This window comes from Pseudorca crassidens, chromosome 3, assembly GCF_039906515.1.
Source record: "Pseudorca crassidens isolate mPseCra1 chromosome 3, mPseCra1.hap1, whole genome shotgun sequence".
NCBI lineage: Eukaryota > Metazoa > Chordata > Mammalia > Artiodactyla > Delphinidae > Pseudorca > Pseudorca crassidens.
The window spans coordinates 73,625,996-73,698,084 of record NC_090298.1 but is presented as its reverse complement, the minus strand read 5'-3'; the positions used below and the strand labels follow the sequence as shown (position 1 = coordinate 73,698,084).

General features: G+C 35.2%; 1 long non-coding RNA gene across 1 annotated transcript; it reads right to left on the bottom strand.

The window, feature by feature from the left end:
- Positions 1–26,224: 26,224 nt before the first annotated feature.
- LOC137220744 (uncharacterized) lies at positions 26,225–71,844 on the bottom strand. The gene is made up of 3 exons (XR_010941775.1): positions 71,767–71,844; positions 51,020–51,098; positions 26,225–26,428 (listed from the first exon to the last, which is right to left on the bottom strand). It is a non-coding gene; the product is annotated as an uncharacterized lncRNA (long non-coding RNA).
- Positions 71,845–72,089: the final 245 nt, after the last annotated feature.

Genomic DNA, 72,089 nt, shown 5'->3' with positions numbered 1-72,089 from the left:
ATATTTTAAAGGTTGACTATTATTCAATAAACAAAGTATTAATTTAGCACTGCCTTGGCACTGGCTATGAAGCATTGGCTGAGTGATACACAAAAGATATAGAACAGATTGTCCCTGTTCTTAAGGAGTTTAACACTGTTTGGGTTGGTGGAGACATTGCTAATATGAAAACTTTGAGCTAATTTGTCAATCTTCGATTCCAATACAAGGGGAATTTTCAGTTGGAAGCATTCAAGGTGGGATGGAGTAGGTAGAAAAATCTTCAGGAAGGATTTCAGTCATTAACAGAACCTTGAGAAGCACCTTGGACTTGAAAAAGTAGAGGCAATGATTGAGGTTATTTTCGAAGCTGGAAAGAGAATAAAGAAAGGGACAGATTTCTGTGCATTAATTTTGTATCCTGCTACTTTACCAAATTCATTGATTAGCTCTAGTAGTTTTCTGGTAGCATCTTTAGGATTCTCTATGTATAGTATCATGTCATCTGCAAACAGTGACAGCTTTATTTCTTCTTTTCCAGTTTGGATTCCTTTCATTTCTTTTTCTTCTCTGATTGCTGTGGTTAAAACTTCCAAAACTATGTTGAATAATATTGGTGACAGTGGGCAACCTTGTCTTGTTCCTGATCTTAGTGGAAACTACTAGAGCTAATCAATGAATTTGGTAACATAGCAGGACACAAAATTAATGCACAGAAATCTCTGGCATTCCTACACACTAATGATGAAAAATCTTAAAGTGAAATTAAGGAAACACTCCCATTTACCATTGCAACAAAAAGAATAAAATACCTAGGAATAAACCTACCTAAGGAGGAAAAAAACCTGTATGCAGAAAATTATAAGACACTGATGAAAGAAATTAAAGATGATACAAATAGATGGAGAGATATTCCATGTTCTTGGATTGGAAGAATCAACATTGTGAAAATGACTATACAACCCAAAGCAATCTACAGATTCAATGCAATCTCTATCAAACTACAACTGGCATTTTTCAGAGAACTAGAACAAAAAAATTCACAATTTGTATGGAAACACAAAAGACCTCGAGTAGCCAAAGTAATCTTGAGAAAGAAAAACGGAGCTGGAGGCATCAGACTCCCTGACTTCAGACTATATTACAAAGCTACAGTAATCAAGACAGTATGGTACTGGCACAAAAACAGAAATACAGATCAATGGAACAGGATAGAAAGCCCAGAGATAAACCCATGCACATATGGTCACCTTATCTTTGATAAAGGAGGCAAGAATATACAATGGAGAAAAGACAGCCCCTTCAATAAGTGGTGCTGGGAAAACTGGACAGCTACATGTAAAAGAATGAAATTGGAACACTCCCTAACACCATACACAAAATTAAACTCCAAATGGATTAAAGTCCTGAATGTAAGGCCAGACACTATCGAACTCTTAGAGGAAAACATAGGCAGAACACTCTATGACATAAATCACAGCAAGATCCTTTTTGACCCACCTCCTAGAGAAATGGAAATAAGAACAAAAATAAACAAATGGGACCTAATGAAACTTCAAAGCTTTTGCACAGCAAAGGAAACCATAAACAAGACGAAAAGACAACCCTCAGAATGGGAGAAAATATTTGCTAATGAAGCAACTGACAAAGGATTAATCTCCAAAATTTACAAGCAGCTCAGGCAGCTCAATATCAAAAAAACAAAGAACCCAATCCAAAAATGGGCAGAAGACCTAAATACACATTTCTCCAAAGAAGATATACAGATTGTCAACAAACACATGAAAGAAGGCTCAACATAATTAATCATTAGAGAAATGCAAATCAAAACTACAATGAGATATCATCTCACATCAGTCAGAATGGCCATCATCAAAAAATCTAGAAACAATAAATGCTGGAGAGGGTGTGGAGAAAAGGGAACCCTCTTGCACTGTTGGTGGGAATGAAAATTGATATAGCCACTATGGAGAACAGTATGGAAGTTCTTTAAAAAACTAAAAATATGACCTACCATACGACCCAGTAATCCCACTACTGGGCATATACCCTGAGAAAACCATAATTCAAAAAGAGTCATGTACCAAAATGTTCATTGCAGCTCTATTTACAATAGTCAGGACATGGAAGCAACCTAAGTGTCCATCAACAGATGAATGGATAAAGAAGATGTGGCACATACATACAATGGAATATTACTCAGCCATAAATAGAAACAAAAATGAGTTGTTTGTAGTGAGGTGGATAGACCTAGAGTCTGTCATACAGAGTGAAGTAAGTCAGAAAGAGAAAAACAAATACCGCATGCTAACACATATATATGGAATCTAAAAAAAAAAAAAAAAGTGGTCATGAAGAACCTAGGGGCGAGATTGGAATAAAGACACAGATCTACTAGAGAATGGACTTGAGGACATGGGGAGGGGCAAGGGTAAGCCTGAACAAAGTGAGAGGGTGCCATGGACATATATACACTACCAAATGTAAAACCGATAGCTAGTGGGAAGCAGCCACATAGCACAGGGAGATCAGCTTGGTGCTTTGTGACCACCTAGAGGGGTGGGATAGGGAGGGTGGGGGGGAGGGAGACGCAAGAGGGAAGAGATATGGGGATATATGTATATGTATAGCTGATTCACTTTGTTATAAAGTAGAAACTAACACACCATTGTAAAGCAATTACACTCCAATAAAGAGGTTAAAAAAAAAAAAGAAAAGAAAGGGACAGAGATAGGAAACAAAATAGCCTGTGCAAGGGACACTTTGGAGGCTAGACTAATCGAATAGGATGTCTGCTAGCCAGCCAGATCAGCAGATTCACCCCTCGGGATAAAGCAGGCAAGGGCTATATCTATTGGGAAGTGCACCATAGTGCAGTGAAAAATAAATTCAGGTAGGTTGAGTAGAATGTTCATTTTCTATTGCTGCTTTCCTTTCTGGAGGCTGTAGGGAATGATTCTTTTCCTTACATTTTCCAGCTTCTAGACTCTGCCCAAATTCTTTAGCCCACCAAAGATGCCCACGACCTAATCCCGGGAACCTGGGAATAGGTTACCTACATGGCAAATGGGACTTTACAGGTGTGATTAAGTTAGGAACCTTGATATAAAAAGACTATTTTGGAATTGTCAGCTGGGCTCAATCTTAACACATGCGTACTTCAAATCAGTGAAACTTTCCCAACCATGATCAAAAGGAGATATGACCACAGAAGAATGGTCAGATAAATGCAATATTTTCCGATCTGAAGTTAGAGGTAGGGGGCCAAGATCCAAGGGATGTGGGCAGTTTATAAAACCTGGGAAGGCAAGAAATGGACTATCCCCTAGAGCATTCCAAAAGGAACAATAGCCCAGTCCAATAGCTCAATTGTACCCCCGTGAGACGTCAGACTTCTCACCTACATAAATGGAAGATAACAAGTCTGTGCTGGTTTTAGGCATAGAAAAGAATAAGCCTGAGGTGGATGGACCTAGAGTCTGTCATACAGAGTGAAGTAAGTCAGAAAGAGAAAAACAAATACCGTATGCTAACACATATATATGGAATCTAAAAAATTAATAAATAAAAGACGCAGACATAGAGAATGGACTTGAGGACACGGGGAGGGGGAAGGGTAAGCTGGGAGGATGAAGTGAGAGAGTAGCATGGACTTATATATACTACCAAACATAAAATAGATAGCTAGTGGGAAGCAGCCACATAGCACAGGGAGATCAGCTCGATGCTTTGTGACTACCTAGAGGGGTGGGATAGGGAGGGTTCGAGGGAGGGAGACGCAAGAGGGAAGAGATATGGGGATATATGTATATGTATAGCTGATTCACTTGAAACTAACACACCTTGTAAAGCAATTATACTCCAATAAAAATGTTAAAAAAATTTTCAAAAAAAGAATAAGCATACCTAAGTGCTTAAATAAGTGGATATTATCTACAAATAAAAAGCATCATACTCTATTCAGATTCCTCTTCTCCTGTTAAACAACATTTGCCACCCCGAGTGTTAGGAGCTAAGTAAGAGTCCAGTAAATAATTGTATATTTATTTTCATTGATTCTGAACTATGATTTTTCTAAAGTCTTTCATATATTTGTAGTGAAGATGTCATAAAGGTAGTACATAACACTATCATAAAAAATAGAACAACCAACCTTGCAAAAAAAATTTCTAGAACAAGAAAATCTTTCAACAAATCATTCTTCAAATAAACCATATTTGATACTAAGTTGCTTTTTTCACTATAAGGAAAATGAGACACAAAGAAATTAAGTTACTTAAAATCTTAAAGTTGGTGAGTGGCAACACCAGGATCTGAACTTAGGTTCCTATGTCTCTTCATTACTGGACCAATTAACTGCATTTGTTTTCTTAGAATTTGATAGCGTTCTAAGAAGGCTAGCGCTTCCACCGTAGGAAAATCGCCCCCTGACAGTCTATTACATTTTACTTCCAAGTCATGCAGAAAAGAAAGAATAAGAAAGTGAAAAGGATCCAACACAGAAGTGTTTTGCAAGTTTGGAGGATTTGTATGGATGTAAACTCATAAGAGAAGCCACATAGGCTAAGTCATCTTTGCCCTTTGTTACAAATGAATGTATAAAGGTCATTCCTTCTTAGAACTCTACTTCTGTGCTCTCTTTAGAAAGCCTGCTGCACCAGTCACAGAGCTGCCCTCAGATCTCCTTTCAAGGAGGACTTGCCACAGAAGTGCTGTCAACCAACAGCCTCTAGTTGCAGCAGCTCTGGATTCCACCCAGGTGTTTGCTGTGAGAACACACTCTCCATGGGTAGCTCTGGCCAGTGACGGCAGAGGTAACAAGTTCTAGGACCTGGCCATTTTTGCCCACCACAGGCCCTTCTTATAGGCACCCTCCCCTGTGGAGTTACTCACTGGGCTGGCTGCCACTTTGTCTGGGCATCCTTGTTTTCTTTCAATTTATGTTATTGAAGTATAGTTGATTTACAATGTTGTGTTCATTTCTGCTGTACAGCAAAGTGATTCAGTTATACATATACATACATTCTTTTTAAAATTCTTTTCCATTATGGTTTCTCACAGGATATTGAATATAGTTCCTGTGTCATACAGTAGGACCTTGTTGTTTATCCATTCTATATATAATAGTTTTCATCTGCTAATCCCAAACTCCCAATCCATCCCTCCCCCACACCCCACCCCTTGGCAACCACAAGCTTGTTCTCTATGTCTGTGAGTCTGTTTCTCTTTCATAGATAAGTTAATTTGTGTCGTAGTTTGGATTGCACATATGAGTGATATCATATGGTATTTCTCTTTCTCTGTCCGACTCACTTCACTTAGTATGATAATCTCTAGGTCCATCCATGTTGCTGCAAATGGCATTATTTCACTTTCTTATAGCTGAGTAATATTCCATTGTGTATATATGAACCATATCTTCTTTATCCATTCACCTGTCAGTGGACATTTAGGCCATCTCCATGTCTTGGCTATTGTGAACAGTGGGAAGCACTGTTTTCTGAGACTCTTTCCATCCAATTCTCCATCCTGCCTCCCTCATTTCACAGGTGTCAGACCTACATCATAGTCTGAAGTTTTCCCCTCCTCTTCCTCCCTCTCCTCGTATCTTCAATGCATCCTACCTCCAGTATATCTTCTGCACTTGTAACTCAGTCTTAGCCCCAGCTTCCACTGCCCCTGAACTGACACTCCAAGCTCCAATGATTACAAGAAGTTCAGGAGTCCATTTCCCCACCAAAATAAACTAAGACACGCTTTAAAATAACAAGGTTACTTTTCCTCCTATGCGAATCAATTGCTGGTAACCAGGAATTTCTGCTCAGCAGGTGGCCACCTGGATGCATAGTCAATGTTGTTCCACCAGAGCATCACAGGAGAGGCACGCGGGTGGCAACAAGAGTGAAAACTATCTATAAATACTTCCAATCTCTTTGCCAGAAAAGCTGGTGTGTTCTGTTGTTTCATCCATACCTGCAAAGAACAACCTGTGCCTTTATTTCCATCTGCTGCTGTGAGAAAATCAAACCTGTACTTCCTCACTGAGCATATTCCCAGCCTTTGCTTACATTCATACGGCCTGTCACCCTTTCATTTTATTAACACAGGAATGAATTATGAGCCGCCAGAGGAAGTATCATATCTAATGCCATATCTGAGATCACTTCAAGATTATGATTTCTTCTCCAAAATTATTCTAATGCTATTTACAAAAATAATCACGCACATAGCATGTGGCTGAATTTTACCTGAACCATTTACTAGTTCTATTATAAACCTTTGTTTTTCCTTTGCTTTCAACATGGCATATGTGCTGTTTTTTTATACTCTGGTAAAGCAACTTGACAGTTGGTAGCTGTCTGGCTGTTTATTCAACATATGTACCACTTAATGCACAGGTCTCAGTGAGACGGTCCCCAAAGTCAATGCAACTGGGATAAAAGTCAACAAATAGAGCTTTGCAGGGAGCGCATTTACTTGGGGAGAGTTAAGTATTTGAAAGGTGTTTAGCAGTTAAGATTTAAGCCTAATGTCATAAGAATTTACAGGGTCAGCATCTCCCCCCAGCACAGCACATCCTCTGGATTTCACATAGGAGCTCCACATGTTAGGAAATCATCTTTTTAATTAGATCTCTGTAGCCTCATTCTAAGTTACCACTGTCACAAGTCCTGGATAAAATCCTATTCTCAGGAAACCTTTCAGTAAACAGTTAGCTGTAGGTTCTTACAAGAAGATATGGAGACAGATTCTCTCACATTGCAAGTGATTTTAAATTAGCTGCTCTGGAAAGTGGTGGGTGCAGTGTTATTTCAACATCCTCATCTGTTACCTGAGGCTTTTCCCCAAGGAAAGCAAAATGTGCTCAGTAGTGTGCACTTCTGAAAGTAGAATTGGTTAGGGAGTTCTGTAGCCTATTCTGGCCTGTCTGGACTAGCAGATGGGATGAAACAGAAATTCCCATCCCATTTTGGCCACTAGGACTTCTCAAACGTGAATCCATCTGAGAAGTAAAGTTTCCTGAAATTTTAGTAATGTTCAAGGGAGAAGGAAGTGAATGGAAATTTATGCATGAGGAGCTATTTTGTACCAAGTCCATTTAATAGATTTTTAGATACCATCTTCCATAAAAACCCTAAAGGGAAAGCAGTATTAATATTTTCACCTTTTTTTTTTTTTGCGGTACGCGGGCCTTTCACTGTTGTGGCCTCTCCCGTTGCGGAGCACAGGTTCCGGACGCGCAGGCTCAGCGGCCATGGCTCACGGGCCCAGCCGCTCTGCTGCGTGTGGGATCTTCCCGGACTGGGGCATGAACCCGTGTGCCCTGCATCGGCAGGCGTACTCTCAACCACTGCACCACCAGGGAAGCCCTATTTTCACTTTTTTTTGTTTGTTTGTTTGCAGTACGCGGGCCTCTCACTGTTGTGGCCTCTCCGGTTGCGGAGCACAGGCTCCGGACACGCAGGCCCAGCGGCCATGGCTCACGGGCCCAGCCGCTCTGCGGCATGTGGGACCCTCCCGGACCAGGGCACAAACCCGCGTCCCCTGCATCGGCAGACGGACTCCCAACCACTGCGCCACCAGGGAAGCCCTATTTTCACTTTTTTAGATAAAAAAATAATTGAGGCTGAGTGGCAAAATGACTTTCTCAAGGTGACAAACATAAACCACAGCACTGGTCCGATTCAAGTCCCAATTGTGGACGAAACCAAAGTTCTATTCTTAACCAGTGTGGTACACTGTCTACCAGTTATATAGCTTATAATGAAGATGCTTTAAAACTTCTGTAGAAGTTGCAGGGCTACCCAAAATGAGCCTCTTTTGGACCTGGAGTTAGCCTAGGCTCCAGGGATAAATTTACTTCTAAAGTCATCAATTCTCAAATTTCGTGTATCAGTGTGATATTGCGATTTATTATAAGAAATATGTATTTGGTCTTACCCTTGGTTCCTGGATCACACTCCCCAAATCCTTGAAGTTGCCTAAGCACAAAGAGCAAGGAAGGTGTCTTCTGTTATGTTAAAAAATGACTTTTGGAAACCACTGAAAGATGGGGGCTGGTTGCCAGTGGAGCTAATCCAGTGATTAGAGGGTTGGAACTTTTGGTCCCACGCCCGCCTCTGGGGAAGGGAAAGGGAGCTGCAGATGGAGTCAATAATTTAATCAACTGTGCCTGTGTAATGAAGCCTCCATAAAAACCCAAAGGACAGGTTGGAGAACATTTGAAGGTTCTGGGACAGTGGTGCCCCTGGAGACGGCATGGAAGCTCCTCGCCCTTTCCCATGCCTTGCCCTATACATCTCTTCAATCTGGGTTATGTCCTTTTACAATAAACTAGTGATCTAATCAGTGAAATGTTTCTCTGAGTTCTGTGAGCCTCTCAAGCAAAGTAGTCAAATCCCAGGAGGAAGTCGTGGGAACCTCTCATTTATAGCTGGTCGGTCAGAAGTACAGGTAACAACCTGGACTCTCAGTCGGCATCCTGAGTTGGAGGGCGTTACTGGAACTTCCAATTTGTGAACAGTCAGTCAAAAGCACAGGTAACAACCTATGTTGTGGCGCGGGGGGGCAGGGGGGAGGCGGTCTCCTAGGCCTGAGCCCTTAACCTGTGGAACCTGACACTCTTCTCCAGGTAGACAGTGTCAAAATTGATTTGACTTGTAGGACACCCAGTCGGTGTCCAGAAAGTTGCTTGTTGGATGTGTGAGGGAAACATCGTCTCCACCCTTGCCCCATCCCCTGACCACCAACACCAAATTGTAATTTCGTGGGTACAGCACAAAAGAATCAGACAAAAAATGTTATCTTTTTCAAATTCCCATGGTCCTCCCATATCCTGGATCACACTGTTGCCACTGAGCCCAACCAATCATCTTCTGTGGATGTCAAGATGTCCTCTCTTGGCAGCCACCATACACCTGGCAGGCAGATCAAAAGTGCCTGGAGTTTTTAGCCTTTCCCTCTACTTTTAGATTTGAATAAAATCCCTTATCTCAGGACATGGGATCTGGCACACCTTGGTTTGCACCAAAAGTAGTTGGCATGCAAAGAAACTGGATGGTACAATGTGCAAATGATGGAGAGTTAACTCACTAACATGAAAACATTCACCAATGGAAAAGAGAAGACAGGAAGGAGCCAAGCAGACAAATTTCTTCTTTCCCGCACGACCTATGGTGGATTATCTCATGCAACATGCCCAGGAATATACTGTGTGCCGAGTAGATACACCTGCCTGGCAACATCATGGCTCAAGGTGAAGCAGTAGTCAGACATATAAACACAACATTTCATTTTTCTTCCACATCTTTTCTTGTCTCATTGCCCTTATTCTTCACTCTCCTTCTCTTAGGTTTGCATATACAAAATAAAATACTGGCACTTAATCCTTACCTCAGGCTCCATATTCTAGGGAAACTGGCAAACAAAGTCATTTAGTGAATTTAAGAATTACTACATGGGATTGTTAAAATGAAAATTCCCTAATGTTGACTTTCTCTACCTTAAAAATGGAAACTTTTCTGGGTCATTATTTAATTATAGATGCTATCTTTGTTTCACATTGATCCATGCATTTAAAAGAGATTCTGTGGAATAACTCAATTTTCCCAAGTAGTAAGTTTTGCTTTCCTCCTCCATGCTAAGAAAACTACCAATTTTGTTAGAATCAGAGATATGTTTAGAAACAGGCAATGAAACATGATTGGTCTAACTCAGCAATGACAACACTACTCCCAAATTTCCAAGCCTCCCTTGAAGAGGGGTGCTGCCTGTCCCAGCTCTGCATGGGATGGTGCTGGAAAAGCTTTGTTCTAATAATAAAGAAGTACAGATGGGGCTGGCTTAGAGTCTGACACTTCCCTAGCCATTCTTTCTTGAACGTAGACATGATGCCTAGAGATGCAATACCATTTATCCACCAGCTTCAACAGCCACCTACCCATCATAAACGGCAAGAAGAGGAAGAGTAAACATGCCAAGGATGATGGAATAGAAAGATAAACCTGTTGGTCTTCACTTCCTGCAATGTGAAAAAACAATCAAAAACTCTGTTTAAACTATTGTACTTAGGTTTCCTGAGACTTATAGCCAAATGCATCATTAACTGCATCTTGTGTATTGAGTGACAACTTCTTGAAATCCATGATTTCACATGTGGAACTTATCTAACAATGACATTGACTTCAATCTCATAAAAATAGGAAAATTTTAAAAAAACCAACTAAAATAGCATAGCAGAAGTGGAATGTGCAGTAAATTGATACATCACATAAGCCATATATTATAAATACAAGTGTAGGATAAATATTAGTATTTCCCCTACTTTGCAAATAAGAATTGACACCTAAGAAAGAACTAAATATTTTCTTCTTTAGTGTTATAGTTAAACGGTTGAGCCAGTATTTAAACACAATTGTTATGAGGTTTTAACATGTATATTTTTGCCAGTATAAAGCTTTCTTTCCCAAATGTATATTTGGAACAGTGATGAAATTTTTAATAAAGGTTTTACATTAATCCTTATAATGAGACCAAATAGGTTTTGGAAACATTAGCTCTAGTTCTGCATTCTTTCCCACAGTCTTTAATTTTCCAATTAATGTTATAAATCTCCCAAAATAAAAAATAAATTTACATTTATTTCAACAAGGACCCCCTTTTTTTCCCAAAGAATACCTATCAACGTCTTATGAAACACCAGTATTCCAAAGAACAAAGTTTGGGAAAGCTGTATCAGCACAATTGCATGTATTTATTCAATATTTATGTGACATACTACAGTTCATCACTTACTACAATGATTTATATATACTACACACACATAAATACCTCTATCTACCCATCCATCCATCTATCCATCCGTCCATGTATCTATCTATCTAGATATATATTAGAAACATCCAAAAATCTTTAGGCTTGATTCTAAGGGGTCAAATGTCTTTTTTGTATAATGCCCTATGTACCTCAATTTCTCAATACACATTAAACTCTAGTTCCTTATTGTCCTTATAAGCAGTTTCCAAGACAAAAACAAATGTAGGAAGGATTTATTAACTTGTTCAAGTTGACATAGTGGGTCTATAGTTGTAATGAGACTGAAGTTTCTGCTTTCAGTTTATTCTTCCAGTCACTGGGCAGTCCTTCAGTAGTCTATTCAAGCTAACTTTTGAGTTCTGGAAAGTGAGGAAGGAGAAAAGAAAGTAGATAATATTTAATTTCAAAGGACAATTCTTTCTAATTTTCTCTTTTGGGTAAGAGAGGAAACAACAAAAATGTTGTAGTGTGAAACTATCACTTGGAAGAAATCATCTACATTTAAGACTAATTGAAAATTATCAGCATTTCGATTAGCATGGATGTTGTTTATTTTCAGTTTTGCAAGTTTACTGACAACAGTCATATGGTCATAATGGTGATGGAGCTCTTATTTTAATTATGAGTTTTGCTTCTGCAGAAAGAAAAATGTAGACTTATCATGCCTGCTCTAATAGATAATAAGAGTTCAAATTCTAGATAGTACAATGACTTTCCCCCAAACAGATCTTTTCCTTTTAAGCACCAGATCAATAAATGACCCTTTTGATCAGAGAACAAACTAAAACCTCCTCGTATTTTGCTTGTTACTTTCATTTTTCCCTCAAGAAAAGATGAAGCCACTTAAGTAGCAGACCACAAAAGCACAATGGCACTTTCATCGTAGTAAAGAGTTCAAAAAGTAAATAAAACTTTGTGGAACTTATATTCAAGAACAAAGCTAGCACCCAGTATCTCAATATGCCTTTGGGATTAGGGGTTTATTCAGAGCATCAAGAATCAGTATTTCCATTTAGACATACAAGTGATCTAAATAGCATTCATAGGACTTTGAAAGTCTTTTTGAAATAAAAAGCAGAGCAAACTACAAAAGTATAAATTCTAAATTTTCCTACATTATTCCTACTTTGTAGAGCATCTGGTCAGGATGGGGGCTGCCAGGACATCACATATCAATCACATATGAAAGAACACACTGATCCACGTGACCATGGCACAGGAATAGACTAATGAGAACCCAGCAGCATGCCTCTCCTTTTCAATTAGCTTTCTGTCCATTTTCACAGAAATACACTGGGGGAGGAAACTTTGTGGGTATTTGCCACCACCAACAGATCCTTTTCTTGTCTTAATCTATTGAAATACAAACTAGTAAAAGGGAGTTTAAATGCCAAAAAAGTAAAAAGAAACACAAGACAGGTATCCATGGCAAGGACTGACGCACACTTTGGCAGTCAAAATGGATATTTTGGTAGAAAATGAATGATTGGTGGGAGGGGGGAGCTCTCTGCAAGGCTGACATTTCTATTTTTTTAAGAGGTGATATGGGTCATTTAGTGCATAATGGGATAAGGAGATTAAATTGTGAATAATATTAATAAATATTACTTTCAAATGTATCTTAAATGTGAGGAGAAAGTACAAAAATCTGTCCGCATCTCCATCCTCTCGCACATTGACAAAATAAGCATTCACTCGATGGTTTATTTGGTTCATATCTTCTGTATTATTGAGTAGGCAAAGCTACTGAGAATACAGTCAAGTTTAAGTTCCACACTTTGATCACCTGCTATTTATTTCCTCTTGGCCCTAAGAACATTCAATGCCTATTTTGCTCCCACAATCACAGTTAAACTCACCCACACAACTAAAATCTAATTGGCAAAAAAAAAAAAAAAAAAAAAGCTTAGATATTTACATGGAAAATATACCCTGAGGAAAAAACCATTCTAATGTCATAACTAAAAAATGACAATTTTGTATTTGAGCATTTCTTGCTGGAAATGTTAATTGCAAAACGTGCCAGCTAAGATTTGCTCCATTGTTACCAGCACATGTGTATCTCATTTGCTCCTTTGTCTTGCTTTACAGCCATACTGCAGTCTCAGTGAGTGATGTTCTTGAATTATTTCTCTTTCCAAATTCTTTTTCCTCTGCTTTCCTTGTTTTACTAGTTCTCAGGTTTCAGTCTGTGTTGTTCCCCTTGTCTGCTACTCCTTCTGGAATTCTAGCTTTATAAAACGCTGTAGTGAAGGGTTGCAGGATTTTTTCCCCTCTACTTCTATACTGCCAAGGGACTCTTTTTGAAGACCTTAATTTTACCATCAAGAACTAGGGAGGCAGACCCAGTGGCCTTAAGGGATTTAATTAGAGTTCACCAAGTTAGAATCTCCGAGCTCTCAAAGACCTAATTTAAATACAAGTTCACTCATTTTTTCAACTATTTCTTAGGCCCTTATTAAAATTTCAGGTTATTAAAGGGAACATCCCGTGTTTTGCAATACACAGAAAATAAACCTGGGTTATGCAGAATCTCAAACACCCTCCAGGTGCAAATGCAGAATTCTGCCAATCGCTAGGAAACTTATAAGGAATTAGCATATAAATTATTAAAACTATCATGGAATTTTGTTGATCATTATCAATTACGTTTATATGTGTGGCATCAGTTTTATAGGAGATAAACATTGGCTGTAGATTGGTGAGAGAAAATTTGTAATTTAATGTATTTTTGGTCAGTTGTCCTACTATTGCCTTGTATACAAATGATTATTATTATGACTACTCTTTACTTTAGGTGGTGTTATATTCCTTTTGTTAAGCTGTCAGCCAGAACCCTTGTGAAAACTAATGACAAATCATATCAATTTATAAAAACTTTCTGGTCAATCAAACCTCTGTTACGGTTATGACAGGAGAGCCACGTAAAACACAATTTCTGATTGACAGCACTGCAATTTTATGAGAAAAAAAAATGCTGGTCTTTACGTGCTCTTTCCTTTCTACATTAAGAATTGTGTCTTAATTAGACGTTCTAGCCAGAAATTGGCTTAAAACATGAATTGACTACACCATGATGTCAAAATTTAAACAACTAGCAACATTAAAATCCGCATAACTTTGGCATGAAGAAACACAGAGCAACAATGGAAGGTGCCACTAAGCCAGTTGTCACATAAATAGGAAAAATGGGCAAAAAGAAAAGCTAACAGGTTGCTTCGACAGCATTTAGTTGTTTAAGCCTCCTTGTAAAGATCACTCAAACAGAATAGAAGAAATTCATAGGGGTCAGAGAGATGGAAAGAAAATGAAAGCTTTGTTACTTCAGTTTGATTTGGGGTGCAATTTATAAAACACTTCAACATTGTTTCGTTGCCTTTTTTTAAATTGCCACCAGAAAGAACACTTCTTAGTGAAATAACTGTGAGAACTCTGTAACAGCTATTGTTTTCAAGTATTTCTCCACTCACATCCCTGTAGTATTATCATATAACTAGCATATTAACTTTCTCAAAGTTAACTTTCACTATGGCTTTAATAACTGGATTGAAGATCTGGGTCTTTCAGAGAGCTAACTGGTGAAACGTAGAATTTAGGTCATCTCTACACTTTGGATTTTTTATCATTTAGATGCTTTAGAGGACATAAAATCTTAGGTACTTCTCCATTTAGTATTTCATTCATTTCATTCTTACAAAAAATATGGCAGTAGAGATACAAATATGAAATATTTTATGCCAATTTACACTATAAGTCGTCATCTCTTAAACCTGATTATTTTTTGGCATAACTGCACAGAAAAATAGTAAAATTGTCATCTTATAAAAGCACACTCTACACGCTAACTTCATTTGTGCGATTGAAATAAAATTGCAGTATATACAAAACAAAACAAAAAAAGCACACTAATTCTCACTTACAACATTACAAGACTAGTTTACTGGTATAAATTCACATGAACTTCCCAAGATGAGATCTTTTTCATAATTTAAAATTTTAAAGTTACGGTTTATAATGATCACCCTGGAGCAGTAAAGGAAAATCTGTTTCTTTAGTGGATGTGTTAAAAATTCTTTCCATTTGCTTTCCACCAAAAGACCATGCTTAAGTACTTCCATTAAATATAAAATATTTTACAGGTTTGCCTTGTTATTTAATGAAATTCAAAATCAGTTTGCAAAGGCAATCGCCCCACTCCCCCAACTCTCCAAAAAAAATCTTCATTTCATGACAAACATAGATTTCCTGAGAGATGGAAAACATTCACTGTGAAAATCGCTATATTTATCCTTGAGACATATTTGGTAAAATTCACTAATTTGCCCAGTGCATAATTGCAGTATGTTCATGGAAAAACAAACTGTCTTACCAATGACTTTAAAACAGAATCCCTCTGCTCTTAGAATTCGATGGAAGCAAGCACTATGTAAATACTAATGACTGAGTATGATCTTCCCAGGCAGTGGGAAGGAAAATGCTTACTTTGGTCACACACACGCAGACACACAATTGTGTGTATATGATCTTTTTAGGAAAGGCCTTTATAATACAGTCATAAAAATAATCAAAATAATGACTTACAAGTAAACATTTAAGTCAGAGACCAAGATTGAGAAAAAAAGCATGATAACTATTTTTCTTTCTTTTTTTTTGTTTTGTTTTGTGACTACTTTTCTAAATCACACAGGTCAGATGCTATTTGCCTCTCCAGTGGTCTCTGAAGATTCTAGGTGAACTTAATTTGCTTTAATTTGATGTTGCAAATTTTTTTTAATAATATACTAAAAATCAAGTGCAGTCTACTTTTGCTTCCCTGTGATGTAATTTTTTAGTTGCATATAAACTAGTTTATAAAAAGGAAATGAATTTTCCAAATTTGAAGGTGAACATAGACTTTCACATTGGAATGGAACTCCCAGCCCCCTGTCCTAGAAGAGTTCAAACACTCCAAAATCATGACCAGATTGCCTTCTGTACATTATAGTAAAATCCATTAGACATTTTACTTAATTTAAAAAAAACATAGAATCCGATTTTTTCATCTGATTTTGACTACTCACATATAGGTTGGTATTGCACATTCCTCTAAGTTATTGTGTAATAGATTTCACAAAGAATTATCAACAAAACATAAACACATTGAAATAGTCCTAATTTAACCATTTCTTCTGCTTATAATTCTAGCATCTAAAGAGGCAGGAAAGGGTAGCTAAATTGAAGATATCACGACCATAATAGACCATAAAAGGCTATAAAATGTAGTTTAATTCCTTGCATACCAAAATGTGTTGAGCAAACTAAGTGTAGTTGTTATAAACTAAATATCTGTGTACCCCGCCCCCAGGTTTATATGTTGAAATCCTAACACCCAATGTGATAGTTTTGGGAGGTGGGCCTTTGGGAGATAGTTAGGTTGTGAGGGTGGAGCCTTCTTGAATGGGATTAGTGTCATGATAAAAAAGCCCACAGAGAGCTCTCTCGCCCATTCTGCAACAAGATAGCCATCTATGAACCAGAAAGCAGCTATCATCAGACACCAAATTTGCCAATGCCTTGACCTTGTATTTCCCATCCTCCAGAATTGTGAGAAATAAATTTCTGTTGTTTATAAGCCACTTGGTCTAGGGTACGTTGTTATAGCAGCTCAAACAGACTAAGACAGTAGCAATAACTTAAATCATGTACATTTTTGAAAAACACTTGCCTTTGTAAAGAAAACCCCATCCTACATGTCTGCCTCTTTTGACTAGGGTATTTGAATAATATTACATAATTCTTACTATATCCTGACTAACTGAAAAAATACTTATAAAAAAATCAATATATAAAGAGGAGATGTGAGACTGGAAAATCATAAAACCTCACAAAAATGGGGGCAGGTATTATTAGGTAGGGAAAGGACTAAAACCTTCCTGTATTTTTTTAAGATCCTGTCAAAATACTGTATTAAACCAAAAGACATAGGAAGAACCCAGGGAAAGTCCAGAGCTCAAGATTAAAAGCACAGAAGAGTTTCAAATAGAGATTGACTAACTGGAAGGTAAAAGTATAAAATAATATATTCACAGTCTAGGAAACTGCTAGTTATGGTAGATGAAACATTTTGAAGATAATCACGAAGGAATGAAACTCAAAATATATCTAAGATCTACCAGTTTTTCATGCCTATTCTAATCCTTGCTCTCTTCAGTTTAATTCTGGGTTACTGCATCACTCATCTACACAAATGCACTTGATTTTCGGGAAAAAATAAAAAACTAGAAGCTACAAAAATAGCCACTCAACTAGTCCTCAGGCCTCTTGCATCTGTCCTTCCACAAAGATATTCTGTTTATCATTGACCACGAATATGTGAGACTTATGATCAAAAAGGCTCATTTTTAATGTCTTGATTTAATACTTACTGATAGATTCACATTGATTATACCAAGACCATCATTGTTTTCACCTGATAATACAGCAGACAGAAACTTGAACTAAGTGTAAAAGAACTGCCAACACAGCAGTTTTCTTATAGTTTACTTGTGCTAGTACTATTAGTATTGCCTTCAATATGAACTTTCTTTTTTTTTTTTTTTAATGGGTTTTGTTTTTGTATCCATTAAGTGAGCCTGTGTCGTTCGGTTGGAGCATTTAACCCATTCACATTTAAGGTGATTATCAATATGTATGTTCCTATTACCATTTTCTTAATTGTTTTGGGTTTGGTTTGTTTTTTGTTTTGAATTTTATTTTATTTATTTTTTATACAGTAGGTTCTTATTAGTTAAATATGAACTTTCTATATAGGATTTTTAAAATTCACTAGTAATTGTTGGAGACTTAAATTAGATAAAACCAGAAAATATATGAATCATCTTAATTGAATACTCATCAACTGCAATACGTAGCGAGACACAGAAAGCAAACGAACAACTGTGTGTGTACCGTAAGATAATGTGGAGCATCCTCCTTGCCCTGAGAATAGTCCACATACAGTATGTGTAATTTGTGACTCTTTTGACATGTTGTCCAAGATTGGGTGCCAGTGTTGATCTGTATGTTGAATAGGAATCAAGTTTGATTTTTTTATACAGATTACATCTAGCATTCTAACATAGTATACTGGGTACTCCTCTGGGGTCAATGCATGCCTCACCTCCACACACACACACATGGGATGGAGTCAATAACTGTATAATACTATCAGACCAACACTCATAAAACTACTAAAGACTGCGTCAGTCCTCTCAAGCATTTACATCATGATCCCTCATGGATTTCCTGTACAAATCCATGTCATTCTAACATTCAGAGTTTTAATATCATCTGCCCTCATTTTATCCTTCTCCCTCAGTTCCCATTACTTCTCAACACTGAAGCCCTGCTTCTTTGCCTTGCTTCTCTACCACACAGTAGACTTTTTTCTAAAAGTGTCTTCTTTTCTTCTATATTCCTGTTCAATTTCTACTTCTTGAAACTTTCTGCAGCTGAGTCCAGACTGCTTACCACTTTTGTAAAATTGTACCCCATAAATCATTCATTCATCTGAAAATCCCTTGCCTTTGGCCTCTTCTGCCTCCTCCCCAATCCATTTTCCAGTCTTTAGTCCTTGTCTTTCATCTGCATAGAACAATTAAACTCTTGCTCGTAAGATAAAGTGAAAAATCTTTAATATGTTGCTTTACTGAGTATATGGCTAAACTCTGAGTAACAAAACCCAACAAAAGAGTGATTTAAACTAGGAACTAAGTTCTTACTAACATAGAACTCTGGGGAAGGCAGTGTAGGATTTAATGGCAGCATACTTCCAGCATCATCAAGGGACCCAGGTTTCTACATTACTGCTTTGCTCTTTGTTAGGTTATACCCTTGGCTCCCATAATCCAAGATGGTTCACTACCCCAAACACATTCCAAAGAGCAGAATGGAGAAAAAGAGAGAGATGGAAAAACAGCCTCTGCCTTGAAGGACAGATTCTATAAGTAATACATCTCATTTTCTCACACCACAATGCCCTAAACTTAATCAAAAGTCACGCCTAGCTAGCAAAGAGACTGGAAAATATAATATTTATCTCAAGTATTTGTATACCCAGCTAAAACTTGGCTATTTTGTTACCAAAAGAGATATGAGTAGATGCAAGTTTATTATACAAGGATTGCAGGGCTCTCTACCATTAACTCCATGCCTATCTCTCTAGTATTTTCATTCTTTTTTACTTCCTCTTCTTTAGCAATAATAAAATTCTTTCAATTCCTCAATCTCTCTTTTTAGCCTGAATCACACTATCTAGAACTGACATTACTGTCTCTTAGCATGTACCGCAGAGATAAGGAAACACCTCACTTAAGGATGAAGGAATATCTGACTCTCTTGTAGGTATAGCCTTTGTGGCCTGAAATAAAACTAAAAGAGAGGCACCCACTTAACATCATATTTTAGGGGGAAAAAAGCAAGGTTAATGTATAATTCAGAATCAGGGAACCTCTGGTCCTCCTGTACTGGAGATAACCTAATAACCACTTGATGGATGCAAAAGTCTCACATACATATTCAAACAAACAAAAAATTGAGAGAGAAAGCTGAAAAGGGAGGTTGGAGACTTGAAGATTATTCTTAAGAGTTGAAATTTGGTCCTATAGTCCAAAAAGAACCACCATAGGATTCTACTGTGAGATTATTTTAAAAAAACACATTATATTCCCAATCACACATTTGTAATCACTTCAAACCTTGAGAATGATAAAATTTGCTATAGGGACATTTCTATTAGTGATTCTATTATAATGTGATAGAATTGAATGGTCCCACTGGATTTACATAACCCTGCATTTGGTTCAAAAATTATAGAATTTCAGAGTAAAGGAGTCATAATGTACAACTTCCATTAATAATACAATGAAAAATCATTTTGTGAAATTCCTATGCCACATCAAAATAAGAAAAACTACCAATAAGGGCAGCATAGTATCCTCTAAAATAATTTTTCAATTGAAGTCATGAAATCTAGCTGAAGAAAAGTGCAAAGTAGGAAAAAATCTATAAAATAACTTGGATAAGTCAATATGAATGCTTCCTTATGAACATTCTTTTGAAGGAACTATCCTTATCATTCAATTCCATGTCTTACTAAAGCAGAAAGTGAGTTGGAAAATCATATGACTTGATTCTACAAGAACCAGTTAGTAAATCTGAATAATACTGGCATAGATATGATAATCAAATCCAGATCTATTAATGACACTGCCATGACACGCATATAAATATAAAAATAAAAGGACAAGAACAGAACCCTGAGGGACCACACATTTTACAATAACTATTTCCGATGAGCTGCTACCCAATAGAGTATGCTGTGTCTGCTGACAAAGATAATTACATTTCAAACCAACTTAATGCTGTCTCAGAATTCCTACTCACGTTTCTGGAAGATCCAACAATATATCACTGTCTACTGTGTCAAAGGTGAGTGACAGACCTAACTTTGAGAGCAGGCATCCATTCTTTCCCAGAAACTCTCACATATCACTGAAGATAAACAGGTAGTCCCTGGTAACGTAATGGACACCCCAAAATCCAGGTTGGAATTTTATCAAATATTAAGCATAAATAATTGTGTCTTCAGGCAAAATATCAAACAAGTTTCCATTATTTTTTACTTCCTAGAAGAGACAAGAACTAGAAAATCTGTATCAGAGTCTAGCAGGCACATAGTTGATAATCCTTAAATGTTTGTTGAATGAATATATGCATACAATTTTATACAACAGTCAATGAACTAGAGAAGCAAAAGGCATGTAAAATAGTATGCTAATAGGTTACAGTATTCTCATTTCTAATAAAAGTATAGTCTGCATATAATTCCTCAATTATATGTGTAAGCAGAGCCAAGTAAGCCCTTGAAATAAAAGATAAAAAGCAAGATAATAAAACTAAATATAACAAAACTTCCCAAAATATGCAGAGATGTCTTATGTATTTCTCCAAGACTTGTTTTCAATCATATTTTTAAGAATAAAAAATAGGAAGATGGGGGCTTCCCTGGTGGCGCAGTGGTTGAGAGTCTGCCTGCCGATGCAGGGGACATGGGTTCGTGCCCCGGTCCGGGAAGATCCCACATACCGTGGAGCGGCTAGGCCCGTGAGCCATGGCCGCTGAGCCTGCGCGTACGGAGCCTGTGCTCCGCAACAGGAGAGGCCACAACAGTGAGACGCTCGCGTACCGCAAAAAAAAAAAAAAAAAAAAAAAAGGAAGATTTCATACCTGTCGTCGGTATAAACCAAAGGCCATAAGTTCAGGTGTGCGAATAAAAGTCACTTTCATTATTTTCTTTCAGTCAATAACTTATATTCCCCCATCCCACTGAAATGTGGGAAAGTCAGCTCTGTTAATTCTATCGTCCTTGTCGTCCCTTCAGTTTTGCCATTTCTGCTGTTTCAGTGCCTTTCTCAGTACCTAGTGTGCTGTCAGCAGGGAGCTGTAACAAAAATTTGCTAATTTTATAGCTTATATACCAATTTTTTCTCTCCCCAAGTCTCTGGGAGTATTTTCAACATGAGAGACACCTCTCTCATTTTCTCCCATCATACCTTCCAGGACACCTTGCATATTCTCAATGGGACTGGGTCTTACCAAGATAAGCCAGGAAAAATAAATGTGTTAGTTAAGAACAAGTTGAGCTGCTATCACAAAATATTAAATAATATGGAGACTGAAACAATGCAGAAGTTTATTTATCTTTCATATAACATCCACAGACAAGAGATCTTCTAATAATAGGAGAGCTCTACATCTTCAACAGGGGTGTCCCTGTTTTGGGGTCAAGGTGGTTGCTCAAGCTTTCTTCATATCTTATCCAATGGAAAGGACAAATGGACATAGGGGGACATATGTATATTCCTTTTTAGGAGTATAACTTGGAATAAAGACTGGCTTCATTGGTGTGTGACCGGTGCAGACACACAGGCCTCACACTCAGAAGGTAGCCCCATGCTTGGGGCTCTGCAGTCACAATATTAAATTTGTCTTTAAAATTCTTAATAATTTTATCTTTGAATTTGCATTTTGAAAGAGAAGTTCAGTGGTACAATGGAACCTGTGCTAGGGGCATGGAGCCTTGGCTCACTCTTGATCCTACCTCCCTGGGATGTCTCTTCCTCTCTGAAACAAGTCTTGGCCACTCTCTGCCCAGCCTCACCCAGTGCTGCTGTCCCTGACCCCCAGCAGGGGTTTGACTATCACAGATAAAGTTATTATCAATATTTGCATACAGGTTTTTTTGTGAATGTCAGTTTTCCCTTCTCTATGGAAAATATCCAAAAGTGGTATTGCTAACTCATATGGTAGGTATATGTTTAACTTCATTAGACACTGCCCATCTGTTTTCCAAGCAGCTGTACCATTTTGCATTCTCACCAGCCATGTATGAGGACTGTAGTTGTTCTACATCATCACCACACTTTATACTATCATTATTTATTTTTTAATTTTAGCCACTTCAATAGTTGTGTAGTGGTATCCCACTGTGGTTTTAATTTGAATTTTCTTATTGGATAATAAAGATGAAGGTATTTTATGCACTTATTTTCCATATTTATATCCTCTTTGGTGAAGTGTTTGTTCAAGTCTTTGCCTAATTTTTAATTGGGTCGTTTGTGCTCTTATTATCGAGTTCTAGGAATTCTTTATATTTTCTGGATATAAACTGTTTGTCAGATATATGACTTACAAATATTTTCTCACAGTCTGCAGCTTGTCTTTTCATTCTCTTGACAGTTTGGCAAAGAAAAGTTTTAAATTTAGATAAAGTCCAATTTTTCAGTTGTTTTTCTTTTATGGATCATGCTTTTGGAGCCATTTCTAAAATCTCTCGGCCTAACCCCAGGTGATAAAAATTGCTGCTATGGGGCTTCCCTGGTGGCGCAGTGGTTGAGAGTCCGCCTGCCGATGCAGGGGACACGGGTTCGTGCCCCGGTCTGGGAAGATCCCACATGCCATGGAGTGGCTGGGCCTGTGAGCCATGACCGCTGAGCCTGAGTGTCCAGAGCCTGTGCTCCGCAACGGGAGAGGCCACAACAGTGAGAGGCCCGCGTATCGCAAAAAAAACCCCAAAAAACAAACAAAAAAAATTGCTTCTATGATTTTGTTAAAAGCTTATAGATTTATGTCCTACATTTAGATCTATGATTTATTTTGTATTAATTTTTGAGTAAAGAATGAAGTTTAGGTCTAGGTTAACATGTTTGCAAATGGATGAGCAATTGTTCCAAAAGTACTTCACAAGACCAATCTTTGTTTAATTTCTTTACACCTTTGTCAATAATCAAATGGCCAGGGACTTCCCTGGTGGTCCAGTGGTTAAGAATCTGCCTTCCAATGCAGGGGACATGGGTTCAATCCCCGGTTGGGGAACTAAGATCCCACATGCCGCAGGGCGACTAAGCCCACGTGCTGCAACTTCTGAGCCCATGCCCTCTAAAGCCCGCGCACCACAACTAGAGAGAAGCCCACGAGCTGCAACGAAGAGTTTGCATGCCACAACTAAGACCCAACGCAGCCAAATAAATAAAAAAATACAAAAAAAAAAAAAAAGAACACACCACCCTTTAAAAGAATAAATAATCAAATGGCCATATTCATGTAGGTCTATATGTGGTTCCAGTGATTCATATGTCTGTCTCTTTGCCAATACTACACCATCTTCATAACTGTCTATAATTTCTACTGAGAAATTATTTTTTATTCAAATAAGTTTGTTTAGCAGCATTTTTTGTGGGGAGCTGGTATTATCAGAGCCCTTAGAGAAAAGAAAATTTGATTTGGTTGGGATGAGGGAATAGCTAGAGAGGGCAATCCTTTTTAGTACATACAGAGTGTTCGTGTGGTCCTAATCTCCAAGACTGGGCCAAGGAGTACATCTAAAAGTGGGTAGATACTAAAGACTGATATTGCTCACATAAAAATGAACGTCAGTCATTTTCTGTGTAGCCTTGTGGACTTTTGCTCTATTCATGTGCATCCTGATTCCCATCAAATACTAAAGGACACAGATGCAGCTTTTTCTGTATAACCCCCTCTATCTTAGAACTATTTGATGAAATTTCTAGCTGTCTCAGCTTCCCTGAACTCCAATTTCTAGCTTCTTAACTCAGCAAGGCCACCAGACACTGTCTGGATCTTCTGGCCATGCTCACAGTCTGCGAACTGACACCAGGCAGAAATCCTGGATGGTATTAGGGCTCACCATCTTTGTTTTCTTTTTCTCAGGGATAATGGCCTTTTACCATCATTTTCCAATGTCTGAAAATAATTGCTTAACATTGTTCCAGTTTTCTAGCTGTTTACAGTGAAAGGTGAAAGCCAACGCTTATTACTCCATCATGGTTGAAAGCAGAAGTCCATTCTTTTATGTCTAACCCTTTAGAATAATCTTGGATTAGGTGTGTGTATGATTATGTGGATATGAAATATAATTTTATAAAGATTTACATATAGATATTTGTGCGAACATAAGTTTTCACCACATGATTGGTAGGTTGTGGTAAGGGTGTGGTAACTTTCTATGGTATAATTTTGTAAAGTGGTTGTACCATTTGCATTCTCACCACCAATGGATGCAATTACCATTTGCTCCACATCCTGTGCTTGGTATCATTGGTTTTTATTTTCTATTTATTTTTCCATTCTATCAGGTATGACTTTAATTTGCATTTTGCAGGTTAATGACGTTGAGAATTTTTCATGTGCTTATTTTCCATCTGTTTATTTTCTTTGGTGATATGTCTGTTCAAATTCTTTAAACATATTTTAACTGAGATGATTGTTTCTTATTGAGTTTTGAGAATTCCTTATATATTCTGGATACAAATCCTATGCCAGATAAAAATATTTGCAAACATTTGTAAATATTTTCACATAGTCTGCGGCTCATCTTTTCATTCTTTCAACAGGTGTCTTTCAAGAACTTATGTATTTAATTTTGATGAAGTTTAACTTAGCAATTTTTTTGATGGATCATTTTGTTTGTTTATGTTCTTGGCTTAATCCCCTGAGGCAAAAGAAATAAAAGGAAAAATAAACAAATGGGACTTAATTAAACTTAAAAGCTTTTGTACAACAAAATAAATCATAAACAAAATGAAAAGACAACCTACTGAATGGAAGAAAATATTTGCAAATTATACAAGCGACAAGGGGTTAACATCCAAAATATATAAACAGCTTATACAACTCAATTACAAAAAACAAAAACAAAAAAACAATCCAATCAAAAAAATGGGCAGAAGACTTGAGTAGACATTTTTCCAACACAGAAATACAGATGGCCAATAGGCACATGAAAGGATCTTCAACATCTCTATTAGAGAAATGCAAAACAAAACTACAGTGAGGCATCACTTCACACCAGTCAGAATGGCCATCATTAAAAAGTCTACAAATAACAAATGTTGAAGAGTATGTGGAGAAAAGCAAACTCTTGTACACTGCTGGTGGGAATGTAAATTGGTGCAGCCACTATGGAAAACAATATGGAAGTTTCTTTAAAAACAATAAATAGGGCTTCCCTGGTGGCGCAGTGGTTGGGAGTCCGCCTGCCGATGCAGGGGACGCGGGTTCGTGCCCCAGTCAGGGAGGATCCCACATGCCGCAGAGCGGCTGGGGCCGTGAGCCATGGCCACTGAGCCTGTGCGTCTGGAGCCTGTGCTCCACAACGGGAGAGGCCACAACAGTGAGAGGCCTGCATACCGCAAAAAAAAATAATAATAATAATAAATATTATCCAGTAATTTCACTCCTGGGTACCTATCTGGAAAAAAACACTAATTTGAAAAGATATATGCACCCCAATGTTCATAGCAGCACTATTTACAATAGCCAAGACATAGAAGCAACCCAAATGCCTACCAACAGATGATTGGATAAAGAGGAGGTGGTATATATATACAATGGAATAGTATCCAGCCATGAAAAAGAATGAAATTCTGCCACTTGCAGCAATGTGGATAGACCTGGAGAATATTATACTTAGTGAAATAGGTCAAAGAAAGACAAATAATATACGATATCACTTATATGTGGAATCTAGAAAATAATACAAATGAATGTATATGCAAAACAGAAACAGACTCACAAATACAGAAAACAAACTTGTGGTTACCAAAGGAGCCAGGGATGTGGGGGGAAGTGAGAAGGGACAAATTACCGGTACAGGATTAACAGATACAAGCTACTGCATATAAAATTGATAACCACAAGGTTTTACTATATAGCATAGGAAACTATATCCATTATCTTGTAAAAACCTATAATGGAATATAATCTGCAAAAATACTGAATCACCATGCCATATATCTGAAACTAACACAATATTGTAAAGCAACTATATCTCAATTTAAATAAGAAATCAATTAGTTTATATTTACCCATATATTTACCTCTCCTAAAACTCTTCATCTTTGTGTAGATTCATAGTTCCACTTGGTATCATTTTCTTTCTTCCAGAAGGACTCTTTTTTTTTAACATTTTTTTCATTCAAAACTGAAGTCAAAATAAGATTTAAGGTGAATGCAACTCAAAGAATTCACCACTGCATACTGCTGGCCAATAAAAATATAACGCAAGGCACATAGGTAATCCTTAATTTTTTAGTACCTGCATTAAAAATGTAAAAAGAAACAGATAACATTAATTTTAATAATATAATTTAACCCAAATATAATTTCAATATATTACCATTAAAAATAGTAACAAGGGCTTCCCTGGTGGTGCAGTGGTTGAGAGTCCGCCTGCCGATGCAGGGGACACGGGTTCGTGCCCCAGTCCGGGAAGATCCCACATGCCGCAGAGCAGCTGGGCCCGTGAGCCATGGCTGCTGAGCCTGCACGTCCGGAGCCTGTGCTCCGCAACGGGAGAGGCCACAGCAGTGGGAGGCCCATGTACCACAAAAAAAAAAAAAAAGTAACAAAATATTTTACATTATTTTATACTAAATCTTCAATATCTGATGTGAATTTTACCATTATAGCGTATCTTAATTTGGCCTAGTCACATTTCAAGTTCTCAGAAGTTACATATGACTAGCAGCTATTATTTTGGATATCACAGGTCTAACTATTACAACTGACTTAAAATAACCAACGTCACTTTCCTCGGGTTGGGAATAGGCACTCTAGGCAAGGTAGAAAGTATTCAATGGGTATTTTGTAGGCAACTAACAATGTGAATTACACCAACCTTGTATCTCCTCTTCCTATGATGTCTCAATTCTCAGAATAATTATACTTTCTTGAATGTATGATAATCTTGGATTTATGTTACCAAAGATTTTGGGTAGTTAGGACTATGACTATGAGGGGCTATGGAACCAGCTGGCTATGCTTTAAGCAGTAGCAACTTGCTATACCTTTCCTTGGTTCTATATTACAGAAAAAAAGAAAAAAAAAAAAAGCTGAACAAAGTATCCACGTACCACTTGTACCTAGCACCTAGCACAGACCTCTCAGCAAATATGTAAAAACTAAATCTGCATGACTCAACACAGGTCTTCTGCTCATGACCTAGTTCATGATGGGATCCAATTCTCTAAAAAAAAAAAAGACTTTCTGCAAGGTCTTCCAAGCAATTAAGTATAAATACTCGAATTCTCCTAGTCCTTTTGTTACCCCCTCTGAATGACATTAACTCAATAGTAGGTTGTAGAGGAAAGATCTGCCTGGCTGATAGACCTCCTGTTAACCTGAAACAATATTTCCAGTCTGGAATCTGCATCCTTGGAAATAAAAGAAATGACAATTAAAAGCAATGTTCCCAGTAATCTAGCAGACTCTCCAATAAAAGATTTTCCTTTACAGCCAGAACCATTAAGGCTTTATATTAAAATATCAAAATATTAAAACAATGTTGTTTAATAAGTTAACCCATGTAAATATAATCTCCTAGCATTAAGTAGATATTTTATTTTCTGATATAGAAACAGATGAAATGGCATATAGAGGGATGTTCTTCAACATTCTTCCTTTTCTAATTTTATTTTAGAAAAAAGCACACTTCTATATCTCTTTCTAAAAGTACATGGAGAAAAAATTACTAGACCAATTCGTGCGCAATGACTTCTTATATTGACATATCCAGAAGGCTCTATAGCATAGTGGCTATGATTTGGGCTCTGAAATTAGACTGGCACGTATCCAAATCCTGGTTCCAACATATACTAGTTCTGTGAATTGGGAATATTTAACTTTTTACATCAATTTTTCTCATATGTATAACAGATATAGTATAGATAATGCAGATATAATATAGGAATAATGGAATTAACTGGTATTATATCCATGAAGTATGTATCACAGGGCTTGATAAAGAAAGCTCAATAAATAGCATCTCTGGTTTTGTTTGGTTGATTGCTCAATTTCCTAACAATAGGTCATGTTTTTTGGTATATCTTATATTTTGTTTAAATGTTAGAAACTATGTATACAAGAGCAGTAGAGACTGAAGTAAATAGAATTTATGGGCAGAAAAAAAGAGTTTGCCTTGTCTTTGGTTAGGCCACCTGTATGAATGGTTGAATCCATCTAAGCAGTAGTTGCGTTGGTCTTGGGATTTGTTATTGGTACAGTTTCCTTTCTTACTGGGTACAGTATTCCAGCAACTTCAAATTCTTCCATCATTGGGCTGCTATTTTCTTGAACTTATGTGTTGCTTGAAGTGCTAGTGCTGGGGAGTTTTCTCAGCATCTGCTTTTGCTTCTTCTCATTGGAGAGTCTTGTCACTTTTGAAAGTCAGCTCTTTTGGTTGCATTGCGGCTTCAACTCACTAATGCACCCCCTAAGTTATAACTTTATACACTATCTGTTTTTTTGTTTTTGTTTTTGTTCTTAGAATGGGAGTGACATTCTCTTGTGGCTTACCATGTCCTAACAGAAACACCTAAATTGAAACATTTTAGGAAGTCACTTCTGACCTTTGATGGGAATGACTAAGTAAATTATTTGTAAAGATACAAGTCACACGACACTTTTTTTTTTTTTTTTTGCTGTACGCGGGCCTCTCACTGCTGTGGCCTCTCCCGTTGCGGAGCACAGGCTCCGGACGCGCAGGCTCAGTGGCCATGGCTCACGGGCCTAGCCGCTCCGTGGCATGTGGGATCTTCCCAAACCGGGGCACGAACCCGCGTCCCCCGCATCGGCAGGCGGACTCTCAACCACTGCGCCACCAGGGAAGCCCTCACATGACACTTTTTACATGCAAGGTGCTTGGTAAATATTTCGAATCTAACTCACTTGTGGAGCGAGGTTAAATTCAGAAGATAAACTTCTGTAATCTCAATTAAACACTATAATTTTATAAGTCAATAAACTAAACTACATTAAACCATCCATAGAAGACTTACTTAATAAAATGGTTTATTACCTACATATATAAGACATAATATCTAAGTAACTCTTTTGTGGAGGTAATATATTCATTATCAGTATCTTGATTCAATTACAGTACTGAAAAGCTCAAAGTCTCTTTTTTTGGAAGCAATTAAAAATCGTAATAAATTATGCAAAGTTAACTTTCCGGCATCTTACACTTTTATTTAAATGAATGTTAAAAGTCAAAATCTAGTCTATATGATAATAATTCATTGAAATATTTTAGAATCTTTTGTCAACCTATGTATGTTCAGAAACCATCTGAAACTCACTTTTTTTCTCATCACTAGGATATATTTGAATATGTAATCTTTTAAAATGGAGAAATATAAAATAATATACACATTGAGAAATATTTTTATCAATTTTGAAGTATTACAGTCATTCATTAACCATAATAATTGATTAAAATATTCTTAACTAAACCTCTCTTAGATTACATTACGAGGTTGTGCCTAAAAGATACATTTTTAAAAAATTATATTTGACAAAAATGCTCCACAGGGGATGTGAAACAGTAAAACCTCAAGTTTGAAGTCTCACATATTGGCTGCTGTCAAAGGCATAGAGAAAACATAATTGGTGAGACTACGTCACAGATCTTTAATCAAGGGTTCCTCAACCTCGTCACTATCAACATTTTGGACGGGATGATTACTGTGGGGGCTGTCCTGTGCGCTGGAGGGTATTTAGTAGCATTCTTGGACTTTGCCCACTAGATGCCAGTAGTATTCATCTAATAGTAACAATCAAATATTGCCAAATGTCCCCTAGGTGTAGGGGGCAAGTATATTCCCAACTGAGAAACACAACTAACTATATATTGTCTCCAACACCAGTTCAACCTGAAACATAGATCCAAAGGTAAAAGGTCTCAAACTCTGAAAACCGAGGCTCTCAGAGTGCATAGAGAGCTATAATTTGTATATAGATATAGATGCAGATAGATATTTTATATTGCTATCCAGATATCTAGATAGATAGACAGATAGACAGACAGATACTGATATTTTAGAAAAATCCATAGGATGTTCACCAAAAGGGAATTTAAATGATGTGGACATTACTTACATTTTTCTCAAGATACTTCTATAAAGTTGCATAGAATTAGTAACACAAAACTTAGGCATTTAAATAGAGTAGCACTCTAGGTCTGGGTCTCTGAAGGCAGGAATGTACAGTTACCTAGGTTGCACAAATTAGCCATTTCTTAGATGACACATAATTTGGGATTATAAAAATCTAATAGACATCTGGTTTTCACATATCTTCATTTTATTATTCAGACTTCAGGGAGTTTGCTTTCTTGCAAAATAGAAAATAAAATGAAAGTTGGGATTTATAAAAACAGAAAACAGAAGAGCAACATTGCCTACAAAATGGTAAGTGAAAGATATTTAAAGAATCAAAGAAAATCAATACATTTTTACCCTGCACAACATCATTACATGCATTTGGAGGACAACAGGGTAAAAACTTATTATTTTTACCCAGAGCTTACATCAACCTCCTCTTCCCCATCCCATACCAGTCTTTGTCTATTCAGTCAAGTTTCCCTCATCTTCCTTCACCTTCTGAGGAGGGGTCGTCTCAGCCAAATGAGTTCCTGAAGTTTTAAAAGGTGGAAATGAAGAACTGGCAGAGAATGAATGAAAGACAGAGGCTTCATGCAGAATGGAGATAAAGCCTATACTCAGGTAAAGATGATGTAACAAAAGCAGGAGAGAGGAAGAAGGAGAACAGGAGAGAAAAGAAAAGAGGTTTCCAAGGCTGGGTTTGGAGATGATTTGCATGAGACTTAGAAAATGAGCCAGTGAGAAGTATGAGAATCTTGGGAGGGAAGAAAAGAAGTATGTAAGAATGATTATACAGTGTTTTGAATTGGGTCTATTTTAAGTTTTTTTAAAGACCTAAATTAAAGGTTTTTATTACTTCTGGTTACATGTACTTTTGTTTCCCTGAATGTGATTCCTTGCAGAGCCTGGAACAATTAAATCTGGGAACTTAATAAGAGTAAATTCGTATTATTTCACAAGTTTGTAAGTTGGGGCTTTTCGCCATTCAGAATATGACAAACGGATTCTTTTTTTTCCTTTTTGGGGGGGAGCAGTGGTTATTTGTTCTTTTGTTTACTTTCATTACTTTTTTGCTGCTTCTGTTACTTTTGTTTATTGAAAGGCTTTATCATTTCCCCCAAACATGAGACTCTTAATTACAGAGATCAAAACCAATAGGAAAAATGATGCTTTCATCTAGAGAAAATTGTTAAAGAAATCATCTCTCATTACATTCAATATATTTTTCACAAAACATATGCTATAAACATGTTTCTGAACTTTTAAAAAAATATTTTATACTTATATTTTTATATATATTTAACATCAACTTGTAACTGAGATTGGTTTTGTTTACACAGATGGAATCTCCCATGAGTCTCCAGCTCCCTCAATTGTGTTTTCAAAATGCATTTTCACAATGCCTAGGATCTGCACACACAAAAGCCAAGATTCAGCCAAATGTTCCCTTGATTTTTTTCCCCTCCAGGTTTCTGCCTCAGAACTCAATGAATTAATAATCACTTTATGACATTTAAAACAATGGAAAAGTGTCTTAATCCAGAGGTTCTCAACAGGAGCAGAATTTGCTAGAATTACCTGGGGAGATTTTTTTAATTCATATATCTGTCTCCTTCTGCCTACCCAAAACCTGAAATTTCTAATAGAACTGATATCTGTAAAAAAAACATAACTTTTCTTCAGAAAATTGTAATGATTTCAATGTTGCAAGCAGTAGAGATCACCTCTGAACTATTTAACCAGAGAAGACATTTACTGATAGCACATTTTGAAGCTCAAAGAATTGCTGAACAGTCTGATTAGCAGATTCAGAATTGGGCAAACCAAAAAAACTGGGCAAGAGCCAGGGCAGTAATCAAAATCACACCCCAAATCCCAACCCAAGAGCACACTGCTGGTCACTGAGTACCAGACGCTGCCCCACGGGCTCCACTGTAACTGGCTCTGGGCACTTGGCATGCGCACAGCCCTGCTTCTTTTGTTACACCTGGAACATGAATGGTGCTGGCCCTATGCCACCTACCATGAAAATGGATCTTCACCCTTCTTCTTTGGTTTACTAGTTCCTAATTCAGAAGCTGGGTGATGGATCTAATTGGCTCAGACAAGAGAGGTGCTGGGAGACTGAGTACCTGGCAGTTTCATCTTTGGTGGGGGGGTTCTGAAAATTAAGAAGTTTAGATGATGGGTACACCCCAGACTTTGGAGAAATAAGTATACATATTTGACTGTGAGTCTCTACTAATATAAAGCTACTTGGAAATCCTTCTCTTTATTAGTAAAATAGCGAATTTTAAATATACATAATTTTTAAGTTTACTAGTGTTTTTTTTCATCTAGAAATGAATATTCTAAAGCACTGGTTCCTAATATACAAGCAGATATAAGCTTAATTAAAACAAAGAAGAGAAAACAAATCCAATAATAATGAATGAGAAAAACATACATCACTCCAGAAGAGTGACCATCTTTGTTTTGCATTTGTTTTACCACATATACTATAAATCTTAATTTGTCCTTTATTGCTTGTATAACAAAAATGGTGTTGGCCTGAAAATGAGGAGGCCTGGGTTTAGACTTGGCTATACTACTAATATACTGTGCTCCCTTGGGTAGTCTTTTATTTTCTGTGTCTCACGTTCCTATTTTATAAAATAAGTACATTAACACAGGATCAAGATACCTCCCAGAGTTCTTAAAAGACAATAATAATAACCTTCTCATGACTGGCTTCTTCTCGCTCTAGAGCCCCCCAATCACAGTGGCCCTCCGGGATTACTCTATCTAAAATGGGCCCGACTAGAAACTCACTCTCTTATCAATCTGATTTTAGCTCTTTTAGCACGCTCTGAAAACATTTTGTTCATTTAGTTGTTCATTGTTTATCTTTCCACCATGAGAATATAAGTCTCTAAGGACAACTGCCAAGTCTGTTTTACTAACCAATGCATCACCAGCATCTAGAACAGAGCCTAGCACAGAGTAGAGACTTAATAAATACCTGTAAACAAATGGATGAAGGACATAAAACACGTGAAAGCACTTGGGAAAGTTAAAATATCTACAGAAATTAAAATATCTATAGAAACATTTACTTTTCAAGAGTGATGACAAAAGTAGTCTTTTTCACCTAAATCAGGTATATCTGGTGTCAACTCTGCTGTCAATAAAAATTTAAACATTTTAGCAAATGTCACAAATATTGTTCCCCTTCTGATTCTGGCAGCAGTAATGTATTTTTACATATACATAAAGAATTGCATACAAAAAGATTTTATGTGTCTCTTTCAAAATATTTTTCTTTCCTTACAAGGAGAAACTTTCTATGTTATGTGGACAAGTTCCCTGTGATGAATAATACAACATCAGAGGAGGACAGCAGACACCTGCTTCACTTTCCTTGGTGCTATGGTTCACCTAATACACTCTCATTCTTTCTTTTTTACAATGATATACCATTGCCACTGGCCTTCTAAATGCTCCTTTAATTTCTTCCTCCTGTTGCACTGCCTGATTTTTATGAGGATGAACAAAGAATTACTAGTCCATTTCTATCAGCAGTAAATCTCACTTTTGCCCTTGTTGCTTCTTAACTGTACTTTTAGTCTTATTTTCTGAAAATGATTAATTTGAGTGGAAAGGTACTATATTACAGCATCCTTGGATTCCACTTCTTTCTGACTAACTGCTGTGTGGGTGAAACTCAAATGAATTGAACTTGGCCAAGGCTATGACACTTTCCTTGTAGGATTAGATCAAACCATGAGTACAGAGCCCATGAAACTGGCACTCAGAACACATGGGATCCACCCAGATCCTGATATTACCTTCCCTATTAACTTGCATAAATTATTTCCCTCTCTGACCAGTTTCATTACTTGTAATATGATAATGGAAATTAAGACATCTATAGTTCCCTATGAAATTCACAGGCTAGAGTTTGATGCATGATGTGGCCTGGAAAATTCCCTTAAGATTCAGATTATCTATCTTGGAAGTACAGATAAATAATTACAGTATTCCTTACAGATGTAAAAACAAATCTCAAGAATTACTTCCTCATTTTAATATATAAAAAATAGGTATTTGTGAGAGCTTAATTAACTAAGAGAATGTTTGGTCAACTGAGGTTGAAGAGGAAGTGAAATATACTGAAGGCTAAAGTACCAATCAAAGAACCAAATATTTCAGGTGTCATTTCTAGCTTTATCTAACGATTGCTTTATGACCTGAGAGCAATAGCTTAAAGATTTTGGGTCTTGTTTTCTTATCTGTAATTTGAAATGCCTGCTGGATTTAAAAGTACTGTAATCACTAGTAGACTCTCCAATCAGGCTCTCTCTTTCACACAAGAATTGGCCAAGAACATGCGGAACCCAGAGCAACTGATTTATCACATAGATGCCTGGTTCCAAAAGAAAAGGAAAACTATTATTTGCATGGCATTCACAAAGTACAGATGATTTCACATAGATGTGGGCATTTGAGGGTTTCCTTCTGTTAAGGCACCCAACTGAAACTCAGCTACTTTGAGAAGTAATAAGATGGATGCAGAAATATGCAGAATGGAAACTGCACTCTTCATGTACTGATATTTATATATGGGAAGAGAAGAGATCTTTTTTCTTTGATTGAATGATGAAGGCATGGACAAGGCTAGCCATAGGCCAAATTTTGAGGAAAATACCTTTTTTATGCTCTTTACTTTTTAATTCTTCTTTATTTATTAAATCCTCTCATCTCAAGAAGATCATCACTCTTATTTGCCCCAAACAATGACAACCCAATCACAGCTGCCTATATACCAACTTCCTCAAGTATCATCAATGTCCTAGTTTATCATTTAAAACAATTCTAATCTATTAATTAAGCAATTAAAATAAAGGGCTTTTTGGAGGGAGAGGGATACTTCTCAAACCATCTGACAAGGTTGAATGATGCTTTAATGGAGGGAAGGCACTAGAATGTATCTTTAAAAGTAATGAGGATTGGTTGTTGCCTTTTACCTGTGACATTTCTGTTCTTGGATCACTCTTCTTAAGAAAGTAGCCAGGCATTTTGAGTTCCTTTCTTGTGCACCTACCTAAGAAAGGATGCCTTTAATTCAGCTTGGCTTATATTATAATCTCATGAGTATGCTTCACTTCACTCTAGTTGCATAGTGATGATATACAACTTCTTGTAGCCCTCAGGGCAAAGTTAGCTCGAAAGCTTCTTATGATGCTTGCTCCCACATTGTGAATTCTTTACAGTCTATTTTAGAGCCATCTCAGCACTGGTTTTTAAAGAGAAAAATCTTTCCTTTGTTGCTTCAAAGATAGGGGCAGAGTAATGTTAATTCCAGGGTAGTAGAAATACCATATTAATAGACAGTAATAGTAATAGGCAGAGTAGTAGCAACAAACATGGAAAAAGACATAAAAAGAAAATTAATAACAACAGTGGAAATGTCTAAAGACAAACCCTGCATAATGGAAGACACAGCAGGTTTTGTTTTTTGTTTTTGTTTTTCTCCTAGGATTGTTTCTATGTGTGGCCCCAGGTGTAGTAGTGAGTTCTCTAAGTAGTTCAAGTTCACTGCTGTAGGTCATGTGCCATAAACTATGAGAATCATGGATGGGGTGAAATGAGAAGCTAAGTAAAGCAATGGTATTATAGATTCTGGAAGGTCTCTTTCACAACCCCTACCAATCAGAGGATTTAGAAATCAAACACGTTAACTCATGTAGTACTTCTTTCTCTTCATCTCTCTGATTTTGCTTAAAATAAAAGTAAATGGTGATCTCTAATGCATTTCTAGATGAGATAAGATTAGACCATGGTTTACACAAAAAGAGCAGCAAATGAATGCATATCTGGTACTTAGATGCATTAATCTCTCAAAACATAGAATGGACAAGTGCTATAATGAATGGGTCATATAGTGGAACAGGACAACAACCTTAATCCAGTATGTTATGAGAAAATATCTGGGCAGGAGTATTAATTAGCAGCTGGACTGCTGGAGGATAGCTGTAGAAAGGGACAAGAGGTGAGAACATGTCAACTTTGGAGAACAGAAAAAAAGAAAATCCATTGCAGGGCTATAGAACACAGCAACAGCAAATTTTAGAGATAAGGAAGATTAAGCAATTCTAAATCAGTGTCTATTGAGGCTGTTTTTTAGGAAGACAAAAAAAATCAGTACAGTATACAGTATATAAAGGATGGACGCTCAATATTTATTTTTATTTCTAAATGGTAAATGATTAACATTGAAATTTTAGTTCTATATGAAAGTTTCTAATTTTTTTTCCATTGAGTAAGGTGAAAAAAATTCTGATTAAAACAGGAGCAAAAAGGAAGAAAAAATGTACAGAAAGAAAAATATCCTGCTCTTCATTACAACTTGTCTTTAGCTGATAAAATTCCAATAGCTATATTCCATTTGGTGAGATACAGGGAGGGGGCAGCATCCTTCCAATTCATATACAATAAAATGAGAAGTCTAACAAACAGAATATTAACTATCCTTTCAAATAACTCAATTGGGAAATAATGATCAATGTCAGGCATAATATCACAGGGTCAGTAAACTTTCATCCCACAGTGCAATATTTTACTATGTTTGCCCCTGAAATCAGTTACAATCTACTCTACCATTTGTCATGTACATCATTTAGATTTTCTGAATGTAAGAATAGTTGACCTTAACCATTCTACAACTGCTAGAAGTTGAAGGTCATGCCATATGTCATTGAAAAGAGAATTTCCTCTGAATTGGCAATAAACTCTTGACTCTGACCTGTGACATTAATGCCATGAAGTAAAATGTTTTCCGTCTTTGCAATTTACATAGAAAGCACATGTACTTTATTCTACTAGACTGTTGTTTTACATCTTTACAAGAATCTTGCCCTTTTAAAAGAAGGTATTCAAGCAGCAAGATTTACTTACTGCTAAAATTAACATGCTTCCAGAGAATTTGAACAATTTCTCTTTTTTCTCTACTGTATGTTTGATAGCTAGAGAAATAAAGAGAGGTAGGTATCAAAAACCTGAATAATCTGAGAAACCACAAACATGATGTAGTTGAAAACTGAAGATACTGCTTTTTTAAATGTCTGTAAATATTTAAGATCCATGTTTCAAAATCTTTGTCAATTATTAACTTTTCTCTGCATATGATTTGTTAAAGTAAAATAAGAGGAAGGACCCTGGTTAAATACTCTACTGCATTTAATATATTTAACATCTCATATAATACTGTCCCAATTATACAATTTAAAATCTAGATTTTAACTGACAAATGCTCTGTAAGAAAAATGCAATGTACTCATATATTAAAAAAAATAAATAAATCTAAGGTTATATTTCGCTCAGTTCCAAACTCATCTTTGAGACCTTTCATTTTATTTCCTATCATACCATGTAGATGTGATTTTTGTATTTCTTAGTGGAAAAGAGAATAGAACGGTTCTAAAGGCTGAGCACTTTGAGTAACCAAGGCACCATGAAGAGTCTCTATCTTTCATCAGCTTAGATTTAGAAGGGTCCCAGGGAGAAGTGTAAACAGAAAGGTAAGAATAGAATATATTCTTCCTTACACGAATATATAAGTACCTTGACTACTCTTTTACAAACAATGATTTGTGTATCACAAGTGTTTATTGCAACCTCTCTCTTTTTCTAGCTCACCTCCATATTTTTCATATATTTAATCATGCTAATATACTCAGTTATTTACCTTCATTTATTCTCTCCTCTCCAACATGATTGTAATGTTCCTGTGCACAAGAAGCACACTGTACAGGTCTTTGAGCATTAATGCCTGGCACATATTGGGTACTAGGTAAATGCCTGTTGGATATTGGTAAGGAAGAAAAAATAAAATTTCATATGTTTAGAATCTATTCTTTATGTAGTACTTCACTTTAGTTTTCCTAAAACTTCCTCCTTCCAGTTGGAAGGAGCTTACTGTGTTTGTGTGCCATGTTTGGGTTTCCATCTTGGCTCCTACACTCATTAATTATGAGAATTTAGGCAAGATACTTAACAATTTATGCCTCATTTTCCCACATGTAAAATGGATATAGTAATTGTACCTACCACGTAGGCTCATTAGGAGTATTATTTGGGTTACAATAAGTAAAATAGCTCAAAGGGTTAAAGGGTGCCTGGTATAGTAAGTGCTATGTGTTTGCTATGATAATTATTAATATCTCCTATTTATCTGAAAATTGGATAATAATACCTACTCCATAGATTTATAGGCACTAACTAAGACAATAAATGTAAAGCAACTAATAATTTTCTGGTAAGTTGGGTGTGAGATATGAGAGAAAGCGAAGTCCAGGATGACTCTAAGGTTTTTTCCTGAGCAACTAGAAGAAAGGAGTTGCTATAAACTGAGATGGGAAAACCAGGAAGAACACTTTTAGGGAAGTAATTCAAGAGCTCAATATTGGAAATGTTAAGTTGGAAATTCTATTAGATAGTTGAATGTATATTTTAGGCAAGCAACTGGATGTAGACTAGAGAAGAAAGAATACAAATCAGTAATTCCAAAATGAAAGTACTAATCTATGGGGCCTATATTGAGTTAATTGAACCAATTGTATACATCAGTTGTTTCTAACTTATTAGATATTTGGGATATTTCCAGAATCTGATAACAGACATATGAACACATGCACACAGAATGTGCATACATTTAATTTTTACGCTTGGAAATTTGATTTTATCCACATAAGCCATAAAGACACTGTTGACAAAATTATGATCTTTCTCATTCTAATTTTTCATGCAAAATAACACTTCCTGAAAAATAATTTTAGCAAATTACACAAATAAAATCAAATATAAACTTTATTTCTGCATAAAAGTTAATTTCAGCAGACAGCTGCTATTGTTTGGCTTGAGAGGCTAAAAACATGTGTGGTACATTCAATTTATTTAGATATTAAATGATTTCAGATTTTGTATTTTGGTGGTAGCAAGATTTTAAAACCAAAATTCAAATAAACATACTTTAGTAAATGATATCAGAGTTCTCATGGTTCACTTTACAACATCCTTATAGAATTGTATAAATGAGCAACTGAATTTTATAAGAATGTGAGTTGAGTTCTATTAATATCTTTGTCCTCAAACCCATAAGGTCATCTGGTAAAGTCTGTATCAACCCTCATAAAAATGTATTTCGGCACTGAAACACTGGCATGGTTATTTATCTCATAGCCTCTCTTCCAAAATGGTGGCATGGCCAAAATATTTCAAATTTTAAGATCACTACTCAAGGTAGAAATAAGAATTTTAGGATCACTATTCAAGGTAAAAATAAGAACTTGAATCAACCTATTTTCCCCATTAATAAAGTCAAATTTAGTATCCAAGATACCTAAGCAGTGAATAAATTTATTACTATAAAGCTATTTTGAATCAGTTGCAAGAATGAGCAATAGAACAGAAAATTAAGAGCACAAGTCATTTACAATAGCATAAAAATAATAAAATACTTAGAAATAAATATAACAAAAGTGGTACAAAATTTGTGCTCTGAAAACTACAAAACATTGTTGACAGAAATTAAAGAAGACCTAAATAAATGGAAAGACATCTCATGTTCCTTCATAAGAACATTTAACGCTTAATATTGTTAAAGTGGGAATACTTTCCAAATTGATCTACAGATTTAAAGTAATTCATATCAAAATTCCAGTTAGCTTTTCTGCAGAACTGACAAACTAATATAAAAATTCATATGGAAATGCCAGGGACTCAGACTCTCCAAAATAATCAACACAGTTTTAAATATGCTTTGTGAAGCTCTTTTTTAAGTCATTTAGGAGAAGAAAAGGGTAACAAAGTATATCTATGCCAACTTTTGGATTTATCTATCTAGTCACCTTTACTGGTGGGTTTTTTTTTTTTTTTGGTAACTTTTTTTTTATTGAAGGGAAGATTCTTTAAATTCTATAGTGCTTTACAGTTTTCAAAAGTTTCACATACATGATTTCATATAGTCCCATAATAATGTTTTTTTTTAATGCACTACCCTTATACTGCCCCTCCTCCCTTCCCTCTCCCCACTAGTAACCACTAGTTTTTTCTCTATGAGTCTGCTTTTTTTTCATTTCATTCACTAGGTTGTTGCATTTTTTAGATTCCACATATAAGTGATATCATATGGTATTTGTCTTTTTCTGACTTATTTCACTTAGCAGAATGCCCTCCAAGTCCATCCATGTGCTGCAAATGGCAAAATTTCATTCTTTTTCATAGCTGAGTAGTATTCCATCACATATATATGTGATATATATATCAAACCACATCTTCTTTATCCATTCATCTGTTGATGGACACTTAGGTTGCTTCCATATGCTGGCAATTATAAATAATGCTTCTATGAACATTGGGGTGCATGTATCTTTCTGAATTAGTGTTCTTGTTTTTTTCAAGTATATACCCTGGAGTGGAATTGCTGGGTCATATGGTAATTCTATTTTTAGTTTTTTGAGAAATCTCCATACTGTTTTCCACAGTGGCTGCACCAATTTACATTCCCACCAACATTGTAGGAGGGTGCCCTTTTCTCCACACCTTCACCAATGTTTGTTATTTGTGTTCTTTTTGATGATTGCCATTCTGACAGGTGTGAGGTGATATATCATTGTGGTTTTGATTTGCATTTCCCTGATGATTAATGATGTTGAACATTTTTCCTTGTGCCTGTTGGCTATCTGCATTTCCTCTTTGTGCTCTTTACATTTTTATGTGCACTGAAGTAAGTGCCTAATTTTATTTTTTTCATTTCAGCTTAAAGAACTCCCTTAGTATTTCTTGTAGAGCTGGTCTGCTAATGATAAATATTCTTAGTTTTTGTTTATCTGGGAATGTTGGTTTTTTCTTAATTTATGAAAAGTTCTTTTATTTAAAACCTGAGTTTGTACACTGGTTTTGTGTTTTATTTGCAACTGAAGATGTTATTCATGTTTGTTATGTTAACTGTATCTTTTTTTTTACATCTTTATTGGAGTATAATTGTTTTACAATGGTGTGTTAGTTTCTGCTTTATAACAAAGTGAATCAGTTATACATATACATATGTTCCCATATCTCTTCCCTCTTACGTTTAATTTCTCCTTCATTTCTGAAAGACTGTTTTGTTGGATATAGAATTCTTTAAATAGGTCATTTCACTGCCTTCTGGTTACCAGTGTTTTCTGATGAGAAACCAAATGTTAATCTTATTGAGGATAACTTCAAGTGATGAATCAGTTTTCTCTTCCTGCATTCAAGACTCCTCTCCTTGTCTTTAGTTTAAGAGTTTGATTACGATGTGCTTATATGTAAATCTCCAAGTTTACCCTACATGGACCTCTTTGAACTTCTTGGATATATTGATTAAAGCTTTTCATCAAATTTGGGAAACTGTTGACCCTTATGTCTTCAGATATTCTTTCTGATCCTTTCACTCTCTCCTTTGCTTCTGGGACTCCCATTACATATATATTTTTATTATTGATGGTCCTACATATCTCTAATTTTCTGGTTATTTTCCTTCATTCTTTTTTTTTTTCCTGTTTCAGACTGGATAATCTCAGTTGACCTGTCTTCAAGTTTACTGATTTTTTTCTTCTGCCAATGCAAATCTACTCTTGAGTCTCTACTTTGGATTTTTCCTTTTAGGTATCATAATTTTCAGCTTCAGAATAACTATTTGGTCCTTTTTTTAATAAATTCTATCTCCTTATTGATATTGTGTATATGTTGATACTTAATTCTCATACTTTAACTTTTTAGACACTGTTTCCTTTAGTTCTTTTCACATACTTATAATAGGTGATTTAACATCTTTCTAAAATCCAGTATCTAGGCTTACTCAAGAATGGTTTCTATTAATTTTTTTTCCTGTGCATGGGCCATACGTGTCTGTTTCTTTGCACATCTTGTAATTTTTGTTGAAAACTAGACATTCAGATAATATAATGTTTATATTATTTATATTATTTTATTGTATATTATTTATATGTTCATTATATATTTATATTATTATGCTATATATATATATATATTTAATTATATATATAAAATACTTGGGATATTAGATCCCTACCTCCCAGGGCTTGTTGTTGTTGCTGTTTGTTTAGTGACTATCCTAGACTAATTTTGCAAATTCTGTATACTTTATCACATGTGTCCACTGAAAACCAATGGGTCTGAAAACCAATGGGACTGACAGCAGGGCTGTAAGAAACCTAGACTCCACTCATGAAGAGCACGCCACACATTTGCTTACTCCTGAAACAAAGTGGAGGAAGCAGATTGAAACTGCCCAGGTCTCTGGCCAGTTTCCCTCAACTGCTCCAGCAAGCACACCAGCCTGAGCTGAGTGGCTGCTCTAGCCCAGCTTGCTCCAAGACACAGCTCCACATTAGGGTAAGAGCAGCCAAGTCTAAGGGAAGTGCACAGTTCTGAGGGACAGAGCCAGCTTGGACCTGGCATGGCATCTGAATGGGGAGAGGTGGCCATTGCTGGTGATTACAGAGGCAGCAGGTTGGGAGCATTCCAGAAATCTGACTGGTGCTAGGATCACCACACCCAAGCCTGACCCACACAAAGTGCCAATTCCAGCTCCTCTTGCTCTAGCCCTACTCTCCTCTGGGGCAAGGGTGCTGGTGCTGGGATGAAGAAGAGCACACAATTAGAGGGAACAGAGTTAGTTCAGACCCAACCCTCAGCACTTTCCCTTCAGTACGTAGGAACCTGACCCCAAACCCAATAGAGTGGTGTTGGCCACTGAGCAGTAGGAAAGCCCCAGCTCACACCTGGCTCTGGCTCTAGTCTCTCCATCTCCAGCCCTACCTCCTACCATGGTGACAGATGCCGCACACCCTGGGGGAAAGGTGACTCATCACATCAGATCCAACTCTTCCACCAAAGTAACTGGGCACTCACAGACTCTATAGGGATGCTCCCACACAAGGACACCCCTTCAAGACTGGGATAGGTAACTGTCTCACTTATTTTGTAGAGAAAGAGAAAATTAAGCAAAATGAGAATACAAAGGAATTTATTTCAAATGGAAGAACAAGAGAAAATCCCTGGAAAAAAAACACAAAACTAATGAAACAGAAATAAATAATTTACCAGATAAAGTGTTCAAAGCATTAGTAATAAAAACACTAGCCGAATTAGGGAACAGAATAGAAGAATACAGTGAGAATTGTTAACAAAGGAACTAGAAAATGTAAAAAAGATTCAATCAGAAATGAAGACTACAATAAATGAAATGAAAAACACACTAGAAGGAATTAACAGAAGACTAAGTGATACAAAAAAAATGCAGAAGTGATCTGGAAGATAGAATAATGGAAATCACCCAATCAGAAGAGCAAAAACAAAAACAAATTTTTTAAAATGATAACAGTTTAAGGGACTTCTGAGACAATATCAAGCATACCAATATTAGCATTATTGGGGTCCCAGAAGAAGAGACAGAGAAAAGGGTCAAAAAAGGATTTGATGAAATTATGGCTGAAAATTTCCCAAACAGAAAAAAGGAAACAGATATCCAGGTACAGGATGCACAGAGGATCCCAAACAAGATGGGCCCAAACAGATCCACACCAAGAAATACCATAATTAAAATGGCAACAGTTAAATGTAAAGACAGAATTCTAAAGGCAGCAAGAGAAAAACAAAAAGTCATATACAAGGGAACACCCAGAAGGCTATCAGCTGATTTTTCTGAAAAAATTTGCAGGCCAGAAGGGAGTTGCAGGTTATAAGGTGATGCAAGGAAAAAAACTTACAACCTAGGATACTCTACTCAGCAAGATTATCATTTATAATTGAAGGAGGTATAAGAACTTCTCAGACAAGCAAAAACTAAAAGAGTTCATAAACACTAAACTTACCCTAAAAGAAATGTTAAAAGGATTTTTCTAAGTGAAAAAGAAAAGGCTACAACAAGAAGTAAGAATCTATAAGAAAGGAAAAACCCCTCCAGTAAAGGCTATGAATCAAGCACTTAAATATGCTAGTACAAAGTTTAAAAGACAAAAGTAGAACTACAATGAACATAAAGGTGTAAAATATGACATCAAAAACAAAAAGTGTGAGGGGGAGTTAAAAAATGTATATCTTTTAGAATTTGTTTGAACTTAAATGACTACCAGTCTAAAACAAGCAGACACAGTTATAGGTCAACATATAGGAACCCCATGGTAACCACAAACCAAAAACCTATAATTAATACACAAAAACTAGAGAGAAAAGAACACAAGCTTACTATTAAAGAAAATCATCAAACTACAAGGCAAGAAGCAAAAAGAAGAAGAAATGAACAGAGAAGAACTACAATAACAACTGGAAAACAAGTAAAAACTGGCAATCAGAACATATCTCTCAATAATCGGTTTAATAGTCAATGGACTAAATGCACCAATCAATAGACAGAGGGTGGCTGATTAGACATAAAAAAAAAAGAGACCCATCTATATGCTGCTGACAAGAGACTCATTTCAGAGCTAAAGGCACACACAGACTGAAAGTGAGGGGATGAGAAAATATATTTCATACAAATGGAAATGACATCAAGGCAGGGGTTGTTATACTCATATCAGACAAAATAGACTTTAAAACAAAGTCTATAACAAAAGAGAAAGAAGGGCATTACATAATGATAAAGGGATCAATACATAAAAAGGATATTATACCCATTAACATATATGCACCTAATATAGGAGCTCCTAAATATAAAGCAAATATTAACAGACATAAAGGGAGAAACTGACAATAATACAATAATAGTAGGGGAATTTAACACTCTACTGACATCAGTGAACAGATCATTCAGACAGGAAATCAATACAGCAACATTGGTCTTAAATGACACATTATACCAGTTAGACTTAATAGACATCTACAGAACATTCCATCCAATAACAGCAGAATATACATTCTTTTCAGGTGCACATAGAACATTCACTAGGATAGATCACATGCTAGACCACAAAACAAGTTGTAACAAATTTAAGAGGATAGAAATGATATCAATCATTTTTTCCAACCAAAACAGTATGAAACCAGAACTAACTTACAGGAAGAAAAATGGGAAAAACACAAACACATGGAAACTAAACAGCATGCTACTAAACAATGGGTCAATGAAGAAATCAAAGAGGAAATTAGAAAATACCTTGACACAAATGAAAATAAAAACAAAAGTTTCTAAAATCTATGTGATGAGGCAAAAGTAATTCTAAGAAGGAAGTCTGTAGTTATACAGGCCTTTCTCAAGAAACAAGAAAAATCTCAAACAACCTAAACTACCATCTAAAAGAATTAGAAAAAGAATGGAAAAAAAGCACAAAGTTAGCAGAAGAGAAGAAATATTAACAACCAGAGAAGAAATAAATAAAATAGAGATCAAAACACAATAGAAAAGATCAATAAAACCAGGAGCTGTTTTTTGAAAAGAGAAACAAAATGGATAAACCTTTAGCCAAAAATGGATAAATGTCTAGAAACATACAGCTTTCCAAGAGTGAATCAGGATGAAATACTTAACAATATGAACAGACAGATGACTGGTAGTGAAGCTGATTTGTAATTTAAAAAAAAACAAACCTCTCAGCAAAACAATGTCCAGGACTGGCTGGCTTCAAAGGGGAATTTCTACTAAACATATAGAGAAGAATTAATACGTATCCTTCTCAAACTATTCCAAAAAATTGAAGAGGACAAAACACTCCCAGATTCATTCTATGAGTCCACCATTACCCTGATACCAAAACCAGACAAAGAAACTACAAAAAATGAAAATTACAGACCAATATCTCTGATGAATATAGGTGCAAAAATCCTCAAGAAAATACTAGCAAGTCAAATTCAACAATATATAAAAAGGATCACACACAATGATCAAGTAGGATTTATCCTAGGGATGCAAGAATGGTTTAATATCAGCCAATCAATCAATGTGATATACCACATTAACAAAAGAGAGAATAAAAGACACATGAACATATCGGTAGACACAGCAAAAGCATTTGACAAAATTCAATATCCATTCATAAAAACTCTCATCAAAGTTGATATAAAGGGAGCATACCTCATCTAATAAAGGCCATTTATGACAAACCCACAGCCTGTTTAACATATATTGGAAGTGGTATTTAACATAATTGAAAGTCCTAGCCATAGCAGTCATACAGAAATAAAAGATATCCAGATTGGAGGGGAAATAGTAAAACTATCATTATTTGCAGATGACATGATACTATATTTAGAAAACCCTAAAGTCTACCCCAAAAAAACTATTGGAATAAATGAATTCAGTAAAGTTGCAGGATACAAGATTAATATACAGAAATCTGTTGCTTTTCTGTACACTAATAATGAACTACAAGAAAGAGAAAGTAAAAAAAAAAAAATCCTGTTCAAAATTACATCAAAAGGAATAAAATACCTAGAAATAAGTTTAGGAGGTGAAAGACCTATACTCTGAAAACTACAAAACTCTGATGGAGGAAATTGAAGATGATACAAAGAAATGGAAAGATATCCTGAGCTCTTGTATTGGAAGAATTAATATTTTTAAAATATTTTAAAAAGCAATCTACAGATTTAATGAAATCCCTATCAAAATACCAGTGGTATTTTTGTATTCCAGAACTAGAACAAATAATTCTAAAATTTGCATGGAACTACAAAAGATTCCAAATTGCTAAAGCAATCCTGAGAAAAAAGATCAAAGCTGAAGGTATTACCCTCCCTGACTTCAGCCTAACTGACAAAGCCACAGTAATTAAAACAGTATGGTACTGGCATTAAAATAGACATGTGCATCAATGGAACAGAATAAAGAGCGCAGAAATAAACCTACATGCTTATGGTCAATTAATCTACAAAAAATGAAGGCAAGAATATACAATGAAGAAAAGCCATTCTCTTCAATAAGTGGTGCTGGGAAAACTGGACAGCTGTAAATAAAACAATGAAATTAGGTAGAGGCATCCAGAAAAACCATGCCAGGACTCCTGACCCACAGAAACTCTGAGATAATGTTTTTTAATTTAATAAAGTTAGTAGTGTACTGTTTTCAGCTGCCAAATTTTGGAGTAATTACATAGCAGTGGATAATTAATTTAGGTTTCAATACAAATACAAAAAGACTGTTTATGGAATTTAAAAAGCTAACATTAAATTACCTGTAGAAAACGTTAAAGAATTATTATGACAATTCTAACAAAGGAGGGCAGTAAGGAGAGATTTGTTTCTATCATATATTGTAAAAGGACATCTATTAAAACAGGATGTTTCTTGATTTAGGAAGAGACACAGATCAATGGAAGACAATAAAGAGTCCAAAAACAAAGGATTATATATGTAGGGGTAAAGGGAGGATTTGAAATGAGGGGAAATGATAATTTAAACAATATCTTCAGGATAAATGAGTTTCCTCTTGAAAAAACATGACTAAAAAAGCCAACATCATTACATATACAAAAAATTAATTGAAGGTGAATTAAAGTGCTAAAAGTTTAAAAAAGAGGACTATGTTTTTTTGTTGTTGTTTCATGTGTTTTTCAGGTGATGAAGAAGTCCTTTCTAGGTAAGACTAAAAAAAAGACATGGAAAGATAGATATATTTGACTACATAGAAATCTCCTTTGTGATTAAAGATACTATTAACAGACTAAAAACAGGAGGCCCAAACTGGGAGAAAATGTTTGGAAAATATCTAATAAACAAAGGGTAATATACATAACCTAGAAATATATTCCACAAAAGAATAAGAAAAAGAAAATAACTCCATAGAATGTTTTTAAAAGCAATTCAAATATAGATGTATGTATGTACATTGTATATAGAGAGTATGTGTGTATACAGTCAATTCTCATTATTCACAATTTCATATTTGAGAATTCTTCCGCTCCCTGAAATTTATTTGGAACCTCAAAATCAAAACTCAGGAGGTTTTGCAGTCATTTGCAGACATGCACAGAGCTGTGAAACATTTGAGTTGCCCTATATGCATGTTCCCAGCTGAGGCTGAACAAGGCAATGCTCAGCCTGCTAGTTTCAGCTCTCAGACAGTGATGACCGGAGGGTGGAGGTGGTAGCCAGCCGTGCAGTGGCTTGCAGGGGGTTTGAATCCAAGTCCTGGCACCTGTTAGTGGGATGGCCTTAGGCAAGTCACTTAATGCTTCTGAACATTTTTTTCTTTGGTAAAGTAAAGAAAATAAAACCTACCAGGATAAGTCATTTTGGGGGGATTCAAGATTACGATTGTAATCCATGTGAGACTGTGTGTGTCTGTGTGTGTGTACACAATAAACATGTACAAATGCTCAACCTCACTAGTAATAATGGAAATGCATGTTAAAATAATCAAAAATTTTACCAGCAGATTAAAAACAGAGGTTGATAATACAGAGTTTTGATGAAGCTGTGAAAGAAGTAGTACTTTCACTGTTGGGGGGAAGGGATACAGATGAGTATAAACTCCTTAGAGATAATTTTGCAGTATCTAGGAAAACCAATCAGTCACTTAGAAATCTATCTCACAGACATAAAGATTTCTTTACATTGTTTGTAAACAAAAACTTAAAACAATCCAATGTCTATTAGCAGGGAAATGGTTTAAAATACTTAGTCCCATCCGCGCTCAAAAATAGAATGAAGGGGCTTCCCTGGTGGCACAGTGGTTGAGGGTCCGCCTGCTAATGCAGGGGGCACAGGTTCGTGCCCCGGTCCGGGAAGATCCCACATACCGCAGAGTGGCTAGGCCCGTGAGCCATGGCCGCTGCGCCTGTGCGTCCGGAGCCTGTGCTCCGCAGCAGGAGAGGCCACAATGGTGAGAGTCCCGCGTACCGCAAAAAAAAAAAATAATAGAATGAAAAAGTAAGAAAAATAAAAGACATATATACCAAAGTATTGATTCATTTTATTTCAAGTGAAAATTTTAAAAAATTATATGTGGATTATATATAGGTATAAACATATGTAATATATAATTCCTTTATGTAAACATGCATGTATGCACATCCAATATAGAGATATAAATAATATAATTATGTAAATATATAAGAAAAGTGTTTTAAGGATACGTTTCAAATCGTTCATATTAGTTACCTAGAGCAGGATGCAGAATCTTATTTCAGGAGGATAGGGGGTGATGTCAAGTTTTTATTGCTGCTTTTGTGGCTGTTTTCACTTAACAGTATTGTCCTTGAATATTTTCTCTTCTTTAAAAGGAGCATGCATCTTTGCATTACCTTTATAATTTAAGTTTTATTTTCCACTTACCATTCAAAAAATTTACCCAATTAAAAATGTCACAATGCTTAGTTTTTTTATACTTCTTAGCCTAGCTTCCTTTTTTTTCCTATCATTATCCCAATTGCCTATTTAGTATTAAATTATCTGGCTACATTTTGATGGAAGTGAATTGGTTTCCTTTTCTCTATAAAGAAAACACTATAAAGACAGTATAAAATTGAGTTCCCTCAAACCTACCCAAAATTCCCTAAGCAGACATAATAGAATTTATTTCTCTCTTATAGGAAGTTGGAGCATCTCCTTTCATTTGTTTGTTTAGAAATATTTAAGCATTTAGCAATTCTGTTCAAATTTAAGCAAAACTTACAAAACTGATATGGCTTATTCAGAGAACATAAATTATAAAATTAGAAATGGCACTGGCTTCATTTTTCCCTATGAAACATCAAGTCATACATGGGAAAAGAAAATATGTTATCTTGCAAGACCCAGAGTAACTGTTACATGTGTCTAAATGATTATTTAATTTATTCTTAATAACGCAAATCTTTTCTCAGCATCAAATGTATCTTTATATCAAGTTGCTTTTATACATCATTGTTTTGAAGGAAACAGTAGAAGTCAAGTTGCTTGAGAGTACATTAAATTATATGCTAGTTAATAGTCCTAGAGAGATGGCTTAAAAATAAATTGTCCATAATACCTTTTAATAAAGGAGCTAAATGCATTTTTTTATTCTCTGTTAAAAACAGATGCCTATTTGGCACTGTTTGGAATCCCATTTGCCATGTATATTTTGATTAATATTATGCTGGGTAATCTGCTCTACGTGGTCTAGGTTCAGTAACCTCACAGTAAAATAATGAGCCTTCAAGAATAAAAAATATGCTCACTCTAAAGTTGCATATTCTGAGAAGCCAGTGAACGTATTCAAATGAAATGAAAAAGTGAGGTTTTCACCCAGTAAATTTGCTTGAACTGAAACTTACATTTCTCAATTTGTATTTAGCTGTCAGTCTGCGCACTACAAACTGGACAAGCTATCAACCTTTTGCATATGTTTTCTATAAATACCTTTTCTTCTCTGATTCAACTGCCATAGAACTCTGCAGAAGGAGTGGTCTTAAGGGAGCTTACGGCAACTGGGAGGCAGCCAATGGCAGTGAGTTCACACACTAAGTGGCATCTTCAGAAAAGGACCAGCACTCATATTTTATGAAATATGTAACATGATTTACCCAGGGTTGTCAGAAGAGATGAATTTCAGCCAATGCAAGGTAATAAATAGTAATATGTGCTGCATATATTTGACTTATAACCCTTGGCATTTCGAAAAAAAATTCTTTTGAAGAATTCATTTTATACATCATAAAGTTTTCTATTGTTTTTCCTGTCTGGGTTGTCTTTGTCAACAGACTTCTTATGAAAATAATATTTAAAATTGTAAATGAAGCAATATTTTTGGGAATACTCACCTAGGACTTTCTTCCCAGGCAACACTTGAGACAGGAAACAGAGCAGTGTACAAAATGGTTGGTTTCATTAAATCAGAACCTAGGGAGGGAAAAAACCCAGTAAGTTGTTTGTCCATGATTATGGGAAATTTGTTATTAAAGTTTAGTGCTATTTTCTCTCATGAAACACTTAATATCCTTTAGAAACACAGAAAGATAGTTTTGTTATATTTATTTTTACATATTTGGAGTGAAATATAAAGGCTCAGATAATGTACAGATGCAAATTTTTGATTCAAGACAGAACACTTTTCATTAAATATAAATATAACTTCTCCCCAGATTCCAAGAACCTAATGAATGGCTTACTTTGCTGTTGCCCAGTGGATAATTGCTACAAGATCACTCAGATAATCACATATAGCTTTGCATTTCAGTTTCCAGTTTCTTCTTTGGTTTTCTTCCCATACATAAACACACAAGTATGTTTTACATTCTCATATATGTCAGTTACAACTATCTAATTAATGTTTAGCGCCATATTATAACCATACATAAAACAAATAATTTTAAAACCTACCATCCATGTTTCTCTATATAAGATTACATATTTCCAAATAACATCCATAGAGCGAATTCAATATCTGGCCATGTTCACAAAACACAATATAAGTAAAGGAACCCCACCGCCCCACACACACTATTTTGCTAAATACACATACACTTTCCATGTAACAGGGACACTGCCCCTGAAACTGTGCCTGCTTTTTCACTAGTGATTCTAAAGTTTCTCTCGGCATATCCTTCTGGCTTCACAAAGGAAAACTGAAGCTGGCCCCTGTAACAAGGCCCCAGAGACTCTGCATTTGCCGTAGCTCCTTACATCTCAATAATAGAAAACAAGACTTGGGAATAGATATATCTTCTCAATCTTATGGGGAGTGTGAAGGCTACTACTTGAATTATTCATTGAACAGGGAACAGGGAGATTATGTGACCACAGCCCACCTTTGCAACTGAACGTTTTAACATCATTATAAAAAACCACGTATTACACATCAGTTATGGTGCTGAACCAGGCACTGTGTAAACTGAATTTATGAAAATTACCCTCTATAAGTTTCCAGTTAAGACATAACTGAATTTCTGTAAGATAGATGATGAACATCTCCTTATGTAAATTATATAAATATATCCATAAATAAGTTAACCAAAGGTGAAAATGTACACAAAATATTTAATTAAACAAGGTTTGAGTTTTTGTTTGTTTTTTATGTCAGCTTTTCTAGACCAAGAAGTAACAGAATGAAGATTTTAATGATTGAGAGAGGAGTCAGAGCAAATAGTAAACTTCTGTATTCTCCAATCTGAACCAGTTTCCAAGTCCGCAAATTTTATATATAGTGGGAATAAAGTATTTTTAATTCCACCATTGTTACCATGAAAAGGTTTTGACATGGGTCAGCAAGTTAACTGAAGATAAATTGAGAAAGGAAATTAAGAAGATTGTGCCTATGTCGACACTCAGATTGGCTAATGATTCTACTTATCTAAACATAGCTATCATGAAACGCTGTCCTTCTTAGGAGGACAGTAGAAGCTCTACAGCAGGTGCACTCAAGGATCATTTTTATAATTTAATAAAGCTTTTATTTAAAGCCTAGTAATTAAGTAAGGTTGTTTGTTTTTTTTTCTTTACTTACTTTATGTTTGTCACTATGCTGGGCACTAGAGAAACTGAGATGATTGAGGCCTCTGCTTTCAATGAGCTCCTAATCTAATAATTAGAGAATGGTAAAGAGAATCCATCAAATAAATAGATAATTATAATAAAGTACCTTGCATACAGTGTTAAGAGAATTCAGAGAACATCTATCTATCTCAGACTGAAGATATACAGATTGTATCCCACAGGACAATCACAAGTTACAAAGATAAAGAGAAATCCTGGGAGGACTATAGAAGTAAGGGTGAGGAATGGTGGTGAAAAAAGGAGGATTTCACTGGTTGAGAACCTTACACAAAGCCTAAGAGGCACGGGAGAATTTTATCTCTTCTAAGAATTGCTTGTGGGGGAAGAGTTAAAGGAAAAGTAAAATATGGCATTTGTCATTTTGACTAGCACAAGTGGCACAACCTTGGAAAGGGTGAGCCTTTATAACCAAGAAGACTGCCGTGTTTCTCACTCCAAATAAAAATATTAGCAAAATGTTACAGCCAAAGATAAAGAATAAGAACATATTGTTATTCTAAATCCTCCATATACTTAGATGAATCGATAATCTCAACTCCTGAATACTTCCCTTATCTCAAATGGACAGCCAGCAAGTTTGCAATAATGATAGCAGTCAACTTTAGACATACCCTACTGCCCAAATTCTATCACTTATTCCTAGTTTACTAAAAATTACTAATAATTAGAAGAGCAACTAAACCAAAGTTAGTGTGTAGGGCCATCTTCAGTGAAAGCATTTCAGTTCTGGTGAAATGATTTTAGAAGACCCAAAAAGGTATTTGGGATGTTCCCAGGGTCAGACCATAGTGAACGTTAGAATCCAATTACCTTCCTTTATTGTTCTCCAGAAACTAAAGGCTGCCTGAGGATGGTTATACAGAGAAACTTTTTTTTTAAAGGAACTCAGATGAAACATTACCTTTGGCCAACCTGCATAGTGTTCTTAGTTAAATTATTTGTAATTTGGGTGATGAATCTTCTCTTGTTTCTATTCAAGTTTATTAGGAGCATAGCCTTTTTTTTTTTCAGTAAAACCATAAAAAGGGAAAAAAACTAACATTTAGAATGGGAATATAATATTTAAACAAAAACACTTAAAACCTAATGCTTTAGCAGAAAACAGCTCAGAAAGAGAATCCTCTGCAGATAGATACATTACTATATTACCTCAGGATTAGAACTTCAGGTTTGCTGATCCCAAATGAAGTTGAGAAGTCAAAACCACTCCTCTCTCCTTTATGCACTTGTTTTTTTTCTTTGCAATGCCTCATTAGATAGATGATAGATAGATAGATAGATAGATAGAGATAGATAGGCAAACAGACATAATTTAAAAGCCCATCAAATTAAGGTCAATGGAAAATTAGTCAACTGTAAGATAGATATGAAGAAATTACAGAAAATACAGCATGGTGAAAATTTAATTGAGTAAGAGAGGTCATGAGACATGGAGAAAAGAAAGGTTCAAAACTCATCAGAAAATTCTAGGAAGAGAGGAAGACTAGAGAAAGAGTATTTACAGAATGTTGGGAAGGCAATAAGAATTTTCCAGAAAGACATAAACTCCAGATACATGAAGGACAATAATCCTCAAGAAGGAAAAATTTAAAAATAAGCCAATACCTAGATTCACCTCAGTCAAGTGTATAATGCTAAAGAAAAAGACAATATTTTAAAAGCCATCAAAAAAATGCACCCATAATTTTGAAGGTAAATTGAAATCTGACTAACAGCAACCTGAGCTGTTAAGCCATAAGTCAATTGAATATTACATTTAAGTGATAACATAAATCAGAATTGGATTATATACCCTGAGAAATTATCTTTCAATAATAAGTGAAGAGTATTTTTAGATAAATAAAAATTGAGAGACTTTACTAGAATAGGAACTTCACTAAAGGAAATATTAAAAATGGACTGACTGATGGACTTTAGAAGAAAGAAAAATCAACCTTGAAAAAATGATGAGCATATGAGTAAATCTAAAGTAATGTGGATGGAGTAAATACTACTACTATCTAGTTTAGGAGGTTAAAAAGGAAAAAAAAAAAAAAAAGGAAAAAAAAAAAGGAAAAAATCCTGGGCAGGGCTTCCCTGGTGGCGCAGTGGTTGAGAGTCCGCCTGCCGACGCAGGGGACACGGGTTAGTGCCCCGGTCCGGGAAGATCCCACATGCCGTGGAGCGGCTGGGCCCGTGAGCCATGGCCGCTGAGCCTGCGCGTCCGGAACCTGTGCTCCGCAACGGGAGAGGCCACAACAGTGAGAGGCCCGCGTAACGCAAAAAAAAAAAAAAAAAAAAAAAATCCTGGGCAATAATACCATGTAAGATGAGAGGGAGGATGAAATGATTAGAGTTAAAGCATTCTGAGCTCTCATTTAAAAGCCAAACTCCACTATATGCTATCTATAATAAACACTAGTAACCATGGCATTGAAAGATAGAAAATAAAAGAATGGGGGAAATATTATACCAAAAAAATGTAGTAACCATAGAAAACCAATATAACCATTTAATTTTAGATAACATAAATTTTAGGGCAAAATAATTAGTAGAGCTAAAGAGAAACTATATAATAACTAATAATATGTTTAATTCACCAAGATGTAATATTCCAAACTGGTGTGCATCTAAAAGCATAGCTTCAAAATATGTAAGGCAAAATTGAGTGACTAGAAAAAATTGACAGGTCCATAACAAGAATGGGAGATTTTAACACAACTCCACATATATAACTGAAGTTAATAAACTCCAGTTTGTTTATTTATTTACTCCACCCACATTATATTAGATTTACCCATATGCTCATCATACTTTTGTGGTTGATTTTTCTTTTTTCTGAAGTCCATAAGTCAGTCCATTTTGAATATTTCCTTTAGTAAAGGTCTTATTCTAGCAAAGTCTCTCAATTTTTTTGATGTCTTTTAAAGTATTGTCTTTTTCTTTAGCATTATACACTTGACTGAGGTGAATCTAGGTATTGGCTTATTTTAAAATTTTTCCTCCTTGAGGATTATTGTCCTTCATGTATTTGAGTTTACGTCTTTCTGGAAAATTCTTATTGCCTTTCCAACATTCTGTAAATACTCTTTCTCTAGTCTTCCTCTCTTCCTAGAATTTTCTGATGAGTTTTGAATGTTTCTTTTCTCCATGTCTCATGACCTCTCTCACTCAACTAAATTTTCTCCATGCTGTATAGAACATAAGGAACTTGTAAAAGAATGACATAATAAAATAAACCCAAGGAAAGCAGAAATAAGGCATGGATAAGGATAATATCACAAAGTAATAGAAGATAATGACACAATAGAGATCAAACAACAAAGCCAAAAGTTGGTGCTGTAAAAAGACTTTACTAATAACACTGAGAATCTTCTAGCAAAACTGATTAAGAAGAATAAAATAAAACATTTAAATATTATTAGGTAATAAAAGGATATAAACACAGATACAGTAGAAATTTTTTATTAATAATAAATGAATAACTTATACCAATATATTTGAAACATACAAAAAAAGACCAATTCCTAAATAATGTTACTAAGTTGATCAGAAATAGAATCTGAAGAGTTCTATAACCAAAAGGCAAAATAATTAGTAATTCAAATTTTTCCTACAAAGAAAGCCACACAGTTTTATAGGGAAGTTCTACCAAACACTCAAAGAACAGATAATTTCAACCCTACACAAATTCTTGCATAGAATAGGAAAAGTAGGAAGACTCTCAAATTCATTCTGAGGCTATATCTCCTTAATACAAAATTAAGGCTTTATTAAAAAATTAAAGACCCTTCTCACATGAAAAAATTTATTCTAAAATTCTGAAAATGTGAACTGAATGTACATAGCAAAACATTTGTACATTGTTCAAAATAGTGAAAACTATTAACCATCCAAATATCCATAGATAAGAGAATGGATAATGTGATGGAGCACAGGGATATATGTGTGAGATAAATCCATAATAGAAGAGAGAGGAATTATTAATAAGCACAAATTTCAAGATAGCAATAATCTCAGTGGAGGAGGGATACATTATCAGGGACAAGAACTCACTAAGTTTCAAAGACGTGTGTATTATTTTACTTGTTAAGCTGGGTGGTGGTCACACAGATGAGTTTTATGTATCATATTTGGAGATATTAAATACCACATATGAAAATTTAAGTTTACAGTGTGTCTCATTCTCTAACGATCCATGTTATAAAACTGAGTACATTATTATTTATAACAATATTGTGCACTTATATTTTAACGTCATATTCATTAATTTTATTATGTCCCATTTCCTCAACTGGAGTGTGAGCCTGCTTTACTCTACATTGCCTCATTCAATTATTAGGCTCTTGGGCATGGAGTTCCTCAATGAATAAGCTTCAGATGATTTACTCATCAGAAAGTGATATGTAATAATGTTAAGAATACAGTTTTCTCAGCTAAATCTCTACAGCATTTAATCTAATTTTACATTCTGGAATTTTTAAGTTTTTAATTAACTATGCTTAACATTTTTATTTTGCATATTACTCACGAGTTTCTTGCCTAGATTCTGACCTCAATGCACCTTTTCATATAAACAAGTCCCATCTTCAGAATGAGTGTATCCTGCATAAAACCACATATGCCCTAAGTAATTAATTTACTGTGGGGCTAAGTATAATATCAGGTTAGTCTATTTCCTTCAAAGAGCCATGGACCCAAGAGTCCTTCAGTTTTACAATTTGTTGAGGTACAACGAAGCCAACGGAGCTCTTAGCTGAGCTGACTTTTTTTAAAAGAAAAGGAAAAAAAAAGATTTACTAAAATAACTGCATACTTAACCCCTACCATAGTTCCACGTACAATGGCATTTAAACCATTATTTAGTGCAAATATTTTCCTTTTTCTATTTTCTCTTGCAAATGTTTGGAAAATGCTTTCTATTATAACTTTTTAAATGCTTTTAATAACAATGATATAAATTCTATCTACCGTTAAGTCCAAAAGAAAAAGACAATGTTTATAAATACTTTTTCAAATTCTGCCATACAATAGACTATTTTTTTTCTCTTGTGTACTTACGGAATTCAGAAGTGTAAAATGAAGATCATCCAAAGATACTGATGATATAAACATACTGACAAAACTATTTATAACATAACTTTTCCAAAGGGATTTGACAAATATCACATTTGTATATTTAATTTATTGTCCTAGAACTTGAGGAATGTTTTATTTATATTCTCAAAAATTATAGATTCTATCATTTAAAATAATGCCTGAATACAAGAACCTAAATATATGCATGATTGTCATAACGGCCATAGTGTTTCTGTGATATCTTCAACAAGTTGTTTGATTCCTTTCTGTCTTTTTCTCTATGGACATAAAGAGAATTGTAAAATAAGTGTGCCTTTTAATAGATAAACACTATTGTACACCCTAAAATAGAATTATTTCAAATATAATCATGCTGGGCATGTTTGCTAAATTTACTTTGTCTTATAAACATTGAAATACAGGAGTTGTTGGTTTTTATTATTATTTACCTTTTTCAGTTATATTTTAATGTGTTTGGGGCACAATAATAACCATTTGAAAATTGTACACAATTGTGGCTTTCTAGTGTCTGGTGCACTGTAGCCATTAAAAGCAGTAGGATTGTTTACCTTCTTATTTGATGTCATAACTTCCAAGCAGATTGCTTTTTTCTTTAAAGTTGAACCTCCTCTCTCCTCCAAGACCTCAGTGTTTGGTACATCTTATACTTATTATCTGTTCCAAACATACTTATATAATAATTCTGTTAATAAAAGTTTCTGCTATCATATAACAAGTGTTGATATATAATTATTGATATTTTAAATATTTATCTTACATTTCAATCTATGTTCAAAATGTTGAGCAAATTATGCAGTATTTTATGTACTGATGCTAAATTACATGTTCTAGTATCTGATGGGGAAGGTTACTTTTTTTATTCCTTTATAATCCCACATACTTTTTCTAAATAAACATTTTCAAGTTTACATTTTATGAAGAGTCACACTACCAAGTTCAAATCAAATTTTGATGTAAGTATTTAAATTGGAATGTTTTATATGCATTCATTAGAGCTGATATTTTTGATAATATAAAATAGTTCTTTCCAGATTATGTTCTATATCTAAAATTATTCAAATTTTCATTGAAATCTTCTAAGATAGGATTATAGTTTTCATCTAAAGTTCCTCCACATATTAAAATTCAATTGTAACCCTAAATATTTCATATATTTGTTACTCTAATGAATCTCTCCTTATTTAAATTATATTATATATATATTATTATATTTTCTAGCTGTTAATTACTGAAATATAAAAATAAAGGAAAATTTCTATCTTTATATTAGAAGTAAATATTTATTAGTCTATGATGGATATACTAAGTATATAAGTATATTTACAAGGATATACTAAGAGTTCATCAATACTAAACCTACCATAAAGAGTTCATCAATACTAAACATACCATAAAAGAAATGTTAAAGGATCTTCTTTAAGTGGAAAAATAGAATCTATAGGAAAGGGGAAATTCCACTAGGGAAGGCAAATATATATATATGGGTTGGCCAAAACTTTGTTTGGGTTTTTCCATAACATGTTACAGGAAAACCCAAACAAACTTTTTGGCCAACTGAATAGTAAGGACTGAGGATCAACCACTTAAATAAGCCAGTATGAAGATTAAAGACAAAAAATTGTAAAGCAACTATAACTACAATAAACAGTTTATGGGTAAACATGAAGCTGTAAGATATGATGCGAAAAACAAAAATGTAGGGGAGGGGAGTAAAAAATGTAGATCTTTTAGAATGAGTTTGAACTTAAATGACTGCAAGTAGATATAGTCATAGGTCAACATATAGGATCCCCATGGTAACCACAAATCAAAAACCTATAACAGATAAACAAAAACTAAAACGAAAGGAACACAAGCATACTACTATAGAAAATCATCAAATCACAAGACAAAAAAGAAGAACAGAAAAGATAAGAACTACAAAAACAACGCCAAAACAAGTAATAAAGTGGCAGTAAGTATACACCTATCAATAATTAAATGTCAGTGAACTAAATGCTCCAATCAAAAGACACAGAGTGGCTAATTGGATTAAAAAATAAGACCCTTCTATATGCTGCCTACAAGAGACTCACTTCAGAGCTAAAGACACATACAAACTGAAAGTGAAGGGATAGAAAAAGATATTTCATGCAAACAGAAATGACAAGAAAGTGGGGAAAGCAATACTCATATCATATGAAACAGACTTTAAAACAAAGACCATAACAAAAGACAAAGAAGGGGATTATATAATGATAAAGGGATCAACACAAAAAGAGGATAGTACATGCATAAACATATATGCACCCAATACAGCAGCACCTAAATATATAAAGCAAATACTAACAGACATAAAAGGAGAAACTGACAATAATACAATGATAGTAGGAGACCCTAACACCCCACTGACATCAATAGACAGATCACGGAGACAGAAAAGCAATAAGGAAACATTGGTCTTAAATGATACAACAGACCAGTTGGCTTTACAGATATAAAACATTCCATCCAAAAACAGCAGAATACAGATTCTTTTCAAGTGCATATGAAACATTCTCTAAGGCAGATCACATGTTAGGCCACAAAACAAATCTCAACCAATTTAAGAGGATAGAAATTATGTTAAGCATTTTTTCTGACCACAATGGTATGAAACTAGAAATCAATTACAGGAAGAACAAATGGGAAAAAAACCCAAACATGTGGAAATTAAACAACATGCTACTGAAAAACCATTGGGTCAATGAAGAATATCAAAGGGAAAATCAGAAATTACATCATGACAAATGATAATGGAAACACAACACTCCAAAGTCTATGGGATGCAGCAAAAGCAGTCCTACGAGGGAAGTTTATCATCATACAAGCCTTCCTCAGGAAACAAGAAAAATCTCAATAAACAACCTAACCTACCACATAAAGGAATTAGAAGAAGAAGAACAAACAAAGCACAAGGTCAGCAGAAGCAAGTAAATAATAAAGATCAGAGAGGAAATAAGTAAAATAGAGATAAATAAACAATAGAAAACATCAATGAAACCAAGAGTTGGTTTTTTGAAAAGATAAACAAAATTGATAAACACTTAGCCAAGCTCACCAAGAAGAAAGGAGAGAGGACCCAAAGAAACAAATACGAAATGAAAGAGGAGAAATAGCAACTGATACCACAGAGATATAAAAAATCATAAGAGAATACCATGAACAGTTATATGCCAAAAACTGGACAACCTAGAAAGAATGGCCACTTTTTTTAGAAACTTACAAGCTGCTAAGACTGAATCAAGAGGAAACAGACAATGTGAACAGATTGATCATTAGTAGTGAAATTGAATTTGTAATAAAAAAAAACTTCCAGCAAATAAAAGTCCAGGACTGAACAGCTTCACATATATGTAAACATATATAGAAAAACTCATACCTATCCATCTCAAACTATTCTAAAAAACGGAAGAGGATGGAACACTCCCAAATTCATTTTATGAGGCCAACATTACTCTGATACCAAAACCAGACAAAGATACTACAAGAAAAGAAAACAGGCCAATATTTTTGATGAATATAGATGGACTCAGGTAATGCTGATATTATTTTGACTGGTTACAGCTGTTACTACTATTTCTAACAGATAATCAAAGCATCAAGATATTAAAACACCTAACTGTATAGAAAATGGAGCCTTTATCCCTTTAATTTTCTGCTTGCGTTAGGGTCAATCTGCTGTTATTATCAGCAACAATTAAACTATTTGTTTGTTTTGTCCATAGCCTATAGCAACCATATCATGTTCTCCCACAAGTAACAATCCTTCTAAATGTCCAAAAGGTACACAGTATGGAGGCCACACAAGTCCACCATAAAAGGGGTCATTATATTTCTCATGCACACACACACTTTCCCTCACACATACCCATTAATGTTTTTCTTTTTGCCATCTTAGAAAAAGTGATAGCTATTAAACAAGGATTAAGTTATATTTTTTAAAAAGGGCAGTGGAAATCTATTTGCAAGCCTGAAATGCATTTTGATTATACCTAGAATTGTTTACACTATTTCCAGAATAATATTGTCCCAAGTGTACATGGAAGTTTAATTTTCTTTAAAAATATATCAAATAATTTTCTGTCAAATTATATTAAACGTTTTACCTATAAATATTACTTTGTAACATAATTGTTTAGTACATACATCATTTAGTATTCCTTTACTTACCAAGTAAAGGAAATAATTAATTACCAAAATTAATGCTAACCAAATGAATTATGCAGGCTTTAACTATGCTTTAGAAATATTGGTATCAGGCTTCCCTGGTGGCGCAGTGGTTGAGAGTCTGCCTGCCGATGCAGGGGACACGGGTTCGTGCCCCAGTCCGGGAAGATCCCACATGCCGCGGAGCGGCTAGGCTCGTGAGCCATGGCCGCTGAGCCTGCGCGTCCGGAGTCTGTGTTCCACAACGAGAGAGGCCACAACAGTGAGAAGCCCACGTACCACAAATTTTATATATATATATATATATATATATATATATGTATCAATCCCTGGTAGAAAGCTCAAAGACATTTTCTGCTTTTTATAAACTGATCAACAGCTCGGTGCTTTGTGACCACCTAGAGGTGTGGGATAGGAGGGTGGCAGGGAGACGCAAGAGGGAGGGGATATGGGGATACATGTATGCGTATAGCTAATTCACTTTGTTATACAGCAGCAACTAACACAACAATGTAAAGCAATTACACTCCAATAAAGATGTTAAAAAATAAACTGATCAAATAATATTACACAATTATCAGTAATTATTTCTTTGGATCTCAAGTAAGCATCCACCTACTCAGTGCATTAACTGGGGGAAAATCAGTTAAAAGAGAGTCCTACAAAGTAGGGTAGAAAATTGTATAGATCAATATATATCATTTTGAAATGGAAAGTATGAATAATTGTTACAAAGCAGGAGCTCACAAATTGGCAAGAATATCTATCAAAGGAAGTAATCTATTAGAAACTAATCTGCACCAACCAGATATCTCTAATAGAACTGAATAATCACAAGAATTTAATCATTTTCCAATGAACAATTATACAATTAATTGCCCTTTTTGACCTTTTAGTTAAGATTAGAATTTCATTGATGAAATCTTCATAAAACAGTGCCAATAAAAACCATGTTTACACAGGATCTTTGTAAGAGCTCCCAATAGCTAAAATTGAAATAATCCGAGCAAAAATAAATATATTACCAAAGTACTGGGTTTTAACAAAGAACAAAATAATTCGCTTTGAGCCTGTATTGATTTTATTTTTTAATTTTTATATTTAGCATTTTCATACAATAGTATTGACGTTTTTCTTTCAAAGTACAGTCCAATAAATTTTAATGTATAGACTTGTGTAACCACCACCACAGACAAGATACAGAACAGGTCCTTCACAATACAAAACTCACTTGTGCTATGACTTCATAGTTAGTTCCTCCCCCAACCCTACACCTGGCAACCACTGATCTGTTCTCTAAAACTATAGGGAATTTTTGCTTTCTTTTTGAGAATGTCATACAAATCGAATTATACAGTATGTAACCTTATGAAACCAGCTTTTTTCACTCAGCCTAATACCTTTGAAATTCACCCAAGTTGTTGAACATATCAGCAGTTTGTTCTTTTCTGTTACTGAGTAATATCCCTTTGTATGGGTAAGAACATTTTATTTATTCACCCACTGAAGGACATTTGGGTTCTTTCCATTTATGTTTGGTTTGGTTTGGTTCTAGCAAATATGAATAGAGCTGCTATAAACATTTTTATACAGATATTTGTGTAAAAATTGGTTTTCAAGTCTCTAGGCTAAAAACCCAGGGGTCGTACTGCTGAGTCATATGGTAAGTGTATGTTTAACTCTATAAGAAACTGACAAAACATTTTCAGAGTGACTATACCAGTTTGCCCCCAGCAATGTATGATCTCTGCTTTGTCTTCCTGCTTGCCAGTATTTTCTTTCCTTAGCCATTCTAATCGATGTGTAGTGGTATCTTACCATGATTTTAATTTGCATTTCGCTAATGCATAGAGGTGAATGCATCTTCATGTGCCTTTTTTGCCATCATTGTATCTCTTTTTGCATGTGTTTATTCAAGTCCTATGACCTATTTTTAAATGTATTAGTTTTTGATTGTTGAGACTTAAGAGTTCTTCGTATATTCTGAATACATTTTATTTGTTGGATATGTAATTTACAAATATTTTTACACAGTCTGTAGCCTGTCTTCATTTTCTTAAATTGTCTTTCATAGAGCAAAAGTTTTGTTTTTAATTTTGATAAAGTCTAATTTGTCTTTTCTTTTTCCTTCATGAATCACGTTTTTAGTGTCACATTTAAGACTTTTTCATCTACCACCAGGCCACATAGATATTCTCTTATATTTTCTTGTAAAAGTTTTACAATTTTATGTTTTACATTTAGATCTGTGAATTGACTGAATGAATTTTTGAGTGAATTTTTGTATAAGGTATGAGGTTTAGGCTAAGGTTCACTTTTTTTCCTGTTTCTTTCATCCAAGTGTCTGTCCCTTTACCAATCTCACACTATCTTGATTCTGGTAGCTTTATAGTAAGTCTTAAAATTTGGAAATGTGACTTCTCCAAAGCTATTTATTATTTACCAAATATTTTGCATTATAATATAAACAAAGAAAGAAAAAAGAAAGAAAGAGGGAGGGAGGGTGGGTGGGTGGAAACTTCTTACTAAAGAACTGAAAATAATATGGAAGGAATGAGGAAAATACAAAATCATCATTTGGCCACCACATTAATAATTGCTCCAGGCAACATCCACTGATGAATGTTCAAATTTTTAATGGGCAAAACATTAAGGAGAAACAGGATAGTTGCATGGCCCTTAGGTACCTTCCCAAAGTTACTATGGTGGTTTTAATGTATATTTGCAAATTATTTTATACTCCTCCCTGAAGGAGGTGGAGCTTAATTCTTCTTCCCTTAAGTGTGAGCTGGATTTAGTGATTCACCTCTAACAAATAGAATATGGAAAGGGAAAAATCATTATTTTATAGTGGAGGAAACTGGCAGAGAGCATTTTAACCAAGTGATTATGGTTAAAATCACCAGTAATAAATCATGTTGGTACTAGTTTCTTTGATATGATGCAGTGAAAAGGGCACATCACCTCTGTGGTATCCTTCCCAATGGTGCATAACCTTAAACTAATCATGAAAAAAACATAAGACAAAGCCAAATGGCTATAAAATACCAGTCCTCTTCAAAAGTGTCAAGGTCATGAAAAATGAGGAAAAACTAAGGGACTGTCACAAATTGGACAGAATTATAGAGACATGATGACAAAATACACAGGGTATCCTGCATTAAAAAGGAACAACAACAAGGAACAACAAGGAACAACAACAAGGAACAACAACAGCAAAAAACCTGAAAAAACTGGTAAAAACCTGATAAAGTATATAGTTAGTATCATTGTACCATGTTAATTTCTTAGTTTAGATAAATACACCATGGTTACGTAAGTTAACATTTGGGGAAGATTTGTGAAGTGTATAGTGAATTCTCCATACTATCTCTGCGACTCTTCTGTAAATCTAAAGTCTAAAAAACCATATTTCCCTTTGTTCAGTTATAAATACCCACGTATTAACAGTTAAAAATTAACATTCTCTTTGTTTATATCCTCTTTTAAATGAATTCATCATAAGCATAAAACAATCCTTTCACTCACAGAAAACTTAAATTTTCCCACTTTTTAATTAAGTAACATCCAGGGCTTCCCTGGTAGCACAGTGATTGAGAGTCTGCCTGTCGATGCAGGGGACACGGGTTCGTGCCCCGATCCGGGAAGATCCTACATGCCGCAGAGTGGCTGGGGCCGTGAGCCATGGCCGCTGGGCCTGCGCGTCCGGAGCCTGTGCTCCGCAACGGGAGAGGCCACAACAGTGAGAGGCCTGTGTACCGCAAAAAAAAAAAATTAAGTAACATCCAGCACAAATAAGAAGACCACATTGAATATATATTCTGCTCTTAGAAAGTGTACTATATACTTTTGGAGTGTATATCTATTGCTTTTACCAATGCTTTCTCATTTTTTCTTTCATTTGATAAAAACACCACAATTTTCCCTGGGGAATCCCTCTACTCCACCTGCAGTCCATTTGGTTTTAGGTGGGGCTATTTTAGGGGATGCAAAAAGTTTAATACTTGACCTTTAACCTGGTTCCGGATGCCTGGTACTAGTAACGGATTTTAGGATGAGTACATCTCTCTTGGTGGTTCAGTCAAGGCTAATCCTGGAACTTCAATTGCCTGGAAAACAATTCTCTCTCATTGCAATGAACTGTAAGGACTGCTATAATCTTAATCAGGAAGCTACTGGGACTCACAAGGTGGAGTCTGGAAATGAAATCAACACAATGGAAAGCAGAGCCAAGAGATAAGGAAAATGAGAAAGAGAAATGTCTGGTCTTGATGACATTGTTTAATCTACTTTGTTTAGCTATGTCTAAAGATCATTCTGGAAAACTGACCCCAGACATTTCTGGGTAAATAAATTCCTTAACTCCTATTTCATAATTTGGGGAGGGGGGGATTAGAATTACATCATATGAAATTTGCCTGAGAAAAAGTTCTTCAAACTTATCACTGTACATGTTGGATAAAATAAACCTGAGGTACTTCTTTGTGTCCTTTTTAGACAAAACAAAAAAAAAGTGAAGTAATAATGATTTATTTTTATTCCCACTGATTTATTACATATCCACTCCATTTAAAGTTGAAGTATAAAATGACAACCCATCTTTCCTTTCAGTTGTGTACAACACAGAAGATATTACAAGAGAGCTCATAACACATACACCAGTAAAGTAAATGCAATCAATCAATGCTATAGAATTAATAGATAACTACATGTGTATTATTTTAAAAATAGAATATATTGGAGAGTGTCTAGAAATGAGCCCCAAAAGATTTGGAGAGTCAAAGTCAAGAATCTTTATAATCTCATATAGTATACATGTAAACTTTACTTATATTCCTGGAATCAAATGAAAGAAGCCATAGATATAGAGGGTTTTATAGAAACAAGACTTTAAGCAAATAAAACCGTGCCATGGCACTTGTACCTCTACATGTCTACTCAGCAGAAACTTCATGGACTAAGAAGAGTGTGTATAATCTATGTCTTCGGTTCCATACAATTTCCTCAATAAATCTAAAATAACGTATTAGTATATAATTCATAATTAAAGTGTAAAAAGAGTGGACTGATTCCATTCTTATATATTGAGTCATTTTAGGACATACTCGAAAGGAAAACTGTCCTTCAGGGAAAAGATCTCTAAACTGAAGATATAGTGGTACCAGAATCCTTCTTTTGAAAACCATATCAGGTATAATAAGATTACATCCATAGCATGCAGGTGACAGATTTTAAAATCAAGAACCACTGGATTCTCTTTCAAGTAACCCATTTTAGTGTTCTTTAAATTTCCTACTCTCCACAAGCCCCCTACCCCCTCTCACCCTTATATACCCAAAGGGTTCACAAACTAAGTTGCATAAAACTCTACATGGAAGATTTACAAGGGCGTGATGTGAGGACTGGCAGATGTTCTTCAATTCACTCTTTGAGTGGGAAGGGCATGTGGAAATGGCACTGGTTTGAATGACATTTGGAGTAATGGCCTGCCATTGGGCTGGTACTTTTAGTGATAAGCAAGTGATCTGCAAAGTAAAGTGGATTCACAGTTAGAGTCAGCACCAGTGCACAGGTCGCCCATAAAAATAGAAGATTCCATTATTCTTCAGGCTCCCTAGAGGGAACAAGGTCTCTAGCATCATTACCAGGACTAAATCTGACTTTTCTACCTCCCCTAATTTCCTCATAGTAATTATAGGTCAAGCACTCTTTTGTAAATTATAAAACCTTTGCTCTTATCAAAAATGAATAGCTGAGGAAAAAATTATAAAAAGAGTCCAAGGAAAAAAATTTCAATTAGAAAACCAAGCTAATTTGATATGACCAAAGACTGTCAGGCATACTGACAGTGCTCTATTATGCAGTCATTTGGGCTCTTTCAAATTAGTTATGTTAATGTCCTGTGAGTGAATGTAACACTTGGATGGGACAAGATTTCTGCAATTAATTTCTGCAGTCAGTGGAGAGACAAGCAAATTTATTTTCCCCCTCTCTGGGAATTGGTAGTGGAGGGTGTGAGGTAGCGAAAGTGCATTTAGGAACAGAGTACAAGCTAAACACAAGCCCTAAATAAAGCAGAAACAATGGGAGCCAATGCCTCCTCATTCATTCAATTGACAATGTTTTGCAGCTTAAACCTGTTTTATTAATTATGTTTGACATTTCCTTAATTAGTTTCATTTACACCAAATCAATCCCTACTGCTGTATGGCATCATTTATCATTTTGAAAAATTTGCATACTGAGTGCTGACTTTTCCTACTTAATTATACATTAAAAGTGTCAAGCGCGCTTGCTGCCTGGCATTATCTGCGGCAGAAAGGTTTGTGGCTGGACGGTGATGGTATTAATCATTAAGAGCCCCCAAGTGCTGCTGGGTAATATCTGGGGAGTAGAGTGGCTCTCATTTTAACGCTAGAGAGCAGAAGTGCTTTTGTAAAATGACCCAGAGCAAAAACAAAATAAATGACCTAAAACATCCGGTGTACTGTAATGTTTTCAATAAAAATATGCTTTGGTGGTTAGGTTTACTACTAACTACTCATTTTCTGTAAATTTAAACACAATGAATCCACTAGTAGTGAACTGGTGATCTCTGCTGAGACTTGAAAACAAGATATTTTGGTTGAATATACAATAGTGGCTTGGAAGCATACATTCCAATATATGCCAACTCAAATGTGCTACTTTAAAAATGAAAGCTAGGAAATATAGTATACCATTAATACAGTGATTGATGTTACTCATTTCTTTTCTACTTATAACTTTCATGAATAAGCAACTATTTTTCACTGAACAACATGGAGTACAACTAAACATAAAACATGGCTAAAAATCTAATACTATAGTAGAACTTCATTTGTACAAGCTAATGGTTAGATTTCAATATTATGGAATTTTCAGTGATGGAAACATAAAACTGTAAAATTTTTAAGCACAAAGCGTGATGGTGAGCCACAGCAATGAAAGAGTTAACAAAAACCTGTTTGTAAATTGTGTATCAACTCTGCCTTCTTTCATGTCAGAACCCAAACTTAGTGCATTTAATATTCAAATTCATTTTCAAATGCTTGCCCATTAACATAATATATGCTACTTTGCAAGCCTGGTCAGAGAAATCTGTAACTAAATAATTTTCAAGTTTCCTTCATATCAGATGCATTATATGCAGTGTGAAATTATTTCCCCATTCAATCCCTTAGCTGAACAGCAGAAAAGCAACACACAGTATAGTAGATATTACTGCTAGTGCATTACATTCTTTAGGAGCTACTATATATGCAGGGACATTTATAATTACTAATTTTAAGTGAGCATTTAATTGCATATTTTGTGTATAATAGTAAGGTTAATATGCAATTGCAGTACAGCATTACTTTAAACTTAGAAAAGAGGAATGTTTATGGCACAAATATATTTATGTAAATATTATAAATAACTTATTTATGTTTTCAGTTAAATATGCTGTGTTTTTAACAATGGCATCATTAAATGTACTCATTCTCACATGAAAATAATTTTATAATGGAAAATATGTATCTAATTTAAATAGTTAATGTTGAAAACACCAAAATGATCCATGTATTTGGCGACAATTCTGTTAAATTTTTTAAAAGTTGAAATCAAGAGTACACTTTTTGCATACTTTGTATTTCTCAAATTTTATATATTTAAATCTATACTTAGATTCTTTGTTGCCCTTTCTAGCCAGGGTCCTTCATTCTAGTTACAAATTTTAAATGGGCAAATAGCTTTTCTCACCAGGAAAGAATAATAAAATATTGTAAATAATGATGATCATGATAAGAAGAGACAGCATATTTTAAAACTTACTACGTCCCAGTCATTGTGCTAAATGTTTTATATTTATTGTCTTTATCCCCACAATAATTTGATGAGACAGATACGTGATTACTCCACTAAGGCTAATAATTTTAAGTAACCAGTCTAAGGTCACAGATCTAAATGGCAAACTTGAGTGCCAAGAAAAAAAAAAAAAAAAAAAAAAAAGACTGCCTCCCCAAGTACCATATTCCATATTCCCAGTGATTTTGCTGAATTATATAAGTTCATAATATTCCACAAACTTCCAAAGGCATGTGTGCTCTGGTGAAAAGGATATCTACCAGCTTTTTGAATATGATTGATATGTTTAAATCCAAGTCTATCACTTACTGATTATATGACTGGGCAATCTACCTAAATTTTATGGGCTCTTTTCTCATGTATAAATTGGGGTCAGTGTACCTGCTTCACTTGCTGGAAGAAGTAAGAATTGGTCACATCGTAGTATGTAAGTAATAAATATGACTTTTCCTGTCCCTGTTAGACATAAAGCACCTGTTAACATTTGACCCTGCAGCGAGGTTTAAGCCCTCCTTCATCAGCTTTGTTCACCACGGTTCACCAAACACCTAGAACAAAGTTGGGCACATTGTAGGAACTCACAGTTATCCATAAATGACTCTGTGTGAGGGTGATGTTTTACAATGTTGAGTCCTGCAACTGATCCCCTCTCTTACTGTCAAATAACCTTCCTCGGCCTAATCCTCACAATCTAACTAGAATCTGTGTTAGTTTTAGAAAAAAATTATCTGCCTTTTCTCCTCTACTGCATTCCTATCTATGTCCAGGGCCAGGGTACTTCTGATTCCCCTTTGCCAGCTTGCTTAGTGGAAATGGAAGTAATGGCAGAGACTAATTTGTGTTCATAATCTAATCAGAGCCAACTCATAGAGTTAAACCCAAAGAGAAAATCAGGACTTGACTACAATTTTTCACTAATAGTACATTCTATATAATGTAGCTATGTAACAGTTTTAATAAAACAGTTGATGACCTGATCCAAAGTCAAAAACAAAATTTACCCAGAGTATTTAACATTTGATTCCAACATTTTGGAGGGTATTTGATATTGCAAACCTTAGGGTTGTAGATTTTTCTTGGTGCTGGATTTCATTACATATTTTTAAAAGAAAAAATCTTCAGTGTGTGAATTGAAACTCAAATAATCACACATTGAAATAAACGAATGCATGTATGAGTCACATAAACATAAAGTTAGTTTATACACATACTCCACACAGCTTTAGTTACTTCATTATATGGAGTAGCTCCAGATGCATGTGGCCTTTCAAGGATACACACACACACTTATATATATATAAAATCTACAGTTCAGAAACTCTCTACTTGTTAAAAAATTAGAAAAACTCATTTACTTGGCTCTTACAGAATTCATTAACCTTTGTCTTCTTTTAAGAAACCAGAAACTGTTCTAAAACTGACATTGTTATTAAAAACCAATAGGAAGTCACCATTTTTAAATTAAAGTCATTAGATAAGTTTTTCAAGAGTTAAAAAAAGATTAGAAAAAAATTCAAATGAGAAAAATAATTTTGCTTTGGGTGTAAAAAGGTCCCAAGAGGAATTCCTCAAGTTTTGTTGGAAAGTACTCTTTTACTATCAGATTATCTATGAAATTTCAACCTAGAATGTTTTTTAAAGGATTTAACTGTTTCACGCTTCCAAATGAAACAACTCTTCAATAACTATTATATGATTATCATGTTACACAATAAAGAAAAAATAAATATCACATAATAGGCTAAAAAATATATTCCAGTGACAAAGTTCCAAGAACCACATTAATATTTCATGATTTATTAATATTTAATTGATTTATAAGTATATATTGGTATAATAATTTTACTTCCAGTATAATCAAAGAAACTAATATTCTTCTTACCTTGAGTTTTGAGAATGTAATTCTTTAGTTAGTGAAATAAACCAAGTATATAATCTTTATATGTGAACTGACATCTTGTTCTATTATCCAAATGGTGTCATAATTGTTCCAGCACTTTTGCCTAGACACATCCACACCACAGCTTCCCACTGAGAGAAATGGCATCTGTAGATAAAGAGCAGCTAAGAGTATGGTTGGTAGTCGTGATAGTGTTAGAGAAATGATGTTAACTCTAGCCATAGTTTCAAAACTACCACTCTCTAACACACTAAACTTAGTAATATTGGATATGACCTTGGAATGTAATTTCTACTATTTCTCTT